General features: G+C 36.5%; 4 protein-coding genes across 4 annotated transcripts; 2 read left to right on the top strand and 2 right to left on the bottom strand.

The window, feature by feature from the left end:
- Window positions 1-18,097: 18,097 nt before the first annotated feature.
- On the bottom strand, window positions 18,098-19,683 carry LOC108985370. Its single transcript, XM_018957649.2, has 2 exons — window positions 18,858-19,683; window positions 18,098-18,377 (listed from the first exon to the last, which is right to left on the bottom strand). The coding sequence occupies exons 1-2, from the start codon at window positions 19,348-19,350 to the stop codon at window positions 18,298-18,300; spliced, it is 573 nt and encodes a 190-aa protein (XP_018813194.1). The 5' UTR covers window positions 19,351-19,683; the 3' UTR covers window positions 18,098-18,297.
- Window positions 19,684-36,427: 16,744 nt separating this feature from the next.
- LOC109021525 (receptor-like protein kinase ANXUR2) lies at window positions 36,428-39,897 on the top strand. Its single transcript, XM_035693038.1, has one exon. The coding sequence runs from the start codon at window positions 36,649-36,651 to the stop codon at window positions 39,256-39,258; it is 2,610 nt and encodes an 869-aa protein (XP_035548931.1). The 5' UTR covers window positions 36,428-36,648; the 3' UTR covers window positions 39,259-39,897.
- Window positions 39,898-64,979: 25,082 nt separating this feature from the next.
- LOC108984344 (PRA1 family protein E-like) lies at window positions 64,980-66,506 on the top strand. The gene has a single exon (XM_035693479.1). It carries the CDS (start codon window positions 65,228-65,230, stop codon window positions 65,753-65,755), a length of 528 nt encoding a protein of 175 aa, XP_035549372.1. The 5' UTR covers window positions 64,980-65,227; the 3' UTR covers window positions 65,756-66,506.
- A 2,094-nt stretch (window positions 66,507-68,600) lies between these two features.
- On the bottom strand, window positions 68,601-70,959 carry LOC109021904 (probable prefoldin subunit 4). The gene is made up of 3 exons (XM_019004666.2): window positions 70,895-70,959; window positions 70,638-70,748; window positions 68,601-69,145 (listed from the first exon to the last, which is right to left on the bottom strand). The coding sequence occupies exons 1-3, from the start codon at window positions 70,901-70,903 to the stop codon at window positions 68,963-68,965; spliced, it is 303 nt and encodes a 100-aa protein (XP_018860211.1). The 5' UTR covers window positions 70,904-70,959; the 3' UTR covers window positions 68,601-68,962.
- Window positions 70,960-72,089: the final 1,130 nt, after the last annotated feature.

Genomic DNA, 72,089 nt, shown 5'->3' on the forward strand with positions numbered 1-72,089 from the left:
TTTGTCATTACTTGTAGTGTTTCTATTGTGGTTTCTTGGCTTAAGTGCACGAGAGAGATGTGGATGAACATTGGAGTAGCGTGTGAAAAAGGGGGAGAACTGTCGTGAGGGAGTGGGATACGAAGTGATAAGGAGGAAGAGTTTGTTGAAATAAAAGAGGACATGGGTCATGGTGGTGGGGGGAAACTGTCGCCTACGTGTGATCTAGGTTTAAGTTATCTATAAATATGGATGCTAATGAAATCCTAATGAAAGAGAAGAAGCAGATCAACGTGCATGATGGCCCATGCACATATGCAGTGCTTTTGGTTAACTTGTAGGCTTTGAGTCTATTTCGAAAAAAAGGGCCTACGCCTTGATAGAATATGAACTACAAATAAGAATAGAAGGAAAAAAAAAATATCGAATGAGAGCTTCTTGCTAGGCTCGGGTGTTACATAGTATGATTCAATCCCGGGATTTTCTGCATAAATGAAAAAATGGGGTTTGAGATAGAATTGCATCTTTATTTAAAATATTCTTTTAGTCTTATTTTAAAATTTTAATTGTTTCAATGATCATTCAAAAATATATATTTTTTTAACAGAAAGGTATGTTCATAAGATTAAAAAGAATGTGAAAATACAAACTAATTTCTTAATAAAACAAAAAAAGAAAATAATTAGAATTTATACAGGACATGAATGTATGTACCTCTTATGGTGTTTGAATATATTTTGAAAAAAATGCTCCTCTTTTAGTTTTCCAAACATTGGAAGGGCAAGGAAACTGTTTGAAAGGAAATGTGAAGAGACACTTTCGACACAAAGCATTCAAATGTTGCAAACATTTGTTAAAAAAAAAAAAAAAAAAAGAAAAACATTTTATAGAAGCCAAAACATACTAAATGATTTTATCCCTTTTCAACCAAATCAATTTTGCCACTATATGGTCGGTACTACTACGTCTCAAAAATATTTTAATAGCGAAACAAGATAGGGTTGGAAAAAAGGGTCTTCTTTTCGGTGTGATATGTTGCTGCAAGAAATTAGATAAATTGACACAAAATGAGATATATGGTAGGAAAAATGCAACATTGGTGTCCAGGTTTTGGAATCGTAAATATCCAGAAATCTCCGCAATTGGTATCTAATTTTTGACACCATATTTCTTGTAGCAAAACAAGAATTTGGAGCCACAAATGATAACATTACGTGATGCTCTAATTTGTTGCAAAAATATGAGGAATCACAAGTAAAAATACTATATTTGCATTGAAATGTAATGGGACGCAAATACACGTCTTGCAAATTATTTCAGGAGCTAAGAATTTCATCGCAAATGAAATTTCTTCGACGCAAATAGAATTTTTATTGGCGCTAATCTTGTCGCAAATACTTTGGACTCATGCTTTTCCAACGCCATGTGCATTGTTGCAAATGGTATATATTGTCAAGAAATTATATTTTTTTGGCACTCTAGTTGGTTGCAAAAACCATCAGTTTTAATGTTTCATGAATCCAAAACTTTTGGCACTTTAGCTTAAATAACCTCTAATGTTTCATGAAGCTGATCATGATCGTTAATTTTTGCTTTTAGAAACTGTCAAATTTATCATAAAGACTTCAATAATTGGGAAATTAAACTGTTGAACAAATCATTAACTGATTACAATGGCTATCACACTAACTAAAAACCAGCGCGAATTGTTTGAGTTAAAACTTGAGTAGCAGCAGAATACTTCGGCTATTAATGTAAACTATGGCCACTTTCTAATCATTATACATATAGGCCTAATACTGACAATTGTAAATCTATACATATCCCCTTTCAACTAAAAATATACCAGTATCATTTAGAAGCTAACCATCTATACATGCACAACAAGCTGTTGATAAGAAGTGTATTTCTTACTAATGCATGCAAGACAAAACCTCCAAGGAACATGCTCACTAGAATCCTCAAGGACATACTTATATCCTAAGTTTGAGCAAGTTCATCCCAACACTTAGTCATGCCTAATGAAATCCTCAAATGCTAACTGAACCTCAATGATGAATGGTATGATCCTATCACTGACGTGCTAATTATCGTGCATTCTTCTTATCCCAATTAGAAGGCTTTCTAAATGCTCACATTTCAAGCCTAAGTAACAAAAGCTAATTTCCTCAAATGAAGCATGATTAAAAGTTGAACCATACATGTTTTGATCAGCTTTGATGATCAAAACAAGTTAAAACTTAAAACTAGTCGTGGCATGTTTTTTTTCATCTTAATCTAAACCTCCATAAATAATCCTATGATCAAACTATACCATAATTAATCATGCCATAGATAATTTCCTCAAAAATGGATTTAATTTTAACCCTATCCTAAATATGCAACTCGGCTACTAAGCATTCTCATGCTAAAATGACTACTAACACCTTAAACATAAAAACAACAAGAAAACTAAGATCAAGAGAGGGAATACTCACAAAGATTGGAGCCCTTGAAGCTTCCCAATTGAACTCTAAGAACTCTCAAGAACACTTAAGAACACTCAAGAACACTTAGAGAGAAGAAGAAAGTGAAGTGAAGTGAGGAATAAGTGAGGTGAAGAAGGGTTTATATAGCCATGGAGATGAGGGTGGCGTTGGGCTTGGGTGCTTCCTCATTGGGCAGTTTGGGTGGTGGCTCATGATGCCTTTCAAGCTTAGCTCCTCCATGTAGGTTAGCATGATGGTGTCTAGGTTGTAAGAGAATCAACCAAAGGGGGAGAGAGAGAGAGTTGCCGTGTTGGTGGTGGAGAGAGAAAGGGTGGTGTAATTAATACTAGGGTTTAAGCCCTTAATGTCCGACGGTTAGGGTTTTCTACTAGGGTTAGTAATTTTGTCTTATTCTCTTGGTTTCTAGTGGCTAGGCAAAGTGTAATCAAGTGCCCTCTATGGTGGCTCAAACGGTGGTGATTGGGCGGTTGAGAGGTGACCTAAATAGAAAAAATAAAATAAATAGAAAAATAAAATAAATAAGGGTTGGCCTAAATTCCCTAGGGCAAAATTAGTATTTTTAAAATATTTAAGGTTTTTGCTAGGGTTTTTCCACAATCAACCGTAAAGATTTTTCACAGATAATTCATGGAACTAAAGATAGAATTATCCTTGAAAATAATCTGGGCTAAGGGTATTTTGATCAATTGAACACAAAATACATAGGGTTACCAAATGAAACTGTTTTAGGGTTTGACATGTCACCACACAAAATGACATGTCAATAAAAATGCAAGTATGGCTAATGAATGCTAGAAATGGATGATCAAAGAAGGAAAATCCGAATCAAAGCTCGAAGAATGAAATCAAACTAAGCTTGCCTAACGGAAGTCAGTATTCTTTTAAGTAAGCAAGCTATCCTTCTAAAATCTAGGGTTAACCTAAGAGTTAACCTAATGGGGTAAGGAAGTGGGGTGTTACAGTGCTTGCAGTAGAAATCATAGGTGGTGGGGGTGCAAAGGAACCATCCATGAAATGAAATAGATTCTGGCCTTTGAGATATGGGACAAGCTGGGCACACCACAAAAGCTAATTCTCTCTATTAAGTTTAATGGTAATGAGGTGTGTCAGCTGGAGGACATGATGCTGTTGGTTTGAGAAGTTGCAGGGGAAGCCATGGAAAAAAAAAAGGCTTAAGTAAGAACCTGTCTCTTGATACCAAAGAATTGTAAAAGAATATATTTTTTTGCACACACATGTCATATACATTTGTTGTAATATTACAGAGTCATCAACTAAATTAGTGGAAATAATACAAGGAAACTGAGTATAAAAAGAAACACAGTAGACGTTGGTAGACATCTAGTTTATGGAATTGATACACAGCTTGATACAAGGTTGGATTGCAAGCTATTCAGATGCGCTTGATTCTTTTAGTGAGTTGTCACCAATTGTGGAGAGATTCTTGGCTTTTGTCTTGGCAGGTTTATCGGGTCCCTTAGCTAGAGCACTGATAGCCATGCACCTAAAAATATAATGCTCTCTTTGACATGCATAAGTGAATTTTAAATTACTACAAAAATTAAGAATATTAAAATTTGTTAGATATGAAATTGTCTAACCCAAAGCACTACTAAGAAGAATTTCTAAGTTGGTTTCCCAACTTTGTGATTGATGGAAATCAATTTCATTCTTCAATTTTATTCGCATCATTCTACTTATCGTATACAAGAAATATACTACATTTCATTACTAATTCCTCTAAGTTCATTGCAACCAACTAGAAACACAAATTATTTGGCAAAAAAGACCATCACAAGAGCAACAAGGACACAACAACTCTGAATTCATTGTAAAAGTGCTATACTAAGTACACACCAAGTTGCATCACCTATCTATATATCATTGAACCACTTATAATCTTCCAATAGTGGAAAGACCTCAAGTTAAATAAATATGATAAAAAACCAATATATTAACTAAAATCATGATCATTCCTATCCATTATTATAAGCTCCAATAATACTAGAGTTGACAGACCATATAACATTGTTTTTAGAATGAACCAGCCCAAAATATTAACCAAAATTGCAAACTACCATTAAAATACGAAGATATTTAGGTGTTGAAAGGTACTTGTTTATCGGGTTGTCGCCCCCACAACACAATATATGCACATATCTAAAATCAAGTAGTATGCCAACTACTGTCCCTCTTGAGTACTCCGTGGCTACAACAGTGTTTCATAGAAGTCCATTGCAAGAGTAATGTCTGTCTTCTTTTCATTGCCAAGCAATACTTAGTGCGTAGTCCCTTTGGTCCATGACTTTACAAGTGCTAATAATAAAAGGCCACTACAGTGCTAATAACCATGCATCATTATCTTTGAAGATCCCAACCACCCAACCATGACTCCAGAAAGCCACTCACAAAATACATGTCATTAGCCAACACTAGTACTTTATCCCATTGTCTCTCAAAAGTAAAAAAAGTCCAAAAGGTTATGTGTACACAGCTCCCAGAATCTCCCTCGGAGACTCTCCTTGGGGTTGCTGTTGTGACATTAAGTATATCATAAATTTATCGAACTTCGCTTGCTTTACCAACATTTCTTGAACATTTGCCCTTAGTGCCTCGAGCTGGGTCTTGTAAAACTGCGCATTCTCTGACAATACACCTCCATTGTCGCCACTTTGCCCTCTTCTTGATGTTTTGGGCATTAACTTCTCGCCTAAACCCCTTTCATATCCTGATCTTTTCCTGAGAACCTCCCTGAACACTGTAGCTGTTGCGTCCTTAATTTGTTCTCATGGTTCCATTTCATTCAGTTTCTCCACCATTTTTTTCTTCCAAAACAATAAAATAATAAATTTTCTAGTTTTAATCATGAGATTATAACAAAACTATGAAGGCATAAATGGTTGAGATTAAGTTAATTACAACAAAAAGATGGGTAACTTTCCCTAAGAGTAGCACATGTAACTCACATAGAGATCTTCAGTCATGTTGGTCACAGACCCATTTTTTTTCTTTGACCCTCGAGTCTCTTTAAAAAAATCCACCAGATTAGTTACACCATCACATTGAAACATCCAATTAAAATATCATGTATTGGACCAGCTAATAAGGGTGCTACCCTTCTCCCACAACAACTGGGTTCATATTGAAATTAATTAAATGACATAAGCACATAATTATTACCTTATCTTCGAGTATTTGAACAAACAACTTCCTGTCAGCGGTATGGTTAGTTCGTTGTTGTGCCCTATTCGCCTTGTTTTGCAGTGAGAAGGCTTGGTCCAGAATATTCATGCAAATTGGTTAAACCAATAATAACTATCCATATATTAATGATAAACATCGCATATATGAAACGAAACTTTGCTATTTTGTAGTTAGCAATGCATTAAAAACTTCATGGAATGACCAGAAGCTATTTTTACCTTGAACTCCTTGCTACCCTAGTGCATGCATAAGTTTCTCCAGATCGCTTCATTCACCATATTGGTCCCACTTGCTAGAGCCATTTTATGACTCCTATACCCGATGTAGATTTTGTGTAAGTTATAGTGGAAATAATTTAATTTCCTACATAGTTACTTGATAACCGTCTTCCAATGGGTTTTTTCCCATTGTACTATAAAATCAGTCTAAATAAATACCCACAGAAAAGCATCAATATATATATATATGAGCTAAGTATACAAAAGTTACACATTACAACCCACACTGCGAGATACTCAATCTTCCTTTCTCGGACGCGACTACATAGCTCCTCTTGTTCATTTTCGGGCACATCATTCCAACGTTGGTAACCCATGTCAGCATAATGTTTGATGATCCGTGTCACCTTTCCACTAAATATACTTGCATTCTGGTATGACACCTAAGTGTCTCCATCCTTGATCAACAAATGAATTGGTCCAATCTTTCAAAGCATGTCAAATTTTGTCATTGTTGTTTGTCCACGGCCTTGTTTCTTACTCATAGATACTAAGGTCTCGTTTGGATTCGGAAAGTGTTTCATCTTATCTCATCATTACAACTTTTTCAAATTTCCATACAAAATATAATAAACAATTCAACTTTTTCAAATCCCAAAACAATAATAATATTAAAAAATAATATTCTAACAATATTTTTTTAACTTTAATCTTTCATCTAAAACCATCTCATCTCATCTTTGAATCCACACTAGCCCTAAATTTACCCAAATCACCAATGATATGTCAATACTATATATGTATCCCAAAAACAATATAGCACACCATATAGCTGTTGTGAAATTTTGTGCAAAACACACACCACCGATGACAATTAAAGTAAAAGCAACACAGCACACGACGCACAATATACGTGGTTCGGCAAATTGCTTACGTCCACAAAACTGCATAAATCTTATTAACCAGAGGAGATTACAATTACTCAATTTCAACTCACATTCTCTAGGACTTTTTTTGCTCTCTCACACGATATGCACTCACTAGACAATTGTTCTCTCTCACAATATGCTTAAGGTCATACAAAACAAGTCTATTATGATATATTTATAGCAAACGATGCTGGAAATCCTAAAATAGCAAAATTTGCATTATTTGCTCGAGCGGAGTGTCGAGCGCGCATTGAGCGAACAACATTGGCTCGAGCGGGGTCGATCGAACACTAGGGTTTGTGTTTGACTTGAGCTCACTGTCGCACGGGACTGGAGCGAACTCTCAGGTTTGAGATTCGCTCGAGCCTAATGTCGAGCACACATGAACTTCGCTCGAGCGCACTGTCGAGTACATGTCGAGCGCACATTCAACAAACACCTTTTTTAGCTCCAAAACCAATATTCACATACACCCCCAACAATCTCTCACTTGGAGACTGAATCTCCACATGCTAGCCACTGTTTCCAGCCAAGCCCCATCATCTATGCAGCTCATAGCTCCCGTCTTCAAGCTAGAAGACGCACTGAAGTCAAGCTTGACTTTAGTCTTCCACGTACATCGCCCTTAGTCAGCACATCTACTGGGCGACTCACAACTCCTACTGCACTAGGAGTATCCGATATGTAGAAACTCAACAATAGCATATTTGATATGTATAAAAATAAAGTTGTGCTAATTATAAGATTTAGTAAAATGCAGTTTTAAATTCCATCTATTTCAGAAACTCAGTTTCGAGTACACATCGCTTGGTTGGGTTGAGTCATCTGATGGGGAATCGATTTCATCTCTTAGTGTTGGTCTATTTCATGGTGGTGATTGCTCATATTGTATAACTAGCTTGTGCACTAAAATCCCCTAAAGCCTCCCCCTCATCCACGTACTCATTTTCTTGTACTTCGCACCATGTCTATCATGGCGGAGAAACTAGTTTCCCCTGATACTATCTTAGCTGAATTCATAAAGTCATTATATCTATCTAGAAACGTAGAGCTCTACTCTTTAAAATTATGTTAAAAAAAATACTTGAAGCTTATGACATGCTTGATCAGCTGGGAAATTTCTCAATGTGTACCCTCTCGAAGCAGTGTTCAACAACATAGGATATAATCACATAAATTAATAGTGGGCTAGGCGAAAATAAATACAGCAAATTAGCTCGAACTTAAAAAAGTATCAACCCCGCACAATGTTAAAACAATGCACAGTGGGTCCGACAATAATTTTCTCAAGAGTTTATAGAGTTTAGATATTTTATATGCTTGCTTTGCTCCTAATAGTTTTGGTTTTCTCATTTTATTTTATATGATGTTGATGTGTTAAATGAATTTAAATTCATTCTTTTGAAAATCTAGTTTAAACAAATTAATAGGCCTGCGGGTATAAAACCATTATAATATTATTTAGAGGTCATCGAGGATGGTAATGTCCTAATAGTCTGAACTGTAAACCTGGGAATGAGGTCCGTGTAACCTCAACAACCAGTATTCAACAACAAACAATACTTTATACTCATTGATCATCAAGTGTATACAAAATCAAAACACCATATAAACTATGTGATCGATAATCTCCCAAACCATTTAGGAAGTTTCTCCATACAATACACCTGGGAACCCACAAGGTTGTTGCCAGAAACCTATGTTTCTGTTTACCCTTCCTATATATTCAAGCAACCCACAGATGGATACATCTGCTATCGTATAAAAATAGCACAAAAATGGCTCATTCACAACTAAAAACCGAAATATCTAACCCTAAATAGCGTTGGCTGTAAAACCAACAAGAAAATTATATATATTTTTTCTTTCGTATTAGGGTTTATCTATAAAAGACAAGAAAATATATTTACAACTGTAAATTTTGCAACCGGTGCTTAATTGTTTTGAAAAAACTGAAAAAAAATGAGAGCCACTTGAAAAAATTAATTTTTTAATAGTAGACCTCATTCTTTTTCAAAACGATTACGTGACATTTACGCACTTCACGATTTTATGTAGAATTACTCATAAAAGACAATGGTCGTCATGTATGTATTTTTCATCACCCATGGATGAAAATGAGACTGAGTAATCGAAGGACATTATATAAATTGAAAAAAAAAATATTTTCTTAAAAATTCACAAAGGACATTTACTGAACATGAAGTCTGAAGGCTGCACCACACTAGCTAGGAATTGATCAAGAGTCCTTGCTGAATGGGTTTCTTCTAGGTAGAGGGAGATTTGTCCACCGCTTCAGAAATGATAGCAGTGGCTGCAACTTGTGGGTTCCCTACAATAAAAAGCAAAGGGTCAGTCCTTGTGTTGTTTACCACATGGTTTTGAGAGATGGGATTGACCCTGACCAAATTTCCCATCATGTCAAACTCATTTAGGACTCGTTTGTTTTCACAATTCCTCTCAACTCAACTTATCTTATCTCATCTAATCATGACAACTTTTCTAAATTTCTACACAAAATAAAATAAACAATTCAACTTTTTTAAATTCCAAAATAAAAATAATATTAAAAAAATATATTCTAACAATATTTTATTTAACTTTTAACTTTAATCACAACTCATCTCATCTCATCTCTTCTACGAAAACAAATGAGGCCTTAAGCTTCCCACCTATGATGGTCATGTCATATTCGTTGGTGACTGAAATTGATTTTTTGGAACCCACCTCAGTGCGAAAGACATGATAGTTTATTTTGATACAAATTGATTGTGCTTTTTTTTTTAATAGGAAATAGATAGAATTTCATTCATGAAATTGAAGTTACAACTATGACTGGTCAATATAAAGAAAACTCAGATTACAAGCCAAACTACTCATCTGTTGGAAGCTTCCCCACACGCAAATATTTTTGCGATGGATATTGTCTTAACTTTTAGGAACTCTCTACTGACAAAATTGGTTTATCTGAGAGTATCACTCTCTGTAAAAAAAACAGAGATAACCATCCCCTAAAAGGCTTTTAATTTGAATTGATTGTGCCTTTTAATTTGAAGGCTTTTATTCTAATGTTGATAGTACTGACTCTAATTCTGAATATGCACTTTAATATTAAAGCTTAATTAAAATAGATCTATCAATTTATTAGTCTTTTGGATTAACTGAAGTAGGTAGACAAATTTTAATATATAGCACACCATATACCCATGGCCGAGTTCAACCTAGTTTTCATTTGAATGGATGCTAAAATACCATTAGGATGAAAATACAATGTATAGTTCAAACGGATATGTTTCATTCAAAGTTTGAAGGCTTATTACAAAACTTATTACAAAGTTTGAAGGCTTATTACAATGAATGAATTTTCGCAACAAATTATGGTACACTAAGTTCCCTATTTTAATGTTTTAAAGAATCTTTCACATTTCCATTTCTATGAATATCTAACCATGAATATCTAACCGCCTATATGGAATTTAGCAAACTTCAATAAGAATGGATACACACACATATATATCTATATGCGTGTGTGTGTGTGTATATATATATATATATATATATATATATATTTATTTGAACACTTTTGATTCATTTGAATGCTTATTGCAAACATTCAAATGATATTTTCGATACACATATGCTCAAACATTTATGGATATTGGCTTTGCATAAATCCATTTGAATGATGTTGTATAACCATTTGGATGGATATATTCAAACCATTAGAACTGGTTATAGGTTTAGTTTTACTTGAATGATTAGTACAAACCTTTGAAGTGATTTTAGAAAACCTTAGTCCACCCGAATGATTTACTGTACAAACATTAGCCGTGTTTTCATTTGAACACACTTGTATTTGTGTTTGAACGCAATATTTAATGACGTCCAACTATCAATTAACTCATTCGCGTTTGAACATCTATAAAAATAGCGCTAGGATATTTGTTCTTGCTTGTTTGATCTGTAAACTACGAATGTCATGATTTACGTTTGAACATAAAAATTTAAAACATTTGAATTGGGGCTATATTCAGACATATGGTGTTAAATTTTTATGTTCTTTAGTGACCAAAATCGATAATAACACAAAACTTCTCGACCCTGCTCGAACGTTTAAAGAAATGTCAGGTCACAAAGTGTCATAAAGTGTCATAAAGGAACATATATATATATATATATATTTGTGACTGTTGATCATGAATGAATCGATATTGAAGTAATCATGAGGATACAAAATTAAATTATTTGAGGATATAAAATTAAATTATTTGTTCAAATGATTCAATCGATATTGAAGTAAAGCATTTGAATAAAGAAGCACATTATTTGTTTAAATGCATTGGTTGATTCTTTCGTGTAACTTGTTGATGATATATATATTTCAGTGAAATTTCTTCATACGAATGCAGAATTTGGTTGATTAATACTTTGCTCATTAGAGAATTTAGGATTTCATGTAAAAGAGAAGAAGTGGAGAAACACAGTTGGATATAAGAGAATGTACACTTCTTCTTCTTTTTTTTTTTTTTAAAAAAAAAATGAAAGTTCATACCAATTCCATTAAACTCTTCTAACCTCTATGAAAAAATATCCTTGAAGGGGATTAAATACTCTTGCCACAAAAAAAAAAAAAAAAGGATTACACAAAAGTAATCTCACAAATTGATGTAGTTTAATTTGATATGGTTCATTAGATTGTAAAATTACTTTTATTGTAAAATATATTTAACAGACTACATGAAGCCACATTAATTTGTATGATTACTTTTGTTTAATATCTATATAGTTGTAGCACTCATCATCATCACATTGGTGTTTTTTTTGAGTTTTTCTTCATTTTTCTCGGAGCTTTCTGTTTTGCATTGTTTTTTGATTTTTTTTCTAGGGTTTTGCCTATGGCGGCGCCCTTGAAGTTTTCGGCATCAGGCGAGCCTCTTTCGGTTGGGTTTTCTGGTGGGGAGTTAGGGACTGGGAGTGGGAAGGATAGTGTTCATGGGGCTGTTCCTCAAAAGTCTTACTGTCAAGCATTATCCAAGTCGAATATCATTTCTAGTTACAAGTTACCTAGGCGTTTTCCTATTGATGTGGATGGAGAACTGGGCTTTATTTTTACAGAGGGAGAGATGAATAAGGCTACAGAAGATTTTCAATTTGCTCTGGTTTTCAAATTCCTATGGACTTGGCCATCAATTGATGTAATTCGGTTATCGATTGTGAAGATTTGGGGGTTGTTGGAAATTCCGGCGGTCTGTTTTATAGATGATCACCATGTTTTGGTTCAGATGCAGAGTGAAAAGGATTTTGTGCATGGTTGGGCGAGGGAAGGACGGATTATTGATGGCTGTAGTTTTCAATTATTTCATTGGATCGAGGATTTTGACATGAATAAAGAACCATCGCTGGCGGCACAATGTATTTTTTTGCCCTCTTTACCTATGCATCTTTATAGAAAGGATTGCCTTCAGATCCTGGCTGGTAGGTTTGGTCGTTATTTAGGATAATGCTACTATTAATCGTACAAGAGCAATGAGTGCAAGGATTTTTGTGGAGATTGATTTGTTAGATGAGCTGATTCAAGGGTTTCCAATTGTGGTGGCTAATAAGAAGATCTGACAGTCTATTAAATATGAAAAGTTAGGGTTCTATTGTACCAAGTGCCGTAGGTAGAGTCATATATCAGTGGTGTGGTGTGCCGTGTTGATCAGCCATAATTTAATCATGGGAAGGGGAAAGGACGTGGTAAGTCTAAATAGGTTTCGTTGAAGGATGGTAGGTGTGAGAAATAGGTTCCAAAAGAGGCAAGATTAAAGAATGAGATGTCTTAGTAAGGAAGTCCCCTTGTGATTGAGGAGGTGATAGGGAAGGATGATGCTGATGTGGTAATAGAGACACAGGAAAAAGTCACAGGGCCATTCGGGTTAAATGAGGATATTCTTGTGAAAGAAGTCTCAGTGCAACAGGTTGAGGGTAAGTAGGTGGAGGGTTTGAAGAATACTATGATTAATGAGAAGGATTTGACTAGTGATTCTTTAGGATGTGTGAATGAATCTGTGTAAATTCGGCAGAGTGAGGTATGTATTTTGCAAAGGCCTTTACAGAATGGTAGTGTTTCCTCAATTGTGGATTCATTTTTTTTGGATGCAGGTCATAGAGTGCTATGGGAAACATGAGGGTCTTCTGATGTTGTCACAAAAACTTTGGAGTTAGAAGGTGTTAGGGTGGCTCGGGCGGAAATTGAGTTTCCAGAGTCTCCTCGTCATTTTTCAGATCATGAAGATCATAACTCGTTTCAAGTGTTATCTAAGGAAAAAGAGTTATGGGTCTGAGGGTGAAGGGAAGGAGAAGAGTAGTTGTTCTAAATCACAAAGGGGTGGTGTGTTAAGGCAGTCACAGAGGGTTCTCTCAAGGCCTTCCAAATTCAATTTATGATTAATAATATTCTGTTTTGGAACGTGCGTGGTTTAGGCACGTCTAATAAACTTCTCAAATGTTTAGCGCGGAAATATAAGGCGTCTATTGTTGCTATCTCATAACCTTTTGCTAGTGAGGATAGAATGCCAAGGATGGTGTCTATTTTGGGTTTTAGATATTTTTGTTCTAATGAATCTATGAGTGGTAAATTGTTGCTCTTTTGGCAGGACGATTTTCAGGTTGATGTCTTGGACATGTCGGATCAGATGCTAACAGGAAGGTTTGTATTGGGGGATTGCAGTATGTTAATTACATTTGTGTATGCTAAATGTTCATATCTAGATCGAAGGGCTCTATGGCATGATTTATGTAGTGTGCAAGTGGAGGATCTCACTTGGTTGGTGGTGGGTGATTTTAATGCCATTCAAAATGATAAAGAAAGTGTTGGTGGTAATCCAAGATCGCTAAATTCGATGGGGGAATTTAATTGTTGTTTAGAGGCTTGTGGTTTGATGGAGTTCCCAGCTAGTGGTTGTCGGATGTTAGGGTGGAATGGCCACGAGGGCTCATCTCGGAGTTGGGCAAGGCTTGATAGGGAGGTTATGAATGTGATACCCCATATGATATAGATAAGAGTTGGTGGTGTATGGGATCCCACATTGCTTGGGAAGGAGAAGTTCTTGCTCTTTATAAGATTCCAATGAGGCTCCAATTGTATCATTGACTAGTCCTTTTGGTGCATAGGTCATGTGGCTTGGGCCTTCCATTGAGGTGTTACAAATGATATCAGAGCCTGTCTCAACCAGAAATGTGGGACCTTGCCACCTACAATGGACAGGCTCAACGAGGACGTCGGGAATTTAAAGGGGGTAGATTGTGATACCCCATATGATATAGATAAGTGTTGGTGGTGTATGGGATCCCACATTGCTTGAGAAGGAGAAGTTCTTGCTCTTTATAAGATTCCAATGGGGCTCCAATTGTATCATTGACTAGTCCTTTTGGAGTATAGGTCATGTGGTTTGGGCCTTCCATTGGGGTGTTATAATGAGTTCCAATTTTCTCAGGAGGTTTCCATTTTCATCACTGGAACTACTTTCTCGATAGTCTTCTGATCATTGTCCATTGGTTATTTCTTATAAGGTGGTGGCTGCTCTTTATGGTCCTCCTTCGTTTCGGTTTCAAAACATGTGGTGTCAACATGCAGATTTTTGATCTTGTGTGGCAGAGGTTTGGGGGAGCAGGTGGCAGGTATTGGTCTTCTTCGTTTAGCAGCTAAATTGAAGAGAACCAAGGTGGCTTTTAAAAACTGGAATCGCAGGGTGTTTGGCCATGTTTCAAAAATGATCAAGGGGTTAGAAGTAAGGGTAGAGCAACTAGAAGGAGTTTTGCTGGAGGGTTTCAATAGTGAAGTTGAAACTGATTATTTGGTTTCTAAAGTTGAGTTACGATTTTGGAAAGATAATGAAGAAATCAGGTTGGCACAATTGCTAAGAAGAAGTGGCTTGTATAGAGGGACCAAAATTTTGCATTTTTTCATATTGTTGCCAGTTTGAGAAGAAAACAAGCTGCTGTTTCTGTGATGACATTAAATGAAGGAGAGAGTTTGCGCTCTTCGAAGGAAGTTCATTTAGGTGTCGTAAGGCATTTTCATTCTTTTCTTTCTGGTGCAGGTGCAACTATTCGTACGGATTTATCTCAAATGTTCTCTAAGGTGATAACTGAGGAGGATAATGAGTATTTGTGCAAAGAGCTGAAAGAAGCAGTGGTGAAAGCTGTGCTCTTCTCAATCCCGAAACAAAGTAGTCCAGGTCTTGATGGCTTTGGATCGGTATTTTATTTGTCTTGCTGGGATATTGTCAAAGATGATTTGGTGGAAGTGGCGAGGGATTTTTTTGCAGGGTGTTCTTTGCCTCAGTTTTATTCTTCTTCATTTATTGTTCTTATTCCAAAGGTTCAAGAGCCATGTAGTTTTGATAAGTTCAGGCCAAGTAGCTTGTGTTCAATAGCCTATAAGATTTTTTTCAAAAATATTGGTTACTTGCATGACAAGTTTTCTTGCTCCTATTATATCTCTTGAACACAGAGCTTTTATCCATGACCAGAGTATATTTGAGAATATTTCTTTTGCTCAAGAAATGGTGCATTTGATGAATAAGAGTGTTAAATGGGATAATGTGACGGTGAAGATTGATATGGCTAAAACTTGTGATCGAGTAGATTGGGATTTTCTTCAAAATGTATTGGATGCTATTGGGTTTTCACAAAGATTCTGTGGCTTAGTGTAAACTTGTGTTAAATTGCCTTGGTATTGTATTATGCTTAATGGAACGTATAAGGACTTCTTTCAGCTATTGAGAGGCTTACGTCAGGGAGATCCTTTATTGCCTTATTTATTTATCATTATGGAGGAAGTTCTTTCTTGATTGCTAAAAGAAAAGTTTGCTGATGGTAGTATTTTTAGTTTCTGGCATCCCAGTGGTGCTCCGTTGATTTCTCACATTCTTTATGTTGATGATTTATTGATTTTTACTAATGGAGATAGGAGGTCGATGAAGAGCCTTTTGAGAACGTTGAATTGATATGAGCAATGGTCTGGTCAAAGTATTAGTAATGAGAAGTCAGCTCTCTTTATGTCGAAACATATTAATTTGGCAACTAGAAATAAGTTGTTGCGTTTGACGGGTTTTGTGGAGGGAAAATTTCCTGTTTGGTATTTGGGTGCTCCACTTGTAGTGGGAACATTAATGGCAAGGATTTTGGATCCTTTGGTGAAATTCCAAAAAAAAGTGGCAGGATGAAAAATGAAATTATTGTCACAAGGTGGAAAATTAATTCTTATCAGGCATGTGTTATCTAGCATGGCAACTCATTTATTGGTTGTGCTAAATGTTCCAAAGCTAGTTTTTTTAAAAATAGATTCTATTCTGGCTACGTTCTTTTGGGGGGAAGGTGGTTGAAGTGAGAAATTGAAGAAGAAATGGTTAGCTCGGAAGAAACTGAGTTTGCCTACTCTGGAAGGGGGTATTGGTCTGAGAAAGTTTTCAGATGTGTAGTGTGCCATGCACATGAAGTTTGCTTGGCGATTATTATCTGTGGATAATCTTTGGGCAAGGTTCTTCAAGCAAAATATTCTAAAGGGAGACATGTTATGTTTATTCGTTCAAAGATGTCAAACTCTAGGGTTTGAAAATCTATTGTGCAAGTTATGCCAGTGGTATTTGAGAATTTGAAGGTGCGGGTAAGAGATGGATGCGCTTCCATCTAGTTTGACAAATGGCTATCAACTGGTCCTCTTACTGTAGACGAGTTGGGAGTCACTAGTCCTAATTTGTTAGTGCGTGATTGTTGGCTTGAGAATGAATGGGATGTGCAAAAACTGGAGGAGTTAGTGGGTTAGTCTAGGGCATTGGAGATTGTAGCAGAGGTGTTATGTGGCCATGTGGGTGCTGACATGCTAATCTAGAAACAGACTAAGGATGAAATGTTTTCTACAGCTTTGGCTTGGGAAATAATTAGAGTGAAATGTTCAAAAGTTGAGGGAATGAAGTGGATTTGGCATGCATAACCTGTTGCCGAAAATAATTTCTTGGTGTGTATGGAAAAAAAAGTTTAATTGTATGCCTGTGGATGCATGAGTGCAGGGGTTGGGCATTTCTATGGCTTTGGGTTGTGACTGCTGCAAGCTGTGTAAGGTTGAAACGTTGAATCATGTTTTGTGTTCAGGGGAAGTGGCATAGGAAGTATGGAGAAAAGCGGCACACTCTTTGGGCATGAACTGTGTGGAGGCTGAAACATGGTGGGCTCGGTTTTGGCATTGGCTCTGTTGTGCCAAGAGGTCTTCTCAACGTGTGGTACTGATTGGCTTAGTCCCAAGCTTAATAACATGGAGATTGTGGCAGAGGTGATGCAAGACTCGAATGGAAGGCAAAAGGAAGTTGGTGGAAATGGTTTGGTGATCAGTGAAATATGGGTTATGTCAATTGTCTGGAAATATTGCTAAAGTTGGCAAATTATCTTATGATGATCAACAATTGTTGCATTCTCTTGAAGTACTGATTAAACAACCTTTTGTTAGACGTCCACAACTGGTATCATGGAAGAAACCAAAGGAGGGATGGGTGAAACTCAATGTAAATAGTTCTTGTAGTGGAAATCTAGGTTCGTGTGGTGGGGGAGGTGTTATTAGGAACCATTTTGGTCGCTTCGAAGCAGTCGTTTCTACTAAATTTGGGTATGGGACTAATAATGAGGCCGAACTTAGGGCCCTCAGGTGTGGTTTGGTACTTTGCAAGGATTTGGGTTTTCGGTTTGTTGAAACTGAATGTGATTCAAAATTACTTACTAATTGGATTATTAATAAGAGATGCATGCAGGTATGGTATTTATGGGATTTTTGGGAAGAGTTGTTAAAGGCTCTTCAATGTTTTACTACGGTTTCACATAAGTTTAGAGAAGGGAATAACGTGTCAGATTTTTTGGCAAGGCGAGGGGAGGAGGGGATAAATTGTACATATGATGGCTCTGATGAGTTACCTTGCCGAGTGGTTGGTTTACTCTGTTTGGATTTTCTTGGTTTACCTAGTATTCGGTTTTAATGATAATTCATAGTTATTTTATTTTGTTTTAAGTAATTGGCATGTTTAGCTTTATTTGTTCTGGTTATTTTATTTATTACTTTATTTGTTTATATTATTGTATATGTTGATTATTTTTTATCATGTTGTTTTTTATGTCTGTGATGGTTTTTTATTGAATATGTGTAAGTCCTAAGTGTCCTGCTTGTTACTATGATATTCCTCCACCATAAGCGAGGACAATCAATAAAATTGAGGTACTGGAATCTTCTCTAAAAAAAAAAAAAAAAAAAAACCAGCACTCATCATCCTTGTAAACTAATAATTAACTAGTAATAAGCCGTTCCATCCCTTTGTTTTATAGTATTAGTAACCAATAATAACCTATAAGCCTAAGCATCCTCCCCCCTGCCCCCCTCTCTCTCTCTCTCTACCCCTTTGATGTTTTCTTTTTGTCTGAAGTATGTACTGTACAAGACCATCCAACACTTCAAGAAGACTGCATTACAGAACAAGCAACGGCTTGAGCCCAATGCCTCAACTTGGTCTTAACTTGTTGAGGATCATCCCCTGCAAGCCATGAGAAAATGAAACCATTGAAGAACAAAAAGCAGAAGAAGCAAAATTGGGGAAAAATTAAGCTCAATCAATTGGAGTACTTTTAGTTTTGGGTGATGCTAGTGTTTCATCCAGTTTTGACCCCTAAGCGTGCCCACTAATACAAATTGTATATTTAATTTTTTTTTTCTTTTCTTTTTAATACTTTTTAAACATTTTTAAATATTTTTTAAAAATAAAAAAATATATTAATACATTAAAAGTCACTTTCTTAACTATTAAATAAAAAAATAAAAAAAAAATATAAACAATCAAAATAAGGGGACACATCGGGCATACTATCACTTTCCTTTAGTTTTATATACATAATGAGATGCCGTTTTTAGATTTTAGCTAAAAGAGGGTACAGGAGAATTTGGTAAATAATGTATTCATTGATTAAAAAAATTCTGTAAAATGATTCGTTAGTGCCAATACGTATATAGACTTCACCTGGACTGCAGATCTTCCATGAATCGGAGTCACTCCTTGGACTCTCGGAAGTCGACGACCTGCTAGCCACCGGTGATGATGGTTCACGGCTCCGTGGCGTTGAGACTGAACTCATTGACAGTTGTCGATTCACCGCAAAGTAGAGGTCGAGGGCAGGCAAAGTACTGCATAATTTCTGACCTTCTTCCTCGTTGAACCCAAACCCAAGCTCTATGCATCCTTTGAGCTCGTGCAAGTCCTCATCAGTGAGGTCATCATAATCATTAATACCATTCTTTTTTCGCTCTTGTCTAAGAAACTGGCGACGACGTCTTTCCCATTCTTTGTCGCGCGAGGTCTCGCACATGGAAAGTTGCTTCGACAAGCGCTTGTGGCTCTTCCAAGGTGTCGGCGTCAATGGCATGCACCGGAGCTCCCCCCCCTCTTCTGACTCGCACAATGATGGGGACGATGAGGACGATGACATTCTTCGTAACCGTTGCTCAGGCTGCATGTTTCTTCTAATTCTTTTGTTGGTACGTACGTAATTAGGTTTAGTGTTGGGTGATGCGCGCTGCTGATTATTTTTTTAATTGGTAGGCTATTGCAACGTACGACTAGATCGATCGGGATGGAGCCGCCCTGCGCGCTAGCCCGATCACTGTGTGTGAGGGGCGTGTTTCCATTGCGGAAGGGTTGGGTGCTCCGCCCAAAAGTTACCAATAACGTACGTTCAATTCACATGAAATTGCTTATGCGCGCATGGGACGTGACCAACCCAACCGGCTCGGCTAGGAGGTGGAGAAGGAGACTTTAATGGGGTTTGGATAGGAGCGGCTGTCACGCCCATCCATTTCTCGCTCTTAAATTTTCATCATTCATTTGAAACTGTTTGCAGCGATGCTTACATTAATTTTAGGGGTCATAGTTAATTTTTTTAGGGGATTTGTTCTGTTTGTTTGTAAGGTTTAGCTACAATCCAGTGAGACATTTCTAACAAGAGTAATCCTACGTGTACCGCTGGTTTTCGTGGGCTAGTTCATTCCAATAAATTAATATACAATAAAGTTAATTATTAGATAATACTAAGCTGCGAATGGAGTGCATGCATGCTACTATCACATATCATAAAAAACTGATGTTTATATATGTTAGAACTTTAATGACATGCATCCTGTAATATGATCATGTGAATATATATCACGTGTCTATATATGCTTCGTTCGATATATACTAGCTAATATTCATTATACAACACATATAAATGCCGCATGTCTCATTTCTTGTATAGTTTGCTTGCCAAACACTAAATTATCCGCAATGTAACGCCCCATACCCGGGTGGGTTGGAGAATTACTACCTGTCACTTATAAACATGTCTCTCAACACATTTAAAAATCTTCAAAGACTTCATAAGCAAAAAAAATCAGTCTCATATCTTCTAAATAAACACATTACAAACTCCACAAAGTCATTTCTGCAATAATAATAATCCAAGGGGTCCACAATCTCCCGGTAGTCATAACATACCAAACTGATAAATCCAGAAGTCCTACTAAACCAAAAACATAATTAAATCTCAACATAATAAACTGATACATCTTAAGTCTCAATAGATCCAAATAACATAAAGAACTTCAAATTCTTAAGGGAGGGGTAAGTTATCAACAACATATAGTAAGCAGAAAACCTATACTAGTGTGTAAACATGAGCATTTTTTTAGAAATTTGGTATGCAGAAGCAAAACATTTCATTTTCATATGCACATCTCAAAATGTATTATCAAAAAATCAAAGTGATTTTTCAATCTTTTCATATTCATAAATAATTTTCATATTCAAGAACGCTTTGGCATAACTTAACTGAACATCTCCATCTTATCATATCATATCATGTCATAACATATACCATGTTTAACCTCCGTGGTAGAGTTGTGCTATCCTTGGTGGCCAAACTAGCAGTATCATATTGTGAAACTTCCCATTTTTTAATCTCGGAGTCTCGAGTGTGTACACAGGAAATAATACATAAAAAGACCACTTTGTTTTCAAAGTGTGTGCACTTATATCATATGATATCATGTTGGTACCAACCATATCACGCGAACCAGTATCATCATATCAGAACCATATTCAGAATCAGAATCAAAACAGGTAAGGCTGCCAAAAGAATTTTCATACCCATATCATATCGAACCACGTGCATATCTGTAACACCCCGTTCCCGAAAAGACATTTTAGAATTTTCGAGGAGCCAGTGTGCTACTACTAAACTTAAATATAAAAAAAAAGCTTTTCCTTTTTAACAACGCGCCAGATACGAAAGAATTCCATAAAATAACAAATTTCAATAAATACTGAAAATTCAAAATAAAGTCTGCGAAAGCATTTATTAAAAAAAAATACAGAAGTCTTATGTGCTTATCAAAATAATTTATTTAAACCATAGAAATAATCATAGCAAAATCTGTCTAGGTCTCAGCCTTGTCTCCTGGAGTCAAGTCCTGTCCTGCAGTCTCATCTTCATAAATGTCATCACCTGGGGGGTTTAAAAACATGAAAAACAAACTAAAATGAGTCGAATACTCATTAAGCAACACATCATACAGTAAACATAAATAAACATAAGGTGTCTTGAAAAGCGTGCATATTCATAAATATATGCATAAAAATCATGAGCATGAACATTAACTTATCTTTCACTTATCATAGGCCGTTACCCACTGTTGACCCCCGTGAGTTAGGGTTAGCGAATCTAAAAAGATTCCGATTCCGCCCGTGGCCGCGGGTTGTGGAATCCATACATAAGGAAGACAATACTGGGTGCACTACCAGCATGCACGACCTGGCAATGCAATATGCCCATAACATAGGTACCGTTTTCATATCATAACATAGGCCGTTATATATTTTATCAAATCATACTTGCATACTTGTCATTTCATAGATTTCAAAAGAAATCACATACATACTTGTCATATCGTATCATAGATTTCAAACGAAATCGCATTCTTTCATAAACGTCGTGATACATGTTTCATCGTATAAAATCATGATTTTTTTCATAAATATTTTATGAAATAACTCTCTCATAAAATCATGCATTTCCTAAATAATTTTATGAATAATCTTTCACATAAAATCATGCATTTTATTTTATGAATAATCTTCCACAAATAATCTTTCACAAAAAATCATGCATTTAATAAATAATTTCATCATGTTTTGGGTACGTAAAAAGGGGCTTCCAATAAAGGGCATACATGCATAATATTTTTTATAAAAAGACAAACAGCTCACTGTATATACGCAGAAGGATATGATCATGCTACTTACCTTACAATGCTAAAGCACTATTTCCGGCACGTAATCGGTCGCCTATAAAAATAAACACGTAATTTACATAAATTTTTAATTAAACAAGAGATTTTATTGGAAATCTAAACTATATAAAAAATATCCTATATTTTCTAAACCTAAAATCCTAATTAATCTAAACTGATAATCTTTATAACAAAAGATTTAAAACCCGGCCCGTAAATAAGAGTCCACGTAAAACTAAAATTAAAGCTCAATATAAACTATTAGTTCAATACGTTGCTATTTGGTTTAAAACTAAGGGACAAATATGTAATTTAAAAATAAAAGAAACTACCCTTCAGTAATTGAAGCCGACAGAAACAAAACTCATTCCAACATGAAGACAAGTATTATTTGAGGGAAAAAAAATAAGCCGTGCGATTTCCTTACCAAGAGAGGAAGCACGCGACGAAGCGGGGGCTGAGGAGAGGGTGGTGAGAGCGGCGGCAAAGCTCTGAGAGAGAGAGAGGAGACGAAAAGTGAGAGAGAGAGAGTTTACGGGATGAACTACATGCCGTGAGTGATAGAGGGAGAACAGGGAGTGAGAATCACGGCGTGAGGGAGATGGACTGACTTACGTGTGGAGGTCCGGGGCGTAGAGTAACCCAGCTGTGGCCGAAAGGTGTGGACGCTTCCGACGAGGAGAGACGGTTGCAAAGGTGGAGGCTTGGCTCTACAGTGGCTCCGAAAACACTCTGTTTTGAGGGCCAAAAACAGAGGAGGCTGGTTGATGGCTTTTTCCGAGGCAAGTCGAGAAGTGATTCTGCTAGCTGGACAACGAGGTGGTCGGAGGGAGGAGCTGCGTCGTGGTTATGGAGGGAGGCAAAGTTTTATGCTCTTTTGTGGGGCTGGGGTAGTGCTAACGCACGGTTTCCGTCTCGCAGATGGCCCTCGATTTCCTATTTCCTGGACGTGGCCTGGAGGCCGTGCATGGATTAGGGGCAGCGTGCGAGGGCTTAAGGAGTGCGGCTGGCAGTTTGGGTTGGCGTGGAGGGGATCATAGTGCGACGTGGGGAAGAAGGTGTGGGTTTGGTTTCCATGGAAAATTTTCAGAGAGGAAAAAAATAGCTTGGCGGCAGTGGCTATTCTCTTCATGCAGAGGAGAGCTTAACTATTTATAAACCTAGCCAAATGAGAGCCAAGAGAAAAAAAACCCTAGGATGAGAAACGTGAATGTGGAGGAAAACGGATGAAGCCCGTGCATGCCTAGAAATCTAGCACCGAGAGGAGTCTACACGTGATGGAGGGCTATGCGGCTTGCATTCTTTGGTGAGTGAAACGTGTATATGTACATTTTTTTTGAGAACCTAAAGAAAACCCTAGAAAGAAAAAGAGACGTGCATGTGTATGTGCATGTGAGTAGATTAGATTTCGCGTTTGAAATTCAAAGAAAAAAAAAAAATCCGGCAAGAGGAGTTGTATTATGAAGAGGATTCAAGGGTTGGACAGAAATAATAATAGTAAAAAAAAAAAAATAATAATAATAGAGCCTTAATAAAATTATTCAAATTTTATCCCTAAAAAAAAATTATAGGGTCAGGTCGTTACAATATCATTTTCTGATGATCAATAACAGATCCAAAATATTTCATATCACATGTATAACAATCTAATTTTCATTGCAGCTTTTTAGGATTATGTCAAATATTGCGCATGTCCACACTATTCATGTAAACAAAAAAAAAAAAAAAAGCATTTTTCTCTTTCTTATGGATTTTCATGAGTGAATGCAAAACACATATATTGAGGTTGTTTTTCACGTTTTCCTTTATAAACATATCATGCACATTTTACAAACCAATCTCAGTTCATTTTCCTTTTTATGCAAATGTAGCATAGGAACTCCGCTTACTTGAACTTTTTAACTTTTCGAAAATTTCCTGAAAAATGCCGAACAAATATTAATCTTCACCTATAACATAATCACATAATTTTCATAAATTTTCAATCGAATATGTATTTCAATATTTAAGCCTAAGATGCTAAAATAACCTATTTTAATTCCTAAAAAAAAACCTAAATTCACGAAATCCTAAAATGTTAACACTTCCCAAATTCCAACTGAATCTTTGATTTATTTACTATTGAAAATCAAACTATCAGATTTAATACTACATAACATAATTATACCAAAATTTCTTTTTAAGTTATACATAAAAGAATTATTTAATAAACTAGATCATAATAAATTTACAACATTATCACTTACTTTTGAAAGAATCTTTACTTAAAATAAATTTAACTTACCAAAATCATTTCTGTAAACATGGAATACTTAGAGTTTACAAATACATATTAAAAGTTTAAAATACAATAATGTAACTTGTAACTCAAAGGTTATAATGAATTATTTATTTATTTATTAGACCGACTATGCAATAGCTTTTGTAATACTTCATCATTTGAAAACATGATGAAAGGGCATAATGGTAATAACTCCTATTCTATTAGGTTACAGACTTACCTATATATATATATATATATATATATACAACTCTTTAAGTTAGCAACATGAAAAATAAAAGAAGTGAAGTGCAGCGGCATGGACTTACGACTAAAACCGAGATATGCAAGGAAGGGCAAGGCGCAGCGGGGTTGGCTAGAGCGACAGTGGTGGCGCGGCTGAAGAGTAGGAGTGCGGCGGAGATGCCGTTGAGCTGGGCTGAGCACAAGAGAAAGAGAGGGAGAGGTGAGCGAATGAGAGGGCAGAGAGGAATGAGTGAGTAAACCGAGAGAGATACTCACTGAGAGGGGTTGCTACGGTCTGAGGTGTCCTGTGGATGTCCGACGCCCTTTTCCGTGCGGGTGGCAGCGACTCGGAGTGGCCGGTGTGGTGCAATGCAGTGGCTCGGTGGGTAGGATCAGTTGGTCCTCTGTTTTTAGCACGAGCAACAGGGGCTTTCCGTGCGGTGGGGGGTGGCTCTTGGTTTCGTGTGGCTGAGCAGCGGCTAAACAAAGGTGTTATGGTGCAAGCGTTGGACGTGGGTGAGCCGTGGCAGGTGGCACCGAGTTGGTGTGGCTGCAAGCGTGGCTTTGTTTTGGGTTTCTAAAATAGCGGAGTTTCGTGGCTTGCAACGGAGGCATTGGGCGGCGGCTTCGTGTGGTTGGGCACGGTTGTGAGGTCTGGACTGAGGTTCACGATGGAGGGTGGATGCTCAAAGAAGTTTAGATGGCTGAGGGCGTGAAGAGAGGGCAACGGCACTGAAACTAGGGTAGAGAATGCTTAACACACATATATAAGATATAAATAGTAAAGAGATAAAACCTAGAAGACGGGAATGAAAGGGCGTGCATGAAAATGGAAAAAGAACGTGATACCATGCGACGTGGATTCTGGAAACACTTCTACAGGCCAGGGCTCCTTAGAAGGGAGTTGGGTCAGGGCCAAGGCCTGGTAGTGGGCTGGGTCTTACACTCTTCCCCCCTTATAAAAATTCCGTCCTCAGAATTTGTTATAAATTGTCAAAACTCCCATCGAAAAGTCGTGGGTATTTATCTCGCCTTTCTTCCTCCAATTCCCAAGAAGCTTCATTAATAGCATGATTCTTCCACAGCACTTTAACCAAGGGGATAGTTGGAGTCCGTAACACTTGTTCTTTCTCTTTGATCTGGTTCTTTCGCTTAAGTCATATCTTCCTGAATCCGAAGTGGTTCATAGTCAATAATGTGCGTTGGGTCAGGTATATACTTCCTCAACATGGAAATATGAAATACATTATGCACTTCCGCAAGTGCCGGTGGAAGTGATACTTTATAGCCACCAGTCCAATCCGGTCAAGAATCTCAAATGACCCAATGTATCTTGGGCTTAACTTGCCCTTCTTTCCAAATCTCATAACTCCTTTCATCGGTGCTATTCTCAAAAATACTTTATCTCTAACCTCAAACTCTAAATGGCGGAGACGTTTATCTGCATAACTCTTTTGTCGGCTTTGAGCTGCTCTCATTCTAGTTCGAATGATATCTACCTTCTCTGTGGTCTGCTGAATAATGTCTGGCCCCAAAAGTTTCCTTTCACCTACTTCATCCCAATACAATGGAGATCTACACTTTCTGCCATACAAAACCTCATAGGGTGCCATTCCAATGTTAGCCTGGAAACTATTATTATAAGCAAACTCGACCAATGGTAAATGTCGCATCCAAGTTCCCTTAAAATCCATCACACATGCCCGCATGTCTTTCAAGATCTGAATATTTCTTTCTGACTGTCCATCTGTTTGAGGGTTAAATGCAGTACTGAAACTTAACTTAGTACCCATTGCCTCCTGTAAGGTTCGCTAGAACTTGGAAGTGAAACGAGGGTCTCTATTCGATATAATGGATACCGGTACCCCATGCAACCTCACTATCTCCTGCACATATAGCTCAACTAATTTCTCCACTTTATAAGAAACTTTAATGGGCACAAAATGAGCAATTTTCATTAAGCGATCCACGATCACCCATATAGCATCTTGTTCGCTCAATGTCCTTGGTAGGCCTGCCACAAAGTCCATGGAGATATGCTCCCACTTCCACTCTGGAATCTGGAGTGGTTGTAATAATCTTGCTGGTTTCTGATGCTCTGCCTTCACCTGTTGGCAAGTTAGGCACTGTTCCACAAATTTAGCAATTTCTCTTTTCATACCATTCCACCGAAAAGACTCTCTCAAGTCCCAATACATCTTGGTACTCCCCAGGTGAATTGTGTATAAGGAACGGTGTGCTTCTTCAAGAATTACCCTTTTCAGTTCTTCATTAGCTAGCACGCACAATCTACCTATAAACCTTAAAACTCCATCCCTCAAAAATGCTAAAGTCAGATTTGCCCCCATTCCCGACTTCTTCCACTAGCTTCACCAACCTTGAATCCACTTTTTGAGCAGTTTTGATTCTATCTATCAAGGGTGGTTGAACTATTAAACTGGCCATGAAAGTACTTGTATCACTAGTGATTACCTCAATACTGGCTCTTTCTAGGTCCATTAACAACCTATGTTGAGTGGTAAGGGATGCAACTGCCGGTCCCATTGACTTCCTACTTAAGGCATCAGCTACAACATTAGCTTTGCCTGGGTGATAATTGATGGTGCAATCATAATCCTTGATCAACTCAAGCCATCTCCTCTACCTCATATTTAATTCATTTTGGGTGAAGAAATATTTCAAACTCTTGCGATCTGTATAAATTTTGCACTTTTCCCCATACAGATAGTATCTCCAAATCTTAAGTGCAAAAATGACTGCCACAAGTTCCAGATCATGCGTGGGATAATTCTGCTTATATGCTATCAGTTGGTGTGAGGCATATGCTATAACCTTCCCATGTTGCATCAATATGCACCCCAATCCAAGCCTTGATGCATCGCTATAAACTACAAATCCACCTCTAGCAGTGGGGACTGTTAACACCGTAGCTGTCACTAATCTCCGTTTCAACTCCTGGAAGCTTTCTTCACACTTTGTTGTCCATTCAAACTTATTATTTTTTTCTAGTGAGTGCTGTGAGAGGAACTGCTATCCTGGAGAAACCATTAATGAATTGACGGTAATAACCTGCCAATCCCAAGAAACTTCTAACCTCATAAATATTCTTTGGTCTCGACCAATTAACTACTGCTTCCACTTTTTTCCGGGTCCATTGAAATGCCATCTTTCGAAACTACATGCCTTAGAAATGCGATTGAATTAAGCCAAAATTTGCATTTCTTCAATTTAGCAAACAACTTTTTATCTCTGCATGTCCCAAGTACCAGCTTCAAATGTTCTTCATGTTCAGTCTCAGTCTTGCTTTTGGAGTAGACCAGTATATCATCAAGAAAAACAAGCACAAACTTATCCAAAAATTTATGGAACATCCTATTCATCAAATCCATGAATGCAGCTAGGGCGTTAGTCAGGCCAAAAGGTATGACCAAAAACTCGTAATGGCCATATCGGATCCTGAAAGCCGTCTTAGCTATGTCTTTTGCCCTGATCTTCAAGTGATGGTAACTCGATCGAAGATCAATCTTTGAAAATACTTGAGCACCCAGGAGCTGATCAAACAAATCTTCTATACAGGGTAGTGGGTACTTATTCTTTATGGTTACACGATTAAGTTCCCTATAATCAATACACATTCTCATCGATCCATCATTCTTTTTCACAAAGAGCATTGGAGCTTCCTAAGGTGATACACTAGACCAGATGGAACCCTTGTCCATCAAATCTTACAGCTGCTTCTTGAGTTCCACTAATTCAGACGGTGCCATTCGGTAAGGTGCTTTTGAAAGGGGTGCCGTGCCTGAGACTAGTACAATAGCAAACTCTACCTCTCGCTCAGGTGGGAGTCCAGGTAAATCTTCTGTGAAAACCTTTGGATATTCCCTCACAACATGTATCTACCTTAACTTCAACTCATCTTTTGGTTCTTCTACCACGCAAGCTAAGAATCCCTGACAACCATCATGTAATAATTTTCCAACTTGAATGGCAGATATGATGGGTGGATGCAACCTCACTTTCGAACCTGTGAACCAAAATTCACTTTCTTTTGGGGGTCTAAAAACCACTTCATTTTTAAAACAATCTATACTGGCGTGGTAGCAAGCCAGCCAATCCATACCCAAAATTACATCAAACCCGATCATGTTAAATACTATTAAATCTACTGGCATTAATCTTCCTTCAATAGATAAAGGACACCCTGGTAGAATCTCATCACAGACTACCGAATTTCCTGTTGGGGTTGGACCAGTAACTTGTACTTTAACTTTTCGGTTTCTAAGGTGCAAAATCGAGAATAAGTCATGGAAACAAATGAATGTGTCGCTCCCTAATCAAATAACACAATGGCATTATTAGAAAACAAAGAAAGATTACTTGTGGTCACAATCAACAACATTCATGAACTAAAATTTCCAAGACTTAACATCAACCCACAAATTATTATTAAAACATAACAAAGAAGTCATACCCGTGATCACATCATTCCTATCCTCAGCCTCTCCAGGTGTCAGAGCAAAAACTCGTGCAAGCACAGTAGTACACTGGATGTTGCCTCGTGCTGTCCAACTAGGTGGTGGTGGCCTGTTGCTATCCAATTGCAACGGGCAGTCCCTGAGATAGTGACCCGATTTGCCACAACGATAACATAGTCTCGCTTCCTTCCTGCATACTCCGGCATGTACTCGGTTGCAAGTTCTACACTGATATGCTTGTTGGGTGCCCTGAACCAGCCTCTTACCCAAGCTACTACCTTCATTCCTCTTTTTCCACAATCCTTAGTCCATGCCAGAATGATACCTCGATGAAATAGTCCTCTTCCTCTAATCGTGCAATGCAGCGCTCCTTTGAAGGCTTCGTCCAAAAACTGTGCCTTATCTACCAACTTTGAGAAGTTTCGAATCTGGAAGCCCATTACTCGTTCATAAAGTTTTTCGTTTAGCCCTTGTTCGAATTTATGCGCCTTCTTTTCCTCATCAGGAATCATATACGTAGCAAAACGGGATAATTCAATAAATCTAGCTGCATACTGGTGCACCGTCATAGTTCCTTGCACCAAAGTGGCAAATTCCATAGCTTTATCATCTTGGGTCGAGCTTGGGAAAAAGCACTCAAGAAAAATTTGCTTGAAATGCAACCAACTGGCTATTTCTGTCCCCCTGCTTCTCGGATAGTTCTTTCTAAAATCTACCATCTTTTTGCCTCCTCGGTCAGTTTGAATGTGGCGTATGCCACCTTTTGTTCATCTGTGCAGGTTAGCACCCGCAATATCTCCTCAATATCTTGAACCCAATCCTCCGCTAGGGTTGGTTCGCTTCTCCATCAAATGAAGGGGGTGCATCCGATTGAATTTTTCTATGGTACAACCTCCTTCATTATAGTTGCGTTGGCGACCTGAGGGATTCTGCACGAGATCATCTAGTAATTGATGAGCTGTTGCTCGTAGTACTTCGGAAGCACTTGGGTTTGCTTCCCTTTCGTTCTCGTTTGCGTTCAGATCCGATATCTTTCATTCTCGACGACGAGGTGGCATCCTGACAAAATAACTTGGATTTTTTAATATTCGTTTAAAAAATTATAGCGTTCATATAAACATAAATAATTAGTGGTAACCATAAAAACAAAACATATATATAGCCTTGTTTTCAAATCTAAACATGAGCCATTTTTTAGAAAGTTTAGTATGCAAAAGCAAAACATTTCATTTTCATATGCACATCTCAAAACGTATTATCAGAAAATCAGAGCGACTTTTCAATCTTTTCATATTCATAAACCATTTTCATATTCAAGAACACCTTGGCATAACTTAACTAAACATCTTCATTTTATCATATCATATCGTATCTTATCATGTAATAACATATACTATGTTTAACCCCCGTGGTAGGGTTGTGCTATCCTCGGTCGCCAAATTAGATAGTATCATATTGTGAAACTTCCCATTTTTCAATATCGGAGCCCCGAGTGTGCACACAGGAAAGAACACATAAAAGACCAATTTGTTTTCAAAGTGGGTGCACTCATATCATATCATATCATATCATGTTGGTACCAACCATATCACGTGAACCAGTATCATCATATCAGAACCATATTCAGAATCAGAATCAAAACAGATAAGTACGCTAAAGGATTTTTCATACCCATATCATATCGAACCACATACATATCATTTTCAGATGACCAATAACAGATCTAAAATATTTCATATCACATGTATAAAAATAAATCTAATTTTCATTTTCGCTCTTTTGTACATTTCAGGAATATGTCAAATATTGCTCATGTCCATACTATTCATATAAAAAAAAAAGCATTTTTCTCTTTCTTATAGATTTTCATGAGTGAATGCAAAACACATATACTGAGGTTGTTTTTCACGTTTTCCTTTATAAACATATCATGCACATTTTACAAACCAACCTTAGTTCATTTTTCTTTTTGAACCTCGCTTATCTGGATTTTTTAGCTTTTCAAAAATTTCCTAAAAAATGACGAACAAATATTAATCTTCACCTATAACATAATCACATAATTTTTGTGATACCCCGTATTTACATGTATTTTGACTAAGTTAATTATTGCATTTATTAAGATTATGAGCTTTCTTGTTTTAAATTTTAGATGATTTACGTTGTATTATTTTAAGATTATTTTAATTGTTTATTCAATGTGTTTTCTTGTTATTAATTATTTTTCATTATTTAAATTGCTCTTTATTCTCAATTAGTTATTGTTAGATTGAATTATTTTATTTTCATTTAAGCATTACGTTTAAATTATTTTATTTAACTTGCTGTTTTGAATTGGATCATTTGTGTGACCCAAGATGTGAGGATTGAACATCATTTCTTTCCCTCCAATTTTATTTTCCTCTCTCTCTCTCTCTCTCTCTCTCTCTCTCTCTCTCTCTCTCTCTCTCTCTCTCTCTCTCTCTCTCTCTCCCGTGTGCGCACAGCCCCTCGCTCCCCATCCGTGCGTCGTCCTCCAGCCTCCACCGCCGCGCGCCGCCGTGGTCGACACCGCCCCTCTCATTCTCTTCCTCTCCGGCTGGCGACCTCCCCCTCCTGTTTTCAGCTCCTCCCTTGCCGCCATTCTCCTCCACGCATGGCATCAAGCCCCGACCTTCTTTGTGTTCCCTGTGTTGCCGTCGCACCACCACCGGCCACCATCTTTTCACCACATCACCCTCGACTTCCTAGCAACGTAACCCACCCATCCCCAGCTCCGATCTGCCACCGGTGAAGCTCCACCATCCACATTTCCATTTTGGGATTTTTGGACTTCGACTGCCCTCTACGCCGCCACCCACGGCCAACCACCACCACCACCACCATTAGCTTCACCGACATCCCTAAGCCATTCCCTAGTAATCTCAAGTCTTCGTTTGTTCCCGTTCAAAATCTTGCATTTTGAGACCCAAACCATAGTGCATTTTGCACTGTTACTTTGCTGTGCCGCCACCTCTTGCACCTTCGTGATCCTTCGAAAACTATATTATAGCGCTGTAAGTATTTTCCCAAATAACTTTTGAGATTTAAATGTATTTTTGCACTAACTCATTTATTTACTGTGATTGGTTGGTTATGTCGGACTGAATCCGAGGAGTAAGGGGGTCGGTTGGATTGGTGGATGAAGTTATTTGTGTGATTGGTTTATATTAGGATTTGTTGGTTGTTGGATATTAATGTCGTGTCTTGTACATTGCATGTTTGCACGCGTGTTCATGTTTGTAAATGGAAACTGGGTTTTCGTTTAGTTGCATTCATGTTCATGTGTTTATTGAAAATTAGATTTTCATGTGAGAGAAATGAAAGAGACTGTAGGGATGGTGGTAAGTAGGAATGGTGGTAGAGTCCTGCCTGTGATTCCTGCCTACGATGCACGTGGTAGGGATGGTGGTATAGTCCCGCCTGTGATTCCCACCTACGGTGCATGCGGTAGGGATGATGGTAAGCAGGGATGGTGGTAGAGTCCCGCCTACGGTGCACGTGGTGGGGATGGTGGTACTGTCCCGCCTGTGATTCCCACCTACGGTGCATGCGGTAGAGATGGTGGTAAGCAGGGATGGTGGTATAGTCTTGCCTGCGATTCCCGCCCACAGTGTCAGATAAATGGTTGGATTTTGTGTGAATAATTTTCTAGGAAAATGACGGATTATATTTTTTGGCCAAAATGAGATTTTGGCTTGTGTTGGAGAACATTCATTTTTGGGGGAATGATATTTTGGGTCTGATGCATATTTCATCATATGCATGCATAATGGTTGGTTGCATTAATGCATTTTTATTCTCGAGGGTTGTTTGGATTATTACTTACCTGCAGTACCGTCTTATGGTAACGTAGATTTTGATGCAGATGAGGATGAAGAGCCTGAGTAGCTCCGTGAAGGGAATGACTTGTGGTTGCTTTTGGATTATGGAATTTGTTTCCCTTTTGTCTATGTATTCAGATTTTTACTTTATTTTACGGATAACTGTATAAATTTTTAAAGGCAATTTATTTTGAATATTTGTATTAAACAATTTTGGCACTTAGTCGACGTATTTAAATTATCTGCTGTGTTTTTGTTGTACACTTTCTGCATGTACACACACTTGGCACTTTTCGTTGGGATGCGTGACCCATGTTGTTATCATCTAGACGTCACGATTCTCGCGTTGCCGTACGAGGGGGGTCGGGGCGTCACAATTTTCATAAATTTCTAATCGAATACATATTTCAATATTTAAGCTTAAGATGCTAAAATAACTTATTTTAATTCCTAAAAAAAGGCCTAAATTCATGAAATCCTAAAATGTTAACACTTTCCAAATTCGAACTGAATCTCTGCCTAAAGTATTAAACTCTAACTTATTTACTATTGAAAATCAAACTATCAGATTTAATACTACATAACATAATTATACCAAAATTTCTTTTTAAGCTATACATAAAAGAATTATTTAACAAACTAGATCATAATAAAATTATAACATTATCACTTACTTTTGAAAGAAGCTTTACTTAAAATAAATTTAACTTACCAAAAAATCATTTCTGTAAACATGGAATACTTAGAGTTTACAAATACATATTAAAAGTTTAAAATACAATATTGCAATTTGTAACTCAAAGGTAATAATGATTTTATTTTATTTTATTTATTAGACCGACTATGCAATAGCTTCTATAATACTTCATCATTTGAAAACATGATCAAAGGGCATAACGGTAATAATTCCTATTCTATTAGGTTGCAGACTTACTCATATATTTATATATACAACTCTTTAAGTCAGCAACATGAAAAACAAAAGAAGTGAAGTGCAGTGGCATGGACTTATGACTAAAATCGAGATATGCAAGGAGGGGCAAGGCGCGACGGGGTTGGCTGGATGGACAATGGTGGCACAGCTGAAGAGCAGGAGTGTGGTGGAGATGCCGTCAAGCTGGGCTGAGCACGAGAGGAAGAGAGGGAGAGGTTAGCAAGCGAGAGGGCGGAGAGGAAAGTACTCACCGAGAGGGGTTGCTACGGTCTGAGGTGGCCTGTGGGTGTCCGGTGCCTTTTTCTGTGTGGGTGGCAACGATTTGGAGTGGCCGGTGCGGTGCGATGCAGTGGCTTGGTGGGGAGGATTAGTAGGTGCTCTGTTTTTGGCACGGGAAACAGGGGCTTTCTGTGCGGTGGGGGGGTAGCTTTTGGTTTTGTGTAGTTGAGCAACAGCTAAACAAAGGTGTTATGGCACAAGCGTTGGACGTGGGTGAGCCGTGGCAGGTGGCACCGAGGAGTTGGGGTGGCTGCAAGCGTGGCTCTGTTTCAGGTGTCTAAAACAGAGAAGTTTCGTGGCTTGCAACGGACGCTACGGAGGCGTTGGGTGGCGGCTTCGTGTGGCTAGGCACGGTGGTGAGGTCTGGACTAAGGTTCACGATAGATGGTGGATGCTCAAAGAAGTTTAGATGGCTGAGGGCATGAAGAGAGGGCAGCGGCACTGAAACTAGGGTAGAGAAGTTTAGATGATGGGAATGAAAGGGCGTGCATGAAAATGGCATAAGGACGTGATACCATGTGACGTGGATTCTAGAAACGCTTCCACGGGCCTGGGCTCCTTAGAAGGGAGTTGGGTCAGGGCCAAGGCCTGGTAGTGCGCTGGGTTTTACATGCAACGGTCACGTATCCAGCTTGGATACGAGATTGTTAGTTAAGTTCTATGTATAATGTAGTTACATGCATGTTGCATGAGTAACCTATTTTTTTCTAAATAAAGTACATTTTTGTTGTCCCAAAAAAGAAATGTTCTTTCTGTTGTATGCCTAGCTAGCTAGAGTCCCACGGGCGATTTGAGTAGCATTAACGTTATGATCGGATCGTAGCAGTTGCCACTTTTAATATTTGTTGGTGCTAAGATGAAGTTATAATGTAAATATCTTGTTTAAGAGAGAGTTCATGCATCCATGGATTCCATGTGCATAATTACCCGTTTAGCTCCCTCGTGCCAAGCAGCATATACTATCATGCAAGGTAATGCTTAGGTGATATTGTAGAATCTAGTATCCACTTTGACAATAGGTTTTCCCCTTTCGTCTATCGTTATTGTCCCAATAAATGGTATTCATGAATTGGTATATATGTCTTCCCTTTATAAGCAAAGCGGAGTTGAAGTTATTGATTTCAATCTTCATATCATGTGCGCTGCCTTTTGTTTGTAGCACTAAAGGGAGAAGAAGATCGGCCAAATGCATTTTTAGGGAGTATGTGATATCCCATATGATAAGAATAAAGGTAGGTGGTATATGAGATCCCATATTGCTTGAAAATGAGAAGTTATTACTCTTTATAAGGTTTTAATGAGGTTCTAATTGTATAATTGACTAATTTTTTGGAGTATAGATCATGTAGTTTGAGTCTTCCATTGATACGTTACAAAGTAATATGAATACCAAAGACCAAATGTGTGTACAAATGAAAACGACATTGCCGGAGTTTTTAGCTCTCTCCTCTCTTCGATCGGACTCTCCATCGCCAGTAGTACTATTGATCTCTCCATGTTTTTCAATGGTCTAAGTTTTATTTCTGGGGGAAAGAATGTAATATATTCTACATAAAGTAAATAATCGGAGGACACAACATTAATGTATCACTTTTAATAAATTAATATGAGAAAAAATATTTATAATTGTAAATTGTATAATTATTACATAATCGTTTTAAAAAAAATAATAAATTATAAAATTTATATAAAAAAATTAATTTTTTAATAATAAAACTCACTTATTTTTTAAATAATTATACAATATTTACGTATTTTACAGTTATACGTAAATTGCTCAATTAATATATTTCTGCTTATTTTTCTTTCCATTTCTTTCTTTTCCCAGAAAACTTTGCATTTAAAGATTTGGATAAGAAAACATGCCTGCCATGCACGTGTTTTCTCCTGATCTCTTCGCCCAAAAAAGTACTTTGTATTCAAAGATATATATGTAATAAGAAAACATGAAGAATTATCACAAACGGCCATCTGCGGACCATGTTCTAAGGAGAGAAATGCTAAACATGGAATGTGATTTACTTGTAATAGAAATTGAAACTTCGCCACGAATCGATTATCTAAGATTCTTATAACCTGTACGTAGAAATACGAATCACACTCCCTATCAATGGTTTTCAACTGCCTCTGATCATTGTTTTGGTCAACTCCTAAAATGGAAAACATGACAAATGAGTAAAAGAATGCCTTCCAGAATACAAAAAAAAAAAAAAAACATAACATTAATTCATCGTCCCTTCTTCTTGTCTGGTTTGGTCCCTATAATCCAGGTAAGTTTGTTAGTGCTCGAGGCTCCATGGCTGATCAGAGATGGGTTTAGTCTAACCCCACCCACCTAACGTAGAACAAAGAAGAGTCGACAAGTGCGCGGTATTTGTTTCGGGCGTACAGGAAAACTTCTTTCTTCTTTCTCGATCAGCCAGCCTGGCCTCCCCGGTTTTCCTGTATGCCAAATGACGCGCACTCTGATCCTTCATTATTTCTCCATAGCCATGAGCCCCATTACCCATATTTCTCTATTTATCTTTTGGATATCCTTCATCTTGAATGCCCTCAATGCATGGAGCAACGATTTACAGCCACTGGTTCTGACCACTGGGTCGGTTAATGGCGGCATAGACATATATGGGAGGAAATGGGGACCAGATGAAAAGTACCTTGATACAAAAGATTCCATTACTACTAAATCCACATACCAAGACCCATCACTTGTCTCTGATATTCCGTACATGACAGGCAGAATTTTCATTTCCGAGGCCTCTTATAAGTTCCCAGTAAAATCTGATAAGCGTTATTGGCTTAGGCTCCATTTTTACCCTTCCGGCGCCGACACCAACTTTAATCCGGCAGACTCCTATTTCTCAGTGGATGCAAATGGTCTCACACTTTTGAAGAATTTCAGTGTCTCAATTACGTGTGAAGCCCTTTCACAAGCTTACCTTGTTAGAGAATATTCACTGGCGCCATTGAATTCGGAGACTTTGACAGTCGTCTTTAAGCCTTCTGATAAGCATGCTGGGGCTTTTGCTTTTGTCAATGGCATCGAGGTGATTCCAATGCCAGACTTGTTTGACTCAGCAATATTGGTGGGGTCCTCCGACCAGTTGGACATAAAGAGCTTGACTTCACAGACAATGTATAGGTTGAATGTTGGTGGGCAGTATATTCCTCCAACCAATGACTCTGCTCTCACTCGTGATTGGTATGACGACTTGCCTTATGTAACGGGTGCTTCATTGGGAACCACCCATTATGCTAGCAAAAATGTTAAGATCCAGTACCAAGATATGCCTGAATATGTGGCTCCTGCTGAGGTTTACAGCTCATCAAGATCAATGGGCGTAAGTGAGAGTGTCACTCAGGCTTTCAACCTAACGTGGGAGTTCCAGGTTGATTCAAATTTCACATATCTTTTGAGGCTACATTTTTGTGACTATCATTATAGCCAACCCAATCAGCTGGTGTTCTCTATCTTCATCAACAATCAAACAGCAGAGCCCACAGCAGATGTGATTGGATGGACTGGGGGAAAAGCAGTGCCAACCTACAAAGATTACGTGACATATGTCAAGGATGGATCGGGAGATCAAAGGCTTTTGCTGGCAATGCACCCCTCAGACGCTACAAAGCCAGAGTTCTTAGATGCATTACTTAATGGCGTGGAGATATTCAAGTTAAGTGACACGGCTGGAAACTTGGCAGGCTCCAACCCTCAGCCTTCACCTATGCTTATCAAGGCTGAGGAGGAGGCAAAGTCTTTTGAGAAACCAAAAGATAGCAATGTTAAGGTGCTTAGCGGAGCTGCTGGAGGAGCTACAGCCTTTGGCATTGTGGCTGCAATTTGTATCGCTTTCAACCAACGAAGGAAGCGAATCCCCGGAACAGAATCACAAACATCTAGCTGGCTACCAATCTACGGAAACTCTCACACGACCGGCACCAAATCAAGCATCTCGGGGAAGAGTACGGCTAGCAGTCACCTTTCTGCAGCAGCTCAAAGTCTATGCCGAGACTTCTCATTGATAGAGATAAAACAAGCTACCAAGAGGTTTGATGAGTCTAATGTAATTGGGGTTGGAGGCTTTGGAAAGGTTTACAAGGGAGTTATTGATAAAGGGACGAAAGTGGCAATCAAGAGGTCAAACCCATCTTCTGAACAAGGAGTTAATGAGTTCTTGACAGAAATTGAGATGCTTTCTAAGCTGAGACACAAGCATTTGGTATCTCTGATTGGATTCTGTGAGGAAGATAATGAGATGTGTTTGGTTTATGACTACATGGCACGTGGGACTCTGAGGGAGCATATCATCAAGACCAAACAACCTCTCTCATGGAAGCAAAGGTTGGAGATTTGCATTGGAGCTGCAAGAGGACTTCACTACCTTCACACAGGTGCACGATACACCATCATTCATAGAGATGTCAAAACAACTAACATTCTTTTGGATGAGAATTGGGTTGCCAAGGTTTCAGACTTTGGGCTCTCCAAAACAGGTCCAAATATGAACAATGGCCATGTTAGTACAGTCGTAAAGGGTAGCTTTGGTTATCTGGATCCTGAATATTTCAGGAGGCAACAGTTGACAGAGAAATCCGATATCTACTCATTTGGGGTTGTCCTTTTTGAGGTCTTGTGTGCGAGACCTGCTCTCAATGCTAGTCTTCCAAAGGAACAAGTTAGTCTTGCAGATTGGGCTTTGCACTGCAAACGAAAAGGAACTCTCGAGGATATTATTGATCCTCATATAAAGCAAAAGATCAACCCAGAATGCTTGAAGAAGTTTGCGGATACTGCTGAAAAGTGTTTGGCAGATGATGGACTCGAACGCCCCTCCATGGGTGATGTGTTGTGGAACCTCGAGTTTTCTCTCCAATTGCAGGAAAACAAGGAGGGTTCAAGCCATTCTTCGGAAAATGACACTTCTGATGAAAGCCTAAGAAATCGTAACTTGGCAATGCATTATAGTAATCTAGGCATTGGAAGTGAGCATGGATCAGTAAGTGACGAATCCACAGAAACCAACGCTATCTTCTCACAGATTGCCAATCCCAAAGGGCGATGAGATGAGATGGATATTCTTTTTTTTTTTTTTGAAGAAAACCTTAAACCATTCCATTAAATAAATGCAGCAATACAAGATGGAGGATCCTCCATAGTTACAATTTGATCAGTAATGATAAGAGCATCTTTTGCAAGTAAATGGGCTAGCTATGTGATTGCCATTCCTTCTAACATGAGAAACTTCCCATTTTGCAAACAGCTTAAGGAAATATCTAGCCTCACTACAGAACATGCTTGAACTACTCAATGCTTCTCTGTCTTCAACCAAGACTTTTGTGACTTGCAGTGAATCACCTTCGAGTATGACCTGATGCAGACCAATCTCCCTTGCCAGTTTAACAGCTTGAAGAGCCCCGTATGATTCAGCTAGTAGAGGGTCAGGGTAGAGCTTTTCCTTTTGCCTCAATGTTGCAATAACCTGCCCAGACCTGTCTCTTATAACCACTCCTATACCAATCAGCCCCTTATCTTTGTCTACTGCCCCATCCTAGTTAATTTTGTACCAATCCACTGGAGGAGCTTGCCAATGGATCACCATGGGAGAGGCTTGGGTATTGCACTGGTCTGGGTTCTTTTCTGCCATCATGTTTAGAGTAGCTCTTGCCTCTCTAACAATATGGTTTGGATGTGTACAACCTTTCTTGAAAATGAAAGAGTTCCTTCTCCACCAGATCCTCCTTGCTGTAATCACAAACTCTTATAGTTCCTCTTGATTCAATGCCTTAGTCAATGTATCAAATAGTATTATCATTGAGAAGCTAGAAATGGAGCATTTCTGTAGCTTTTTGGAGCACTGACTCCACACATCCTTTGCTGCTTCACAGCTCCACAGCACATGTTGCACACTTTCCTCTTCCCTATTGCAGATTGGGCATAAAGGATCACTCACCACTTTCTTCTTAAACAAGTTGGACTGAGTGGGAAGTGCCTCCTGGCAGGCTCTCCATAGAAAGGTTTTGTCTCCTGGTGTAACATCCAGCTTCCAGATTTTTTTCCAAACCTCCTTGAGGCCATTGCTGGTTGATGCTTGATCATTAATGTTGCGCCACCAAGAAGAAGGCCGGCTTAAATGAAAACAGGACTCGGGGAATCCAAGCAGATGAAGCCAGCTTTTGGCTTACTTTTGATGATTTTGATATTGTGCCGTGTACTATGTGTTGGCTTTGTTTAATGTGTTGCCTTGGGTATTAAACGCTGGATAGATCTACGAATGCCTATAGAACCTTGGAACTCTACACAAATACTGTAACACCCAGGTTCAGCACTAAGCTGCTATTTTCTAAAACTTTTGGGTTTATACGGATGAAATGCCCACTTGAGATTAACGAGTATTTTTGGAATTGACTATGGACCCAAATTTTATTTTTGACGGATGTCAAATATATTTTTATTGGGCTTTCTAATTAGGTTAGAATCATTAAATATTTTTGGATTAGGTGAAATCTTTTTATGGGTCAAGAAAAGATAGTGGGACAAGTTAGATTATTTTAGAGTTGAATCGGAAGCCCAAAACTCAATCAACGCTCAAAACCCAAGCCCATGAAGCCAAGAACCAGTTTCCATGTCAGAAATGTTCCACGTTTCATACCATGCACGTCTCTTAGGCACGGTTACCCCCCTTTTAGTTCTCATCTAGAGTTTTTCCAATCAACTCTATAAATACACGTATTATTCTCCTGCAAAAGAAGTTGCTGCAGCCTAATTTTTCAATGAATCACCTCCTCCACGTAATTGCCATTTTCTTCCACTCAAAAACCACCATGTGATAGCCCCACCGCCCAGCCCTTTGGCATACCGTGAACCCCAATCCAGTCGTTGCCTCCACAAGCCTGTTACTCCACTCCTTGGTCACGTAAACATACCCAACCTCCACCCAGACCACCCAGCGCTGCCAAGTTCTCTCTTGCACGGCGAAATCCGCCAGCCCATTGCCCCGACAACGTGTAACCGTAGCATCACCTCTGTTTTTACACACTCAAAACATAGTTTTTATACCCCACCGTGAGCCAAAAACCACTGCACCTCGCTAGCCCCTCCACGTCGTCACCACTTGCACGGAAAGTCGGGCACCTCAAGCCACCCCAGACCGTCGCATGCCTCATCTTTATCTCACGATGAGTTTTCGTTCTCTCTCACGCTGAGCTCTCTCTCCGTCCATCTCTCTCTTGCTCATCACTCTCTCTTTGTCTCTCGTGCTCAGCCGCTTAGCTCGACGGCATCTTCGCGTCCCCACCCTTAGCCAGCTTCTGCTGTGTCTCTCTGCTCCGTGCCCAACATCGACTTCGACGGAGTGCTTAGCTGCACGAAGCCTTTGGTTCTGGTTTCTTGCTTGGATAGGTACAACCGCACAACACTGCTAGCTGAAGCTTTTTATTGTTTCGAATCATTTAGGTCCTCCTTTTTCGGAATACACATTCATATATTTGTGTAGATGTAAAGTTTGGTTAGGACTAGGTGACTAAGTTGATAAGTTTGTATAGGATTATGTGACTAAAATAATAGAGTTTATCTTATCAATAAGTTTGTAATTATGGATGAATGTAAAATAATTATTGACTTTATCTATAACAAGATTGAGTCTATCTAGAAGTCTTAGAGATTGTTTAGATAAGTCATCAATATGAAATTCGAGCCCATAAGGATTTGCACTTATCCAGAACAGAAACTGAACAGAAATCAATTACTGCAGAGAAGATTTATCGCGATATGCCAGCAATCCATCAGAAGATGTCTTCACGACAGATTCTGCTCGTTAGCAGAATCCTACTTCAACTGTGACTCTTTTCAGATTGTTTATTTAAAGGATCCTACTGGTTAGGATCCATTGAGATTCAGATCTACATATTTTCTAGAGCACTTTCTAGTGCATTGTTTGGTGAGAAAATTCCTTAGTGAATTTTCATATTTGTGATCTCTCTTTGAGTGTGATCGTGCTTCGAGTGTGGAGGATCGTGTGAATGGATTTCAGCCCCTAGAGTTCTAGGAGGAAAGCCAATATTTGAAGATCACCAGAGGTTCTGGCTGCTACCGCGGTAGAAGACAAATGGGTCTTTTGTCTAGACAAGTAAGAGAGTCAAGTTGCAAAGGTTTTGTAATTGATGATTACTTGTGATTGATTTTCAAATAATAAAATTGTTTTTCCTGAGTTTGGCTGTCCCGTAGTGTTTTACCTTTAAAAAGTTCTTTAAAGGGTTTCCCTTCGATATCAATCTTAGTGTTATGCAATTTATTTATTTTATATATTTGATTGTTTATCAAATTAATTGCATGCTTGATAACTAACCAATTTGTTGAATGAATTGGTAGATATTCCGCTGCATTACAGGGGTACTTGGGTAATTTCAATTGGCATCAGAGAGTGGTTCACTTATTCGAGTGTGATTTGTTTCCCTGTTGATTATGTCGCTACATGTTCCGCCACACTTTGATGGGAAAAACTATACATATTGGAAAGTTCGTATGAGGGCTTTTCTCAAATCGTTGGATGAACGAGTGTGGTATTTCGTTGAAAAAGGATGGACTAAACCAACAACAAGTATTGATACTTGGACAAAAGATGAGATCAGCAACTGTAATTGGAATAGCAAGGGACTGAATGCTATATTCATGGTTGTATCTACGGAAGAATTTAAAAGAATCTCCATGTGTGAGATTGCTAAAGAAGCATGGGACATCTTAGAGGTTACACACGAAGGAACAAAAATTGTGAAAAACTTAAAATTACAATTGCTTACTTGAAAATTTGAAGAGATTAAGATGTTGGAAGATAAAAGTTTTAATGATTTTTATACTAAGCTTAACGATATTGTTAATTCCAGGTTTAATCTCGGTGAGAAAGTGGAAGATTCAAAGGTCGTGAGAAAGATTTTGAGGTCTCTACCTGAAAGATTTCAGCCTAAGGTTACTGTCATTGAGGAAAGTAAGAATTTGGATGCAATAAGGGTTGAAGAGCTGGTCGGTTCCTTACAAACTTATGAATCCTCACTTCCTCAAACAAGAAAAGGTAAGTCCATTGATTTAAAAACAGTAAAAGAGGATCAAAATGATTTTTCTGATGAAGAAAATTTTAACAATGAGGATATAGATCTCATTGCAAGAAAATTCAGAAAATTCTAGTTTAGAAAGAAAGATAATGGAAAACAAAAGCATGGTAAATAATTTTTTGCAAAGAAAAATTATTCTGAAAATTGGAATAAAGAAAAATTTGATAATAAAAATAAAGTAAAGTGCTACAAATGTTCGGGTTATGGCCACATAAGAATTGAATGTCCAAATTTCAAGAAAAGTAAAGGAAAAGCGTTGAATGTCACACTTAGTGATAGTTCAGATTCTGAAAGTTCAAGCTCATCATATGATGATGAAAAATATTTTATGGCTTTTCCTTCTATTGTGAATGATTTTCCTGAGATTGCACTAACAAAATCTGAAAGTAGTTGTGATTACAGTGATTCGGATGCATTACTTGTTGATGCTGACCAAGAACTAAGTTTACAGGAAGCATACAATAATGTGTGTGAAGAAGTGGTCAAATTAAAGAAATTCAACAAAAAGTTGTACAATAAATTTACTACTGTGGAGAATGAGAAAAACAATCTCTCTAAAACATTAAAAATTTCTAATGTTGAAATATCAATATTAAAAGATCAAAATGTTGCAATTGAAAAAGAATTTGAAAAGTTTCAGGAGTGCAAGCAGAAAACAGCAACACAGAAATTAGAAGAGATGTTGAGTTCTCAATCTAGTTATGATCGCACAGGTTTGGGTTATATGACTTCCTAAGGTATGGAACTTAAAGACTCATCATCCGCTGCCACTTCATCAAAAAGTATTATATTTGTTAAAGGAAGTCAAGATGAGGAAGCTCCAAAGAATGCCGTGTCTAAAACTTATGTTTCGAGAGCCTCACATGATAGATAAATGACAAAGAAGCCCAACCAAGGTAAGTCTGAAAGTAAGTTTATTCCTACTTGTAATCATTGTAGTACTCTTGGCCATATAAGACCATATTGCTTTAACTTGAATAAAGTGAAGAAAAATGGAGGTGAAAAAAAGCTAAAAAAGAAGGGAAAGACTCTAGAAAATCAAGTTGATGAGATGAGTCAACAAATCACCTTCATAACTCTAAAATTTGGTGAGCTAGCAGAATTTTGCCTTCACAATAAAGAAAAGTTCATACAAAGTGGTGTTGATGAAAATAATAGGCCAAAAGTTAAAGCAAAGTGGGTGGTCAAAGAAGATGTTCTGTCACATTAATTGATAAGACCACTTGCATGTTCTTGCATTTCATTTTAGTAGTTTAGGACATGCATGTTATTTTTCTGTTTTATATTTCTATTTTGCTTCATGTTTCTATTTTTCAGTTTTATATAAAAAAAAATAAAATATAAAAATCAGTTAGATTGGTTTAAGTTTTTTTTTTAAAAAAAGGTGCATGCTTGATATGTCAAAGTTTGAGCATTTGTGTTCTCACATAGTAAATTTTTGAACTTATGCATCTCTCTACTTGGAGCAGTTCACTTTGTGCATACTAACCCTAGGAGTCATCTTGACAAAGTTCATTTACAAAACACTGTGAGAAGCTTATGTGTATGCACCTCATAATTAAATATTGAGATGCTCACCATAGAGGGAGTTCGGGCCTTGAATTGACTAATACTAGTTGAACCTAGTACAATAATAAAGAGATCTCCCCTTGCCAAACACAAAGAGTTGATATATATAGAAAAAGTTGATGTTTAATCATTGCGGAAAAAAAAAATACCATACACGGATCTACCCCCTTAAGTTCTTATAGAAATAATCGTTGCTCTAATCATTATGGAAAAAGATGAGCAACAAACATGAACACAAAAAGGAGATTGTGCTAACTAGTGTTTGGAGGAGATACTCATGTATTTAGGTACTAGCATAAAGTTTGACTTTTAAGGTTAGTAACAAAATCTTGTGAGCATCTATGAGAAGAACTCATAAAGAATAAAAAATATCTAAGAGAAAAAGAGATAAAAAGAAGTTTGCTCACTCACACACTCACATGAACTTTGACATTGATGATCTTATGAGGAGTGAACATCCATAGTGATTGTTACAAATGAGAGTGTGTAAATGACCAAGTTTTTGTTTTGTTTTTGTTTTTGTTTTTTTTTTGTGGAACACACTATGGTTAAATGAAGATTTTTTTAAGCATGTTGCTAGTCTCATTATTCATATTTTTTTAATTAAAAAGAAAAATCTGCGTCATTTTCATATGTACTATTTTTATGGTAATTTTATTTTATATATATATTCTCAAGATTGTTTTTTTAAATAATATATATAAATAAATAAAATATGTTTGTTTGTTGGGTAAATTTTTCTCGTTCTGAGACTCTAAGTTTTTAACTTAAGTCCAAGTAGGACTCTCTGACTTACGGCATGCGCATGGGGCTTAGTCACTTAAGGGACTTACGGTGCTTCTTTTGGTCACAACATAGCCAGCCGAGCCTATGTCCCTCATCTCGTGCGATATAGCAGCCCACGACTCATTTTCCACATCTCACTCGGTGTTTCATAAAAAATTCACTCATATCGGTTTCAATTCTCTTGGAATCAAGAACACACAAACTTATCTTCCTTTTCTCCTCTTCCAAATCAAGGTAAGTCTCCTTTAGTGTTCGAAATACTCATGTTCTAGGGTTCGGTATGCATTTATGGAAAATTTGTATGTGGGTATTGCCTATGTAGAGGTGGGATTGATTTGATTATTTGGGATGAATAACCGTTTCTTTGACTACTAATATGAGAGTATTTTATTCATGTATTGAGGATGATTTTTTGTGAGTTATGTGATTATACATTTCAGTTTTATCTCAGTGCATACCAAGTGTTTAATTTTTTGTCTCAACCAAGTTGTCTCAATCATTTGCTCATTGTTTGATATACATTCATGCTCATACATCAGGTGCATTTTATCCATGAGAAGTTGAGACGCATGAGAGTTTTTAATCATGACTTTCTTAGTTTTTTCATCTCGGCACACATTAGTGGTATTAATTCTCTTATGGGTATTGTCAGATTAGTGACAAAAAGGGGGAGTATTAGAGCAAATTAAAATATTTTGGTATTGTGAATTTTAGGGGGAGTTTGAGTAGTGTGTTGTTGAGGGGGAGTTGAAGAATTTGTTGCTGAAATGAATTTGTTGAGGGGGAGATGAATGATGTTAAAGGGGAGAAAGTTTAATTCAGTTCCAAGTCTAATTTCATTGTTTTCAAGTGAAGGGTTTGAACTGAACTTCTAATATTAGTTAATGATGCTTCACGAGATCTTGGTCTATTGGTTGTTTTTGTTTCAGGTACACATTATATTCATCAAGTTGGTTTTGTCACCAATCCGCCAAAGGGGGAGATTTTAGATACAAGACATTCCTCAAGTTGACTTTATCACCAATCCGTCAAAGGGGGAGATTGTAGATGTAAAGTTTGGCTAGGACTAGGTGACTAAGTTGATAAGTTTGTATATGATTAGGTGACCAAAATGATAGAGTTTGTCTTATCAATAAGTTTGTAATTATGGATGAATGTAAAATAATTATTGACTTTATCTATAACAACATTGAGTCTATCTAGAAGTTTTAGAGGTTGTTTAGATAAGTCATCAATATGAAATTCGAGCCCATAAGGATCTGCACTTATTCAGAACAGAAACTGAATAGAAATCAGTTACTGCAGAGAAGAGTTATCGCGACATGTCAGCAATCCGTCAGGCGATGTCTTCGCGACAGATTCTGCTCGTTAGCAGAATCCTACTTCAACTGAAACTCTTTTCAGATTGTTTACTTAAAGGATCCTACTGGTTAGGATCCATTGAGATTCAGATCTACATATTTTTTAGAGCACTTTCTAGTGTATTGTTTGGTGAGAAAATTTCTTAGTAAATTTTCATATTTGTGATCTCTCTTTGAGTGTGATCGTGCTTCGAGTGTGGAGGATCGTGTGATTGGATTTCAGCCCCTAGAGTTCTAGGAGGAAAGCCAATATTTGAAGATTGCCAGAAGTTTTGGCTGCTACTGCGGTAGAAGACAAACAGGTGTTTGTCTGGGCAAGTAAGAGAGTCAAGTTGCAAAGGTTTTGTAATTGATGATTACTTGTGATTGATTTTCAAATAATAAAATTGACTTTCCTGGGTTTGGCTGCCCCGTAGGGTTTTACCTTTAAAGAGTTCTTTAAAGGATTTCCCTTCGATACAATCTTAGTGTTATGCAATTTATTTATTTTATGTATTTGATTGTTTATCAAATTATTTGCATGCTTGACAACTAACCAATTTGTTGAGTGAATTGGAAGATATTTCCGTTGCATTACAGGGGTACTTGGGTAATTTCAATTCGGTATTTACAAGTTTGCCATTAAAGCCCACGAGCTTAACCCGTGTTGGGCTTGTTTTTGGTTAAGGCTTGGTTTATTTCAAAAGCTTGTTAATGTTTTAAGGTGTTTTGGGCTTAACTTTTAAGCTAGATTTGTTTTATCATGAGCTTAGTTTTATATTGAACATTGATGAATTTAGAAAGCGATGATATTTTAGGATTAAGATAATTTTTAAGTTTTCGAGGAATTAAATTAGGTGTTCAAGTGTAAATACGAGGTGACTATTCAATTGGAGATTTACTCAAGCTATATGATTTTTTGTTATTAGGTGATGATTGATATTTCCTTAGCACTGTTGTGAGGAAATTCTGAGAAGTTAAGAAGGTCAGGTAAGTGGGATTGCTATGTTAGACTTTGCATAAAAGGAAAAAGAACTGAGCTTAGTTTGTAAAAATGTGCATATTATGTTTTGAAAAGAAAATGTGAAAACAACCTCAATTATTTGTTTTGCATTACTCATGAAATATCTATGAAAGGGAAAAGTATTTTTGTCATGACTAGTGTAGACATGAGTAAATTTTTTACATTTTATTTCTGAATATTGCAAAAAGAGCGAATTTGAAATTTATGAAAACTTGTGCATGTGATTCGAAGATGTTCTGAATTTGTTTTGAATATGTGAAATGATCTAAATTTGTTTCAATATTATGTTGTGATATGATGTGGAATCTGAAAACCTTTGGCATGACTTTTTGATTTTATATCTAATTCTATTTCTGGTTATGATCCGATGTTTCTGATTCTATTTTGCTCTGATATATAGCATTGTCACGGGTGATAATAGTGACCTCTGGCCCTGTCACGAGTGATAATAGTGACATTTGGCCCAGTCACGGGATATAATGGTGACTTCTGGCCCAGTCATGGGATATAATAGTGATATTTGGTCCTGTCACAGGATATAATAGTGACCTCTGTCCCTACCACGTGATATAATAGGGGTCTCTGTTCCGAGTTCAATTGTTTTAGTAACATGGTAATTTATGTTTTGTTTGGCTTTCCGCAGAATGCACAACCCTAACACGAGGTTAAACAATGTCTCTATTATGATATGATATGATATGATAAGAAGAAGATTTTCAGTTATGTTATGCCGAGGGTTTTGAATATGAACAATTGATTTTTGAATATGAAAAGATTGAAAAGTCACTCTAATTTTCTGATAATACATTTTGAGATGTGTATATGAAAATGAAATGTTTTGTTTTTGCATACCGAATTTTATAAAAAAAAACTCATGTTTGCATACTAGTATATGTTCTTTACTTACTGAGTTGTTGATAACACACCCCTTATCTCCAAACATTTTTCAGATAATCTTGATGGTTTTGCTACAGAGCAATAGTAGGCAGTGTTAGAGAGGCTTGATGTTCATAGAGGAATAAGTGTCCGAGGGTACAAGTACTTATTTGAGAGTCATAGTTATTTATTTATTTTTTTCAATTAAAGAGAGGATAATCACATGTCCAATAATGACCTCCGCCCAAGTTTATTAAAAGAACCTCACTTTTGGTGGAAGAGAGACCATGGTAACATCACAAATCACCTGGGGGTTTACAAGATATAACATAAAATACCAAACCCAGGTGACAAAAAAATTCAGAATACCAAAAAGAACTCTCCAAACATCTCTGCTACATAAAAACAAAATAATCATCTCAATCTAATATAAGGCAAACCCAAATTATCCATGCGAGTAAGTCCACGTATGTATCCATGCAAGTCCTCAGATCCATAAAATACTAAATTCACGCCCTAAGTTCCCTCTTTTGCCAAATGATCCGCCACCATATTAGCTTCCCAAAAAATATGACAAAAGCGATCATTAATCTCTTGAGCAATATCTTTGATTTCTTCCCAATAATCCCATAAAAGCCAATAATGACAAATTCCTTATGCAAGCCAACCAATGATAATGGTTGAATCAGATTCCAATAAAACATCTCTCAATCTCAACCTTTGACATAAGCAAAGTCCATCGAGTAATGCTTTACGTTCTGCAATATTATTCATCGCATTTCCATAATGATGTGCAAAACTTGCTATCATTGTTCCTGAAGAATTTCTTATGATACCGTCCCAATTGACTCTCCCAGGTTACCACAAGATCTACCATCAACATTCAATTTCACCCTTCCCTATCCGGTTTCTTCCAATAAATAAAGTCAGTCTTTTACCAACAATAGGAGCAAATCGGAATATTAATATCCTCCAACACCAACCGATCATTAGAACCCATAGACCAAAATTTTTTAATTGAGAAGCAGCATCTCTAATTAAAAAATTAATATTACGGATAACATTATTAGCACTAAAAATATACCTATACGCAAGTCATATTGAGCTCTCCATAATGCCCAAGAAATCAAATTTGGAATAACACCACGAACCCAACCAACTTGAAAATTCAATGAAGCACACCGCCCCAACAAATTAACCATACCTTCCCAACTTCGTATCAACGGAAGCCTTATATGAAAAAAATTCCAAATCAATTTAGCACCATCCCCTTCCCATAACATATGCTTAAGAGATTCCACTTGAGGCCTCGCACAACATTGAAACTTCAATGTCAACGGAATTCACAATTTTTTTACAATATCGTCAACTGGAATAACTATTCTCTTGGCTCGCCAACAAAAAAAAAGAAACTTTCTTCACAACTCCTTCTGCCACAGTCACTTCTTCCAATCCCAACTTTGCCCACATTGTCTAATATTTCCCAAGCTAATTGGGTAGTGAAGGTACCATCAATAGAATGTGTCCAAATGCACACATCTTGCCCTTGTCGAATTCGGACGCCTGAGTCACAAATTTTTGGTTATTTTTTATTATTTTGATATGATGAGTTAAGGATATTTTTGAATCTTTGGGGAGTTTTTAATTTTTTTTCTTGAGAATTTCTTTGTTGTCCATATGAGGGAGCATGGATATTTGGGTTGAGCAAATGAATTAATATTTTATAGAGTTTTTCTGGATTTTATAGTTGTGATATTGGAGTTGATATTAAATAATAAGAGCTAACTCTTCGGACCTCTAGGACCGGGGTGTTACAAGTACTGTCAAGTCCGCCCTGGCCGTGTATATGTACGAGTTTATAAGTATGCACCATTTAGTATTCTTTCTTCTCTTGTGATCATGTGCAGGGGTGCTACTCGCATGGTGTGGGGCGGGGTGGACCCTTCCCCACACCCCGCACCCCGCCCCCTCCCATGTGGGTGGAAGGGCTTGCAACCTTGCACCCCGCCCTTAGGAGGTTGCGGCGGGGACCCTCGCCCCGGTGCCAGGGGCGGGTCAGACACCTCATCCGCCCTGCTCCGTGCCCAATCCAATGTACCAATGACCCATTTAGCCTAAAAATTATTTATGGGTCCAAAAATATTTTATTTACAACAAATTGTTTATAAATATATACAATTTATTTATATAAATATATATTTTTATATGTATATACTTCCTATCCGCGAGGCGAGGGGCGGGGTGTGGCCCCATTAGGGTCAGCTTGCCCCCTGCTCCTCCATGGGTGGGCGGAGTTGCCCACCTGCCCATGTGGGGGCAGGGTAGCGGGGTGCAAGTTCCTGCTGCCCACCCCTAATCGCTTGACATATATTCTTTTGTAAAAAGAAAATGACAACAACTTTTTTAGTTTCTTTCTATTTTCACAACCTACATGGTCGAGGTAATAACTATACAAAAAAGTGTTGTACGCAATGTTTTAAATTCTGTTTCAGTGATCATTTCGATTTAAGTGCTGAAACGAAATATTTCGATACCCGTGGATTCTGGTGTACCGTTTTGGGACTAACTATGTATTATAAATAAATATTTGTATGTATATATAAACTAACAACTAATAGAAGAAATGCATATATATGTAAGTTTGTATCATGTATATGTGTATATGTATGGAAGAATTGAATATATAATTTTGGATTGAGCAAATGAATTAATATTTTATTGAGTATTCTTGTCATAACTTTGGATACAGATATCAGAATCACGCATATGACCCCAATTCGAAAAGCTCTCTTCGACACACACATCATGGTCACTACGCTATGCTTGAGGGTCCCTATTTTGACCCCAAAATCAACTATTTTTCCCTCCAAATCGTCATCCTAAATTATTGTTTTTATTTTAATTAGTTATTTTTCTTTTATGATAATGTTTATTTTTAGGAACGGTTTTATTCTGGATTTTTTTTTACTAAATTTTAGCGAGATAGTTATCTTATTCCGTATTTTATTATTTGTCCATAATTGGAATTTTGCTTCCTTTTTCTTAGCTATTTAAGCATGCTTTGTGGGCTTCAGAAGAGAGATTTGATTTTTCAGAAACAAACCCTCATTTCAGAGTTTTCTCTTTATTTGCATTTTTGTCAATCTCAGTCTCTAGCTTCCATTATTTAGCTAGCCGTAAATAATGAAGGGCATGATGACATTACCTACATAACTTAGAAAGCTTGCGTGATAATGAAGGGCATGATCATATTACTAACCTCAAGTCTTTATGCGAATAAACAACTTAATAAATCACAAGCATGTCAATAGGCAGCTATAGATATAAGCGTGTCATTTAATTAAAATCTACTCAAGCACATAATCAATTCAAATCTGAAACTTTACCTAATGAGGCTACCATGACCTTCTAATTATGCACTTAATTAACATAATTATGTCCTGATCACTTAGCTATAAGGACACTTTAGCTTAAACCTAACTTAAGAGGATCCTAACCGAATAGCTATTGAGTCTTCACTCTGTCAACTTGGTCCATCAACTTCCAACCATATACAATGCATGCCAATACACTCTAAGAAGCATCAAACATAGTTTTGTTCCTAGAAAAATTATTTACATCAGCCTACTGTTGGCTATAGCCGCAACACACCTAATGTGTTGAGTAAAAAAAAACACCATATAAGATGTGCGGAGAGTGCGGCTGATGTATAGTCGGGCTCTTGTTCCTATTAGTTACCTCATGTGACCATGCTGCATGCATGCAAATATATAATCCTTAAATCATTTGAGTTCAAATGGCTATAACCCCAATGCATAAATCCATATATGTTTATATATAAAGCTACTCTCATAGCTAGCTAGCTTTCATGTGGCCAGCCCACAACTTGATAATTTATACGTATGCTATATGCCAACCTGAAATCAAACCCATTATCACGTGAAAATTTGTCCTTGCACGTCAATTAATGCCTTTGTTTGTGTATCATATGCATGGAACCTCTAGCTTACATTAATCAACTGACAAAATAAATCATCAAACATGGATTTTAATACCTTAGAGCACTCTCATTGGATTAGCTAAAAGTTAAATTCATTGAGTATTTAGCTATTAGAGAGTAACATATGCTCACAATGGATTAACTAAATTTCAAATATTTGAAATTTAGCTACAGTGACTTTAAAATGTTTTTACAAATTTGAAGGTTACTGTACATATATCAAATACATATTTTATTAATTATTTCTCTCTCCCTTTCTTTCTATCACATATTTTATCACAATTGATATATTAATTTGAGTTAGTGATATATTAATTTAATAAGAATATGATTATTAATTAATATATAATAGGTAAAATAGTAAAATATGATAAAATAAATTAAATTAATAATTAAAAAAATTAAATATTTTTGAAATTATTAGTCATTCATTACTATATAATGAATAAATGTATAATCTAATGTGGAGATTTGTTGTGAATAACCAAAACTAAATTCATCTTATATTATTTTATTGTTATATAATGAAAAAATAGCTATTCTAATGTGAAGATTTATGTGAATGGAATAGCCAAAAGTCAAATTTCTCTTACATTCATGAAAAATGTCTTTTAACTTTGATTAATCCAATGAGAGTGCTCTAACCAACCAATGCATTTTAATGCAATAAAAAACTGATTTTTTAACATGCATTCAATTGTATCCTTTAGATGCAACTCTTTAAATCTATATCAGGTACTGCTTTTTATGCCCTCCTCGATCGTTAGGGTAAGAAGTAGTAGTACTAGCAAAATGACACATAAATTTGTTTCATATTCTACTATAATCTATCTTTTAATTTAAACCTAACTGAATTTTTTAAAGCGGCCTTACCACTCCTCAATCACCTAGTGAGTTTGCATAAATTAAAGATCACCTAGCTAGCTTTATGACTTTGGTCATGATTTCCTTTGCTAGGAATAGGGCCTAGATCACCATATATATTATTATAGGACGCCTCTACAGCCCCCGCTGGCTGTCCCGGTCCCGGTCCCGCTCAGTGTAAAATGTAGTGTTTTTTTATTTTATTTTTTTATACATGTATTTTTTTAACACTATAAAATATTTTTTAAAAAAATAAAAAAATTATAATATCATTAAAAAATACTTACTTAATCATTAAGTAAAAAATTAAAAAAAATGTAGCGGGACCGGGAGCGGGACCAAGAGTGGTGAGAGTATCATTATTCATTATTATAAGTAGCATGCATTGCCCCATTTGTGATAACAAGATAGTTGTTGCATGGGGATTTCTACGTACCCCTAGCTTCTTTTATTTTTGTCTTTTTCTAAATTAATAAACTAATTGCCAAAATAAAAGTGAAGATTATTGTTTATGTCTACGTGGTTTGCATATTTTCAAAATTGGAATCTATGGTTTAAATTTGATAGAGTAGTTATGTTGATAGTTACTATGTTTATTTGTAAATTTGGTAGTTGTGTTTACCATGTTTATCTATTTGTTGCTACTATAGTTACTTATGTTTATTCAAAATTGTTGCTGCTATATATGCTCAGATGAGTGAGGTAGCAGGTAATGATCCATACATTGAAAGCGAAAATGATGATTTGATTGAATTGAATTCATTGGAAGATGCCTTAGTTAGTGTAACAACCCGATCCTATATTATTAGAGATAAATTATGAATAATTTTATTAGGCTCAATAAATGAGTTAAAGTCCATAAGAGAGTTATCGGATAAATTATATTTATTTTAACTAGAGTTAAGCCTACATTATTATTTAAAAAAAAAAAAAACTTCGAACTCGTGAATTAGAGTCTAAACATTATTATCATTCTTCTTTCCTTTTTATAGTAAAACTCCTAACTACTGGATTTACTTCTATGAATTTCAACCACGCACGAAATGTAGTTCCACTCCCATGCATGTACGTCATTTTTTCTTCATCACTAGGGTTTTCCGTTGGTCTATATATAGAGGCTCAGTACGTCCAATCTGCTACCCCTCTTCTCTCCCTCTGTCGTGAACCACCACAGAAACCATATCCACGCACCCAACCACTGCACACCACCTTTACCGAGAGTTCCTCCACATTGAGACCCCATAGAAACCACCATGCATCACGCTACCATGCACATGCCCCTCCTGCACGAAGCCTTTCCCTTCACGGCAACGCCACAACATGTGTGCGACCGTAAGTCCAGATTTGCCCCCATGTGCAACCTTCCACCACCCAAGACCTCCTCCATGATGACCACCGAAAGCCATAGCCAACCCCAATTCATGCCAATCCTGTATGTTCAAGCCATCCAAACAACCAAAGACTGCACCTTTCAGCCATCTCCATTGTTGGCCCTGCACCACCACCGTGATAGCCCATTGCTTAACCATCACAGCCACCTCTTAAAAGAGCCACCAAGTCATCCTCAAGCAAACGAAAAATCGGAAATAGGCAACAACCATTGTACCTTTGTTTCTATCCACCCAAAATAAAGCATTTTACTCAACTAACCTACCGCCCGTTAGCCACTGCCCCACACGTTGCAGCAGCCACAAACAACACTATTGAAAGCAGACGACGTCGGAGGACAAGCCTCCACCACCTGCCGCTACCCAACCACCTTATTGTCGCCACGTTGTTGCCCTCTCAGTGAGTATCCCATGCGGTCTCTCTCACTCGCATGACTTACTCTCTTCCTCTCTCACGCATTCTCTCTCTTGTGCCGCACCACTGCTCAGAGAAGCCCAGCACGACGCCGACCTCTCCTAGCCACTCCTAGCCACTGTGAACCTCGGCTAGCCACCACGACCCTTCGTTGCAGCTGATCCTTCTCTCGGTGAGCATCGCATGATCCTCTTCTCCCATAAGCCTATGAGCTTCTCTTCTTTTATTTCTTTTATCTTCAACCTTCCCAAAATGCCCATGCCCATTATGTTGTTTTCTAAAAAATGCCCCTGCTTTTTAAAGATTGACACTTGAGAATAATTTAGTGTTTGGAAGATTTTAGGTTTAGAAAATAGAGGATATTTTAGTAGTTTAGATTTTGAATAAAATCACATGTTTAATTAGAAATTTATGCAAATTACGTGTTTACTTTTATATAGGCGACTAATTACACGCTGAAAGTAGTGGATTAACACTGCAAGGTAAGGAGCATGATTATACCCTTACACGTATGTACATTAAACTGCTTGTCTTTTATAAAAATATATGCATATATGCCCTCCATTGGAAGCCCCTTTTTACTTACCCAAGACATGATAAAATTATGAAAATCCATGATTTTACAACAGTTATATTAGAGCCTTGATACAAGCCTCGACTTGTTGAATTTTCTTATAACAAGCTTTATGGAAATAGTTCCCAAGAGTACTTTCATGTTCGTGCAATACTGGCATATTTTTTCATGGAATATACTTCCTGTGCTCCTACATGTTTAGCCCCAACTTTCAAAAGAAACATTTGTAGAGATGTACAGAAACTCAATTAAGATATTTTAGTAGAGAGACTAGATAAGTAATGAAGGTAAAATAATATATTTTTTTAATGACTTATATGATATTGTTGTTTTTTTTTTTTATCATGCTATAGTGAAACTTTCCTCTTCATTTTATCTATTATTTTTTGTGTAGAAGTTTGATTCATTGCAAACTAATGATCTTGCTACTCACATACAAAAAACTCAATTGGAGCTCTATTTGGATGAACTTAGGATAGATAGAAATTGAGAACATGATATTCTTGCATCTTGGAAAGTGAATGAATTTTGTTATCTCGATCTTGCTTCCATGGCTCGTGACATTTTGAGCATTATTGTTTCTACAATTGCATTTGAATCTACATTTAGTATTGGTGGACGTATATTGATCGGTTCAGGAGTGCATTGAAGTCAAATATTGTTGAAGCACTAGTTTACACAAGAGACTGATTGTATGATGAGCAAGTAATGTTATCGTAGTGCTTACAATATAATAATTTTATTTGACATGAAACTTTGCTAATGCTATGTTTTTTAATAGAAACACAATAGATGAAATTGGAGAAGCTAACTGAAATTGTTATGAGATTCGATATCAACAAAAGCAAGGAATACACTCCATTTCCATCTTCAATTACTATAAATGTTTAAGTTTATCTTTCCTATCTTTAGGATTGTAACATTGATATTATTACAATATGGCTATTTTTGTTATTATTGGGTTGTGAAAATGGTATTCTTTTAATATGCTTACGTTTGTTATCGTTAAGATTATGATTCGTAATATTGGACTTATTGGCAACTCACAATGTGCGTATGTTCGTTATTGTTGAAATTGTAACATTGGTTTTATTATAGCTTAATCTCTAAAAAAAATTGATTTTGTTGGTAGATAATTTTTTTAATTGTTTGAGATAGTGTGGTGACTAAAAATGATATATTTTAATTTTTCATGTAAAATTATGTTAATTAGATCAAACAAATATGCGCGTGAGTTTAGCTTATTTACATGTAACAAGTTGAAACTAGTTGTGTCATGTTAATTAATTATTAAATGGGTTATGCAAGTCGTGTCGTGTCACTTGTTATTTATATGAGCCGTGTTAGGATTTTAGGATCTGATCTGTTTAATTAGAAAAATTGTATTCGGGTTGACCTATATAGTTTAATATTCATGACTTAACATGAGACGAATGTGACCTATGAACAAATATAACCACCCCTAATTTTGTAATAAAGCAACATTTATACAAATAAGAAAAGATGAGAGAGTTTCAAAACTCAATAAGTAAAGCGTCCAATGCCAAAAATATGATTAAGTGAGCAAATTATTACAAATAGAAACTCAGTAGCTTCTCATGAACATATATCAATGAGCAATTAACAACGCGATGATAATGAGCATGTACAAATGAGTTATGACCCATAATGATTATAACATTTATTAATATCTTTATCTTTATCCAACAATATCCCATACTTCTCTTAGAGTCTATTTGCTAATATGGTTAATTGCTTACGATATCTTATAACCTGCATACTTGATTTTTCCCTCCCCTAAAGTGGGTTTTGCAGTGTAGAGTCTATACTAACCCTTGTGATTTAGAGCCGCCTGTGCAGAGGACTCATTAGTGTCTTGCCACAGGGTATGCATCCCCCAAGAATCACACCCGCACATTAGATACTTGCATTGTCCACAAATAGATGATCCGGTACTGTAACAACCCAAGACTAGGCCTAGCCCCACAAAAAAAAAAAGGCCCAGTCCCTGAGGAAGAAGGATGACGTCGTTTTGGTATGTCTTTTTTTTTTTCTCTCTCCTTTTCCCTCTTCTTTTTCCCTTCTCCCCTGACGGTTTCCCCTTCCCATTCACTTTCCCTCTTCTCTCCGAACTCCTCACCTTAACAACTTCAAACTTTTACCCCCACGAATTCCGCCACAAGCAATCTCAAACTTGTGGGAACTCCTAGCTTTATATTGGCAGGTAAATTCAAAGATTTGAAGGCTGATTTAAAGAAGTGGAACACAAAAGTCTTTGGGCATGTAGATTTGCAGAAAAAGTCTTTTTGGGAGGAGCTACAAGCGTTGGAGGTTTGGGAGGAAAATAGTGTGCAAATAGTGTGCTTTCTTCTCCTGATGAGATACAGGATCACATTGTGCAGTTTTATAGTGCTCTTCTAATCGAGACAGCGGCTTGGAGACCCAAGATTGATGGCTTGAATTTTGATTCTTTGGATTCTTATACAGCAAGTTGGTTGGAGAGGTCGTTTGAAGAGATTGAGGTGTATTAGGTGGTATGTGGGATGAGTAAAGACAAAGCTTCTGGCTCGGATGGGTTTTCTATGGCTTTCTTTCAAGTGTGTTGGGATATTGTAAAAGAAGATGTGATGCGAGTTTTCAAAGAATTTTATGTTTTTCAAAAGTTTGAGAAGTTGTTGAATGCCACTTTTATTGCCCTTATACTTAAGATAGTCGGTGCTTCTGAATTGAAGGATTTCTATCCCATTAGTTTGGTAATTGGGATTTATAAGATAATTTCTAAGGTGTTAGCTAATCGAATGAGTAAAGTGATGGATAAGATTATTTCTAAGTCCCAAAATGATTTTGTTCGGGGTCACCAAATCCTTGATTCAATGTTGATTGTGAATCAATATTTAGATAGTCTGATGTAGGAAGGTGTTCCATGAGTTCTTTGCAAGTTAGACATGGAAAATGCATACGATCATGTGAATTTAGATTTTTTTTTCTAGATGCTCAGAAGAAGTGGTTTTAGAGATAGGTGGTGTGGTTGGATTAGACACAGCATCTCGACTGCTTGGTTTTTGGTGTTAGTTAATGGGTAGTCTTGTGGTTTCTTTTAGAGTTCAATAGTGAGACAGGTGGAGGCTGTGGTGAAAGCTGTGGTAGGAAGGGGTTTTCTATCCGATTTTTCGGTGGGAAATGCAAATAATGGTTTTATTTCAATTTCCCATTTAGTCTTTACTAATGATACTCTTATCTTTTATGATGCTCATGGTGATCAGATTTAGGTTTTGAGGGCTGTATTATTATGTTTTGAAGTTGTCTCGAGTCTTAAGGTGAATTTGGATAAGTCGGAGATGGTTCCGGTGGAGATGTGCATAACATTAACAGCTTGGCAGAACTTTTGGGGTGTAGAGTTGCTTCTTTTCCTATGAAATATCTGGGTTTCCCGTTGGGGGCGTTGTTCAAGGCTAAATCTGGGATGGGGTGGTAGAGAAGATTAAGAAAATATTGGTGGGTTAGAAGCGGCTATACTTATCAAAATGGGCTAGAATTACTCTTATCAAAAGTATCTTTTCCAATCTTCCCACTTAATTTCTTTCATTATTCTCATTACCAGTAGGTGTGGGAAATCGCATTGATAACTTATTTAGAGCATTTTTGTGAGGTGGTATGGGAAAGAAAAATAAGTTCCATCTAGTGAGTTGGAATAGAGTTTGTTGTCCTATTGTGAATGGAGGTTTAGGGATTTGTAATTTTAGTAGTTTTAATGAGACGTTGTTGGGAAAGTGGTTGTGGAGGTATCACAGGGAAGAGGAATCGATGTGGAGGGAGGTTATTGATCGGAAGTATGCGAGTGAGTGGGGGGGCTAGTGTTCTAAGGAGAGTAGAGAGACTTATGGTGTGAGTCTTTGGAAATTTATTAGAAAGGGGTGGGATAATTTTGTGAAACAAGTTAAGTTCGACGATGGCGATGGTTCAAGAATTAGCCTTTGGTTCGATGATTGGTGTGGTGTGCGTGCTCTTTTTTTTTTTGGCAATTTTTAGAGTGGCTATTAATCAACAGGCTTCTGTCTCAGATTTTTTGATCCGATATAATGGAGTTGTGCATTGAGATGTTAGTTTTATTAGAATTGTCTATGATTGGGAACTTGAAGACGTTGCATATTTTGTTAGCTTGTTGTATTCTCTGGATATTGGAGGAAATGAGAGAAATTGAATGGCATGGAAGCATACAACATGTAAAATGTTTTTTGTTAGATCATATTAAAGATGTTGACTGTTCAACATCACTTTTCTTTTCTGTGGAAGTATTTGGAGGGGGCTCATGTGCCATCAAATGTAGCATTTTTTATTTGGACAACATTTCTTGGGAAGCTTCAGACAATTGATAATTTGAGAAAGCGTGGCATGATTGTTATGGAGTGGTGCTTCATGTGTAAGAAATATGGTGAATCCGTAGATCATTTACTCTTACATTGTGAGGTGGCTAAGATGTTATGGGATGGTGTGTTTAGTAGAATAGGGTTGGTTTGGGTAATGCCTAAAACAATGGTGGATCTACTTGCGTGTTGGAATAGGCTTCATAGTTGTTCTCAAGTGGCAGCTATGTAGAAGATGATTCCTTTGTGCATTATGTGGTGTATTTGGATGGAAATGAATGAGCGGTGTTTTAATAACATGCAACGTACTACATAGGAAATCTAGAAATTTTTTATGTTTACCTTACTTCAATGGGTTTCAACTATTTTACTTAATGGAGAGATAGTTCATGAGTTTTTGTTTTCATTTCCTAATATTAGAATGTAATTAGGTGTATCTTTTGTATACTTCCTGTGTACATGGGCTTTGCCTATTGCATTTGATGAATAAAATTTTATTACTTGCAAAAAAAATATTTATGCCAAATGATTTTGTATGTTTTATTGTTTTCTAAAGTTCACATTGATAATTTGTTTTGTTCTGCATTCTGTACTGGCTCATGTTTACATACTTTAATATATTCACTGCTTACTGAGTTGTTGATAACTCATCCAATTACATTAAGTATTTTCAGAAGATTTTGATGGTTCCACCAGGAATCAAGAATAGAAATCATGAGTGGAATTAGCTGCGAATAATAGATTTAGTACCTAAGGGTACTATGATTATTGGAGGATTTTATTCAGTAGATTGGATCTTATTCTATAGATTGGTTTATGGGGATGTTGATATTTTATTGAGACTTAGTGGATTTGTTGATTTATTTCGTTGAAACCTTGTCGATTTAGTAGACTTTATAAAGTCTCTAGTATTTTGGAACTTGGTCTAGTTGTTAGAACTTGTGAAGTTCTTTAAAAATTTTGTGTAGAAGGATTTCATTGATGTTAGTTTGTGGAAGTCTATATATTTTTATTAAATGAGCTTTGGCGAATTGTAGAGTTGTTTCCTTTATGATCCATAGAGTATATATATTATATTGTTCGGAGATGATTTAGTTAACAAGAATTAACTCCCTGGATCTCCGGGTTCGGGGAGTTACATGTATCAATCTTAGGATTGAAACATCTTAATCATAAAAATTTACCAACACTGTTAATTCTTCTATCAACTTGTCATATGGGCATGTTTAAAGAAATGTCATATCATGTGCGAGTATGCGCAGCTTTTATAAATGATGAAAAAGGAAAACAAGTTTGTCAATTTAATCGTTTTCAAATAATCAATTAAATAGAAAAAAAAATCCATAAAAAATTAAATTAGCATAAGAACAATAGTAAGAATTATATATGATGCCAAATAATAAAAAAGAAATAAATGGTTAGCGAAAAAAAAAATAGTTAGGTTAGTCAAAATTAACAAAACAAAATAAAAGATAGTTGGTTAGTCAATTTAACAAAATAATAAAATAATAATCAGCTAGTTAGTCAAAATTAACAAGGTCTAGATGAATTGGTAACATCTTGGTTTCTTATTAAGAGAACCAAGGATCGAATCCTCCTCTCCCATGTATAAAAAAAAAAAAAAAATTAACAAGGCAACTAAATAAATAAAAAGATAACACTTACATTGTTAGTCAATTTTAGCAAAATAAGTAAAATAGTAGTTAAAGTTAGTCAATGTTAGCAATAGGCCTGCAACCCAACTAACAAAACCGGATTTGGGTCAGACCTAATCGGACCATTCGGGTCGGGTTTTTTTTTTTTTTTTTGGGGTGTTTTCCACCCACCGTAAGTTTTTATATATGTATATTTAGCATTTTTTTTTTTAAGGAAAGAGCTTAGGCATTTAGAAGAGATCTGTTGGTTTTAGTTTTTTTTTTTCAATTATTATTTTTATTGGTTGCTCGAACAATGTAAAGTTTTGATTGGTTGTAAGAAGATTGTTAGTATCATTACAATGAGGTTTATAAGACAAGGGCAATGTCCTACCATGAATAGCTCTTTTTATAAACCAAGTATGCATAAATATCTTCTTTGACTTTATTGAATACTAATTTTTATTTGAAAAACATATTTTGGTTGAATTATGAATTTATCTACACATTTAAATACGACAATAGGCCGGTACGGCCGTAAGGGCAGGCAGGCAAGGCTTTCTTGTAATAAATGTGACATAGGTGTGGACTACCTACGTTAGCTTATTGTAAACCTTTTTCAGATATGAATCTATCTGGTTCAAAGGGGGAGAACTTAGAGTAGTATCTCAATTTCAATTCAAATATGGGTTTGATTCATACTCCATATTCTAAGAAATATTTACTATCTAAAAAGAGAAAAAAACGGAATTTTTGTCTAAAAAAATGCTTTGAGAAAGGACATATGTGTAGAACTTTTCAAGGAGATTGTGCTTTTTCAACTCTCTCAAAATAGAATCTATTCCAAACATTTATGTCATGGTTGCTTACTTCGACAGGGTACAAATATCTAAATTGAATAAATCCGACGCTGATTCCGACTCTGACTCCGACTTGTTGAGTGAAGCTAGAGCAAAGTCAAATTTGAGTTTTTTTTTTTACCTTTATATTTAGCCCATTTGTAAACAATATTTTTTCGTGGACTTTCAAGTTTCTATACTTATTTCTCTACTAGATTAGACTTATTTGTGGGCTTTCAAATTGTTATACTTATTTATAACTTATTTCTATAATAGATTTATTTATAGTATCTAATTACATGTTATTAACTTATTATATTAGACTTATACTATAGTATCTAATTGCATGTTATTATCCATTAGTATTACATGTTATTATACTAGTGTCTAACTTATTTCTAACTTAATTATATTTTAGACTTTCTAGTGTCTAATTACATGTTACTACACTTTAGTAAACTAGTATTATGTGTTATTAACTTATTCCTCTATATTTATTTCAGTACTAGTGTCTAATGTAGTTCTATACTTGATTATGTATAGTAGTAATACTATGATGTTTGCATATACTAAACTATTATTAATCTAGAATAAGTATATTATTTTATAATAATTAACTCATACTAGTATATTATTATAGAATTTAATTATATAAGTTCTAGTTATATAACAACTATATTATTATATATTATCAATATATAGATAAATATATATTTTTACAACATATGTACAATATCAGATTCGTATTTGAAGTTCGGAGTCGGATCGTAACGGAGACTCCGTCTGAAAAGAATTATAAAAAAAAAAAAATGACTCTGGGTCGAAGCAAAGCCGATGAGGAGTCAGAATGGAGCTAAATTCAGAGTCGGAACGGAACCAAATTCGGAGCCGGAATTTCGAACTTTTGCTCTACCCTATGCTCATGGTAGCCCATGCAACTGTAGAAAGATATGGTGTTTATTATCAACCGGATCATGTGGAGAATCATCTTTGGATAGTAAAATCAACTTGGAACGCTATCCAAAAAATCCTTGGCATCAAAAGTGAGTTTGGATGGGATGATAACTTGAAAATGATTATGGGCACAATTACAAAGCAATAAGTTGAAAATGATAAGTCATGTATGAAGCGGAAATAACGGTATGAAAATAATTTGATCAATATACATATTATCAGGTTATAGTCTTCATTAACATATATATTTTATATAAAATTATTTATTAAAAATAATTAACTGCAAATTTCTATTCTAATTATAAGCATCTCCAATGGTAATTTTCGACAGCTTGCTAATCACGTGGATAAAAACAGACATATGTAACTATATTTTCGACGTACAGTTTGTCAGACTGAGACAACTTCAATGGCCGAAAAACTTGGTTAATTACGGGGATGGCCAGTAAAAGTGGCTATTGTGACAAGTTATTACCGGCGTGCCAGAGACGATGAAAAATAGCCACGAGTGGTCTGTTACAGCCGTTTTTAACACCATTTGCAGTCAAAATTGACGCCTGAAAAACGGAGATCTCTTGTAATGAGAGCAAATGAGAAATATTTGAGTAAAAAGATTTAAGGTACGGATTCTCTCCATCTATCTCATCTCCTTTTATTTCATCTCATTATTATAATTTTATTAAAATTTTATATAAAATATAATAAATAATTTAATTTTTTTAAATTTTAAAATAATATTAATATTAAAAAATAATATTTTATTCAACTCATCTAAAATCATCCCATCTCACTATCTAAATAAACCCTAAAATATTAGATCGGATGGCATTAGTTGTTGTCAAGGATATTGCAAGATCATATGTTAATTTGGAATGAATATTGACATAATATTAGATATAGTTTTAAAATGTGTAAGTCATGTATATTTTTTCAAAAAAAGATAAGATTTATAATTATTAAAAATTAAAATTTTCATGTAAATCATAAATTTATTTAATTTTTTTTAAAAAAATACATAAAATTTGCACAATCTACAAAAAAAACGTAAAATTGCGGTTTGTAATCACTAGTAGGTTTCTTTTAACAAATACGTAACCACGAAAGCCCACTAGGAAACCTCTCCATTTTCTGCGCAAGGTTCTGGTCTTATTTTCCTTCTCCGACGTTCCTCCACCATCTTCGTCTATCCAAAACCCTCCACTCCTTTGGCCCTTGCCTTTGGATTTTCCCTACGTCATATCCTCTTTCCACACAACAATTACCACATTCCTCTAGCTCCCCGACGTGATCTCTGACCTTCATGTCAACTGATCAAAATCAAACTCGAATAGCCACGAGGCGGCCATGGCCGGAGCTCTTCACCCCATTATCCTCCTTCTCTCTCCCATACTCCAACCAGGACGCCATTTCCCGCATCAGACGGAACTTCTACCATTTCCGAGTCAACTACGTCATGGCCGTGCTCTTCATCCTCTACCTCAGCCTGCTGTGGCAACCCATCTCCATGATTGTCTTTCTCGTTGTATTTGTCGCCTGGTTCTTCCTCTACTTCTATAGAGACACTCCGGTCGTCCTCTTCGATCGAGCCTTGGACGACAGGGTTGTGCTTGGTGTTCTGGGACTTGTTACTGTGGTCGCATTGTTGCTCACCAATGTCGGGTTGAATGTTTTGGTGGCTCTGATTGTTGGGGCCGTGGTTGTCGGGTTGCACGCAGGTTTTCGTGGCACGGATGAATTGTTTCTTGACGAGGAAAGCGCCATGGAAGGTGGGTTGGTCTCGGTCGTGGGGACACAGACACCATGGCCAACCCCATATACTCGGATTTGAGTAATTGTTCCTCATTTTCATTCATGAAAATTTTTGACGATTTCACGGCTGGTGATTCGCCTTTTAAGGTTTGATTTCTATTTAGTATTGAGGTAATTGACCGATTTCAAGAAACAAGTTGACATTGGTTTCTCCGGGTTTGATTTGCGGTGGGTGCTGTAATTGGCTGTATATATGAGGGGTTAGGTTCTGTGCTCTGTTGATTTGATATTGGTATTGATATTGATATTGCGCTTGATGATCCTTCTCTTATTTGGTTGCTAATAGTTATGGAGTTCTTGATTCTTTGGGTTTCTTTTTGGTTAGTTTATTAACACACATTCAGGCTGTAAAGTGACACTGGAATCATCAGGGTCAGATGGGGAGTGTCGAATTGCAGCTAGCAGCAACAGGGGAAGGTGATTTCTTTGGTTTCATGGGGTCAGTGAATAAAGTTTGATACTGTCTTGTCAGTTTCTGATGTTATTTTAGATTAACAGCCTCTTGTTTTTTCTCTTCTTGGCCAATGAAAAGCCTTTTCAATGTTAGAATGTCATTGATCGGAGAGATTGAGGATCAGAAATAATCTGCCCAAGAAACTATCTGAGAAATATATAGAATAGTATGGGAATGTTTAAACATCGAATGGAGAGTTTATAAAAATGTAAATGAATCGGACGAGACGTTTCTTTGGTAGTTCTTATAATTGAAGAAGGGATTGTTTGGAATCGTGGAAATAATTTTTTTTAAGGAAGTGAATATACTAATATTTTACTTATTTTTTAAAAATATTAAAAAATGTGAAAAAGAAAAATAAAAAAAATAAAAAAGATAATTTTGCCAGCAATGACACAGCCTTGCATCTAGGCCTGCACAGCGACCCGTCCTTCTTACTTTCAATCCTTCACCTTCGCAATTTAATTTGCAGACCCACGCACCTCTCTTGCTCCAATGTGGTCCAAACCAGATTGTAAAGCTTCTGCAAACTCTGCCTCTCCCACATCGTCCCTCCCTCCTCTTCCTCTTACTCCGCCCCTCCCAAACCAACCCTCCCTTTGCAGGTACAAATCAATGTTAAACAGATATATATCAGTGTTAAACAATAAACACCACGCCCAACACCCAACACCCTACACCTCCCCTGTTGCGATAGACCTGGACGGTGGACCCAACACCCAGAAATCGGTCTCTTCTCGGGTTTGGGCCGCAACCCAATCGTCCAAAAAACTGGAAGAGGCGGCCGGTAGATGGGAGAGCAGTGGGAGAGCTTGATCGGGAATGACCGCACGAGGAATAGGCGTATGGAGGGCAGGCGAGGAAGCGCGAGGTTGAGTGAGAACAAGAGGGCCACGGAGAGGAAGTCGAGGATGAAGGTATGGCTTGGCTGGGAGACCAAGAAGTAGAAGAACGGGAGGGAGAGCAAGAGGGATTAAGCATTTCTCCGGTCCCAAGTTATAGCCATCATTGTTGTAAGTTGTAAGGAAAAAAGAAGTTATAGCCATCATTGTTTTGACGCTCTATCTGTTCTTAAAGTCATCCCGATCTGCCTGCAGATTGGATAAAAAATCTTCCTTTAGAAAAGCCTTTTTGTTGTTTTCTAGATTGAGTGGCATGCATGTTTATTTATGCTTATGATCAGCAAAAGCCTTCGAAAATCCTTTGGCACAAACAAACAGGTTTGGTAGGCATTGATGTGCTTAATTTCATTATTTCAGTTTATGGCTTTTAAGTTTACATTTGTTGTTATTGATATATATTTGTCGGTTGTGTTTGCATCTAATTTGGATTTGGTTTCTGTTCATAAGAACCTTCTGTTCGATCTGTTCGACCAGTTTTTCGATTTTTTTTTTTCAATCTTATTTTCCATCTTCAAACACATTCCAATAAGATTGGAAGAAAGAAATAATAAAACCAATTGGAGCTAATTGCTTTTACACTACCCTTAGTTTTGACATTTTGAGAACCTCATCATCTTTGAAGGGCCTCTCAAGCCACATGACCATCTCTTTTTTATGTTCTTGAATGCTAGTCTATTAGGCTTTAGACTTCCAAGCAAAGCTCTAAAAACAATATGTATATAGTACTTCACTATATGATTATTGATGACAGTTTGCTCAAAGGAAATTGAGCAAGGAAACAAAAGTATCCCAATAGAATAGTTTTTCCTATGGAGTTAGCTACTTGATTAAAAAAAAAACTTATGACTCATTTGGAAACCTAGGTCTCGTTTGGAAGAATGAGATGAGATGAAAAATATGTAAATAGTAATAAAATTATTTAAATTAAGATATTTTATTAGATTTTAAGATATGAGAGAAAAAATATTGAATAAAGATATTATAAAGTTAAAAATATTGTTAGAATATAATTTTTTAATATAATTTTTATTTTAAATTTAAAAAAATTGAATTATTTTTCATATTTTATTTGAAACTTTCGGAAAAACATAACGATTAGATAATGATTATATGAAAAAAAAATAAAAAAATAAAAAATATTTATATTTAAGTTATATCAGAAAAGGAAATGAGATGGATTAAAATTTACATCCAAACGAGACCTAAGTGTCCAAACAAGCCTCTTATACACCTGTCGCCCTCTCCCGAATGTCCTTAATATTTAGAATGATTAAGAATACAGATGATTGGAGAAGTTCGGATGGGACGGCCACCCAAGTTTGCCACATGTCACCCATACACATGCCACATCAATTTGCCACAACTTTTTTTATGAAAAGTCATGGAGAATTTCAATTGGGTAGTTGCATCATTCAATCATCCCATTAACATGCTAAGGTCCAAACAACACCTCCTCTTGGCTTTAGGATTGGCCACAACCAGATCTCTCAATTCTATTTTCTTTTCAACCCGAGTTGAATGAACAGGCTGACCCATAATGGAAATAAATGCCTTGATTCAAAGTCTTCACACGGTCTAGAGACAGGATCCTACCCTGAATATAACATTTCCAATTCCAACTAAGACGATGTATCATCACACCTATTCATATCCATATGACCAATCTCAGCCACTTGGGTCAAAAATAGGATCAGCAATCCTTGTGATGAAAATAAGGATTGGAAGCACTTTTGAGCCTTTTCCTCGCAGGAGATCAAAGCTATTGGTGGTGAAGACGACTGCAATAATATCCAAGCATCAGAATCTGCTGAAAGTCATTCCCCTAATAACTTGCCAACCAAATTGACAGAAGTTGCAACTCTCATCCGTATCAATCCACCTCTAGATTAATGGAGTCCTTGAACTTCCCATACAAAATCTTTTTCAACTCGGCCATCTGTGCAAGAATTGAATCCCTTTCTTCCTCGAGTTTTTCCAAGTTCTTGCTTGTCATCTCTTTCATCTGTTCTATCCTACTCTCCACTTCATCCTTCTCCAGATTATCATTAGTTTCCTGAGGAAAAAGGAACGTTTAGTAAGGAGGAGCAGATGTTAAAAACAAAGAACAGGACCACCTGAAAATATACAGTTTCCCACACATATTGCATTCAGGAAAGAAAAAATTCCATGCTTTAATTAGCTTTAACACAGTTAAGGCAGCCTGTATCACACAGGCACTTTATATATGCAAAAAAGACATGTGGAGCCAAATGATTGTTCTAATTCCCTCAAGCATCCCAAATTCTGTTCCATTTTACATGTTTCAACTTTCTTATTTTACTTACTCCCTTTATCCATAAGGAATACTGGCCATCAACCTTCCAAATTCAACCAACTGTCTCTAGTGTTGAGGCCACATTGCTCAAGAACATATATACTTCAACATGTAAGTTCATGTAGAAATGCTAGAGCATTCATGTGACCTGCACCTTGTTAGTAGCAGTGATTATAACCATGAATTTGCAGTTTTCACAGCTGCAGAATTTTAGCAATTGAGATTTTTTAACTATTTTCTTATACATTGCAATGTCCTAAGAGATTAACGATTCATATCCGTTTACATCTAATAGCAATGTTCCTTTTCAGGTCAAGAGGTATTAAAAAATTCCATACCAGTGTTTATATAACCATCAATAAATAAGAAAGAGATCTATGAAAAAGTAACACAATTACAAAGGAGAACTAGCCATTTTAGATTAAGCTGGTGAGATCTGCTCGACCATTCCTAGTTCACATGGCACAGTAACAAAACAAATCAACAAGAGATTACTACATATTCTCAAACTAATGTAGATGATCTCACAAGATGCAGATACTACATTAACTAGTTTCTATGAATTTTCAGATGAGACTTGATTCACAAAGAGAGACTTTGGTGTAATTATACTTGGGGATCATGCACTCCTATATCAGTAGATTAGAGACTAAAGTATCTGCTTCTTTTAATATATTTTATTTTTCTAAGTCCGTTCAAGCATATCTTGAAACATTTATACATAAGAGAAAAAGCTGTTAGCTTGCCCTTGGCTTCCTCGGTTTTAGCCTTTCCAAAGAGCACAACTCCATAGTACTTGACAAAAGCCTCACACCCCTACACACTACTTAAAAATATGTGATTTTATTTTTTTATCCTCATATTTCATATTGAATTGAAATAAATTCAATATGAAATATGATGGTAAAAAAGTAAAATCATATACTTTTTAAGTAGTGTGTAAGGTGTGAGGCTTATATCTAGAATTTTTCTTTAATTATTTCTCAAAACCGAGTTCAAATTATGGAACAGATTCAGTGACTCACAACTCCATAGTACTTGACAAGATTTATTCGGCAATAAATAAAGAAAGAAAGAAAAAGCATATAAACAAACATAAATAAAATCGAAACAAAAGCATAAGAAGATTAGTCAAAACTTTACTAACAACTACAGGTAATACAACATTTGAAAAGTGAAAATAAAATAAAAATCATTATATAATTTTCGAAATACATTTGTAGTACTAAACCTTGGCGATTTTGATCTCATCCTCGAGCTCGTGAAAGCGGTTGTTTAATCTTCCAAACTTGTTGATGTTCTGCTGGTCTTCCCAAGTCACCTCCGTATCAGAACCCCCATCCTTCGGTATCAGAATTGAAAAGCAGGATCAGACCCCCGAATAAATAATAACAAAAAAAAATAATAATAAATAGAGAAATAAAGATAAACTAAGCACGATTGGAATGAAGGAGGGTTTTGTTAGGGTTTCATAGGGGTTCTGATTACCTGCTGCATGTTTGTTAGTTTGATTTGAGAAGCTTGAAGAATATTGGTGTCTTGTAGAAGCTCGATGCCACTGCAAACTCCACACGACCAAGACCCATTGCATGGTTGAACTTGAACTTGCAATAAGGCTATTTTTTTTATCTTTATTTTTTCAAATTTTTTATTTTCAGATTTTATCATTTTCAAAAATATAAAATATTATAAAGTCTCAACTATGTTCAATATTCCATTTATATTATTAAAATAGGAAGATTTAAATTATTTGATTTATAATATTTAAATTTTAAAATTTTCTTTTAAATTTAATTATATTGAGTAGTTTATTAAATCTATTATCTACACTCACTTATAAAGAAATCATAAGCTAAAAATGTGTTCTTTGACAACAATGACAAGTGTGATATTATTAGCCTAGCCGGTTTGGAATTTGAGTTCAGTCTAACTTTAAGACTATATTTAGATATTGAGTTGAGCTTAGCTCAGTTAAATTTTTTATAAATAATAATGAGTTGAGTAATAGATGAAGTTATATGGAACCTATTTAAACTGAGTTTAAAGTATATTTAGATATTAAGATGAGTTTAATATTTTTTATGAAAAATTGAAAAAAGTTGTGGATCCCACATGTAAAGATATTTTAAGTTGAAAAAGGTTGTGGGTCTCACGTGTAAGAAAGTTTTGAATTGAGATAAGTTTAGTAATTTAAGAGTTGGGTGTTTGAATATTAGTCTCAACTTAAAGTTATACAGAACTTAGATGAGTTCAGCTGAGTTTGATAACCAAATGTAGCCTTAATTGAGTCTAACATTCAAACACTTAACTCTCAAATCACTAAACTCATATCAACTCAAAACCTCTTTACACGTGAGATCTATAACTTTTTTCAACTCAACATTTCTTTACACGTGAGACTTACAATATTTTTCAACTTTATATGAATATATTTAAATTTATCTTAACATCCAAATATATCTAAACTCATTTTAAGTGAATCTTACAAAATTTATTTTATCATCGCAACTTACTATTATTCATAAAACATTATACTCTACTCAAATTCGAAATCTGCCTTGACTGCAAAAAGTTTTAAAAATTTACAATCAGCGTGCCACCCGATGCAAATCTAGAGGTGGGTGGCTGCAGCCACCGCCAACGAGTTTTGGTGCCCGTAACCACTAGCGATTGATCTAGGGTT

Source organism: Juglans regia, chromosome 8 (genome assembly GCF_001411555.2).
Source record: "Juglans regia cultivar Chandler chromosome 8, Walnut 2.0, whole genome shotgun sequence".
Lineage (NCBI taxonomy): Eukaryota > Viridiplantae > Streptophyta > Magnoliopsida > Fagales > Juglandaceae > Juglans > Juglans regia.

Coding starts and splice junctions, on each gene's coding strand:
- LOC109021525 (XM_035693038.1), top strand. CDS start 36,649: ATGACGCGCACTCTGATCCTTCATTATTTCTCCATAGCCATGAGCCCC.
- LOC108985370 (XM_018957649.2), bottom strand. CDS start 19,350: ATGCAGCCTGAGCAACGGTTACGAAGAATGTCATCGTCCTCATCGTCC. Junction 18,378..18,857: donor ATGGAAGATCTGCAGTCCAG/GTGAAGTCTATA, acceptor CATGGCTTGCAG/GGGATGATCCTCAACAAGTT.
- LOC108984344 (XM_035693479.1), top strand. CDS start 65,228: ATGTCAACTGATCAAAATCAAACTCGAATAGCCACGAGGCGGCCATGG.
- LOC109021904 (XM_019004666.2), bottom strand. Junction 69,146..70,637: donor ATGAGATCAAAATCGCCAAG/GTTTAGTACTAC, acceptor CTTTTTCCTCAG/GAAACTAATGATAATCTGGA.